General features: G+C 41.3%; 2 protein-coding genes, 1 long non-coding RNA gene and 1 pseudogene across 4 annotated transcripts; 3 read left to right on the top strand and 1 right to left on the bottom strand.

Annotated features, from left to right (window-relative positions):
- The first annotated feature begins 17,069 nt into the window (after window positions 1-17,069).
- Window positions 17,070-23,918, top strand: LOC125260746 (polymeric immunoglobulin receptor-like). Its single transcript, XM_048179244.1, has 5 exons — window positions 17,070-17,173; window positions 17,261-17,975; window positions 21,494-21,799; window positions 21,876-22,151; window positions 22,404-23,918. The coding sequence occupies exons 2-5, from the start codon at window positions 17,687-17,689 to the stop codon at window positions 22,487-22,489; spliced, it is 957 nt and encodes a 318-aa protein (XP_048035201.1). The 5' UTR covers window positions 17,070-17,173; window positions 17,261-17,686; the 3' UTR covers window positions 22,490-23,918.
- A 6,995-nt stretch (window positions 23,919-30,913) lies between these two features.
- On the top strand, window positions 30,914-32,798 carry LOC125260628 (B-cell receptor CD22-like). Of its 2 annotated transcripts, none has more exons than XM_048179099.1 (6): window positions 30,914-30,959; window positions 31,042-31,284; window positions 31,368-31,464; window positions 31,651-31,696; window positions 32,453-32,530; window positions 32,603-32,798. In XM_048179099.1, exons 1-6 carry the CDS (start codon window positions 30,956-30,958, stop codon window positions 32,690-32,692), a joined length of 558 nt encoding a protein of 185 aa, XP_048035056.1. In that variant the 5' UTR covers window positions 30,914-30,955; the 3' UTR covers window positions 32,693-32,798. The 2 variants fall into 2 exon arrangements, with proteins under 2 accessions (XP_048035056.1, XP_048035057.1); XM_048179100.1 differs by having other exon boundaries at window positions 30,917-30,959; window positions 32,617-32,798.
- Window positions 32,799-45,429: 12,631 nt separating this feature from the next.
- LOC125260844 lies at window positions 45,430-45,546 on the bottom strand (annotated as a pseudogene).
- A 4,151-nt stretch (window positions 45,547-49,697) lies between these two features.
- On the top strand, window positions 49,698-51,305 carry LOC125260394. Its single transcript, XR_007183035.1, has 3 exons — window positions 49,698-49,923; window positions 50,746-50,806; window positions 51,125-51,305. It is a non-coding gene; the product is annotated as an uncharacterized LOC125260394 (long non-coding RNA).
- Window positions 51,306-69,645: the final 18,340 nt, after the last annotated feature.

Below are 69,645 nucleotides of genomic sequence, written 5' to 3'. Positions count from 1 at the left end.
TGTAGCGATGTACAGTTATTAATCAATTTATGGATGAAATATGAATATCATAATTCAGAAAGCTTTATGACGTTCATATATCGACCCAACGGGGAATTAAACATATATGGTGAATTAACTACAACGAATTATAATCAATCACATATATGATTAGTTCTGGTTTAATAATTATGTGGAAAACTATCAGTTCGTCCACCGAAACGGAAAATTATCCACAGATTATCACGACAGAAATGTTATTCTCGGGCCGGGAGACTAACTTTCTATCATAGACTCCAAATATAGAGCAAGGACATTAGAATCAGAACGTTAAAGTGACTCGGTTGTTGCTAAAATGAGCAAGTGAACAAAAAGCATGGATATAATGAGTTTAATATACGAAACGGGTAATACACAGGTTATACGGCTAAATGGACACAAGTAAATACAAATACATACAAAGTAGAAGGAGAGGCAGAAACGAAAGAGATGATCAAAGCAGGTCAAATTGCAACCGTTCACCTGTAAGAGCCAGCAAGGAAACTCAGTATTTAAAATCGTGAAAACGTTATACTTGCATAGGTTAGTCAGGGTGCTTGGAGTTTCGGAGCGCTCGGTTTGATAGTTGCTCCTTCGTCCGGAGGTTGTTTCGGCGAAGTTTCAAACGAAGGTTTAACTGTTGTAATATGACCGGAAAATAAAGAAGAGAGTCCGTCTTGACGGCAGGAACTCGTGCAGAAAACTTGTGCCACCAAAAGACGCGTGTCATGGTGTTTTAAAGACAACAGACCAGAACGCCTTCTTGATAACGTCCTCCAATGCTAGCGTTGCGATTTGGCGGGTTTCCACATTCCTTTGTCCTGTCTCCCGAATAAATTTATGGTATGTTGAATCAGTGCATTTTCTTCATAGTATTATTAAACATTGAACGATGCATTTGGCAGAAATGTAACGTACATGAGTGAATAGCTCGGATTCACAGCTTTACGGAGAGATCAAACTCGACAGGTGTCTCTCGTCATATAAAGAAGATACACTTTACACTCTATTACTATCGTTTAACATGAAAACTAACCTACTACAGTCAATTCTACGATTCTACACTAGTAACACATACATGCAGCGAGCACTACAATGGCAGATACATTCATATTTGCAGGTATAATATTTGTGTATACAGTCTTTGTATGTGTGTGTGTGTCTGTGGGTGCGTGCGTGTATTTTCCTTTTTATGACCGTTTGGAATTCGGGCCTGTCTTTCGAAACCCGATCCGTGGCGTTCGCATCTCCTTTGAAGTCACAGAGGAGAGGTTTGGGACTTATCGAAATAGTCATAAAAAAAAAGGTCTCGTGATCCATTAGTGTCTGCCGGGCCGGAATCGATGTAAGATTTACAAACCAAAGTTCCGTGAATTGAGGCTTAAACACAGTTTATGGTGGGACCTGCTCATCCTTGAGACTGTGCAGACCCTACAGTTTCCCCCTTTCGGCCAGTGAGGTCCCCGTGCGGATCTCGTTGGACGGTAGCGAGGTCGGATGGCACAGATGTCGGACAGCAGGTGGTCCCTACTGGTCCTCGGCCTTCGGGTCGTCGAAGGGAGAGTCCATTTCGATGAGATTTGGTACGTTCTCCGTGTTGGTGCCTCCTCTCCTTGGTTTCCTCTTGAAACCCCGGGGAAGGGCAGGCAGGCACTTGTCCATGGACTCTTGCATCCCCTTCATCCTCTTGAAAAGGATGAAGGCTAGGCCCAGGGTCAGTAGGTACCCGATTGCCATGGAGAGGCAAAGGGCTGTGTCGGCGGCAGTCCAAGCCTGGACTATAGGGGAGCTGGTCAGGATGGGCAGTCGGGAGAGTGCTTGGAGGGCAGTGTCGACAGGAGTAATGTCAATTAACTGGGACCCCCCTTTCTCAATCCTCAGTTCCAGCTCTGGGGCCAAAGTGAGGTTGTGGTTCATGAAAAAGGATGGGATCTCCAGTTCTGACTGGTACTCTTCACTTGAGATGTGGTACAAGGCCAGGTCATCGAGGTGGAGGATGGCACCCAGGGGTACCTGGATCCACATACTTTGACTGGGCAGGCTGACACGAGTGGCAGTGTCGTGCTGATCGTAAGTCAGGGTGGCGGTGCGAGTGGGAGTGTTAACAAGCCATCGATTGCCCACAATCTCAGCTTGTGTTCCGACGATTTGGGTGCGAGGCTTGGCCTCGGCAGGGCAGCGTGTGTCGCTGATCATGGGCTGTAACCCGCAGATTCCTTCAGTATTGTCTCTGAGGAAAGGTTTGCTAGGGCAGAGGTAATGAATGTCTTTGGTCAAAACACACATGCGTAAATTGGGAGCCAGGTACAGTTGGGGGTTGCTGTCGTGGTATGCTACCACAGCTGGAGTGTGTATCTTGATGTGGGTGTTACCCTTCCAAAACCCGACATTGACAATGTCTTTGAGTCGGTAGATGTTATCTGGTTCGATGATAGGTAGGTTTAGGAGGAAGGCCAACTCCCTTTGTTCGGGGTCGACATGCAGTAGGATGGCACTACCCAGGGAGTAGGCAAGGTGGGTTTGGATAGGGTCCGTGGGTCTGACGGCAGCAGAGGCCAGCACAGTTTGTACGAGGCTCAGGGGTACGAGGTATGGGGGAATCCTTCCCATGGCCAGGTTGTCCATGGAGGAGCTCACTTCCCGCAGCATGTCTGTCATTAGAGCAGTGACGAGCTGAGTTTGGGCGAAGTCATTTTGGAAGACAGTAAACAGTTGCTTCATTGAGTTCACTGTCTGGTTCAGCAGGACACTGTGGGTGTTGAGAACCACTACAGTGCCTTTCAGAGTTTTCCCGATGCTTTGAAGGGTTTGGCTCTGTGTGGTGAGTTGTTCTCTCAGCTGGGGGATCTCCGTTTGGATTTCGGCCACATGCCGCCTTACGGTGGTTAGGCTCACCGCGTTGACACTGGACATGCCGAGGTTAAATAGGGTCCCGACTGCAGCGGCGGCTCCGAGCAGAGCTCCCAAGAACCGTTTGGTGCGTCGGTTGTGTCCACTTAACTCGGCTTGTGTGACAGTCATTTTCTCCAGTTGGGCGAGCATGTGCTGGACGTCGGCTTCCGCGTGAGTGAGGGCGTTCTCCGTCCATCGGGCCCCTGCCCAGCTGTATTGGGCGACATGGCTGGGATAGTGTGCTTTGTAGACGGTGCGGGGGTCCAACCGCACATACACTTTCTGAGTGTAAGTCCGGCAGTTGGTGATGAGAAGTCCCGGTTGTTCCCTCAGTACGATACCAGATGCGGGACCTGGTGATGTGATGTCGGATTGCGGCTGTCCTCTGGTTGGCAGGAGGCACACGAGGGTGAACCACAGCAGCATCCTGTTACAGAGAAGAGGGGAAGAGAGAGAGAGAGAGGGAGAGAGAGGCATGGTTGGTCAGCGGGGAATGTCCGTGGTTGGTGAGGACAGTTTTCCGAGGATTGCAACTGGGATTAGCTTGCATTGTTCCCTCCCTGCCTTTCTCTGTCAACAGCCACATGTCTCTTAATCTGGTTACGGTGGACCCATTTGAAAATTGGTTCTTTCTGCCCTCGGCTCAACTTGATTCGGTACGCCACCGGGGATAGTTTGTCCACAATCTCATGAGGTCCTGTCCACCGGGGAAGAAATTTCTTTGACAGCCGTTGGGAGGCTGTCTTGGGTGGCTGAGCGAAAAGGTAGTACCAGACCCGGTCACCCACATCCAGTTCCTGGTGTGACGCCTTGCGGTCATAGTATGCTTTCTGGCCTTCTGCGCTTCGTTGAAGCTGCTGTTGAGCAAAAGCAAACGTGGTTCTCAGGTGTCGGTGTAGCTCGTCGAGATACTGGTGGGTAGTGTAGGCGGTGACGAGGCTGGAATCTCCCGGTTGGTACAGCAGGTGCAACGGCAGGGTCATCTGTCGCCCTGTCATCAGTTCAAAGGGAGACACCCGAGTTGATTCCTGCGGAGTGGCTCTAATAGCCATGAGTACCAGTGGAAGTTTCACATCCCAGTCTTTCTGGTTGGCGGACACATATTTTTTTAGCATGCTAACCACAGTTTTATTGGTCCGTTCCACTTGCCCTGAAGAGATTGGATGGTGGCTGATGTGCAGTTGGCTCTGTACGCCCAGGAGTCTCCAAATTTGCTGCATGATCTCAGCGGTAAAATGAGTACCTCTGTCGGAGTTGACTCTCAATGGCAGCCCAAATCTGCTGAAAATGTGGTTCATCAGGAGGTATGCTGTAGTCTGGGCCGTGTCGTTCGGTGCTGGAAGACACTCTACCCACTTGGTGAATTGGCACACGACCGTGAGGAAATACCTGTTTCCTCTCGTCGATCTGGTCAGGGGCCCCACCCAGTCTATCTGGAGGTCTGACCATGGGAATGTGACTCCTCTGCGTTGCAGTGGAGCTCTGTGAGTTGGGTTTGCCGGTTGGAATTGGCAGCACACCAGGCATCCTCTAACATACTCTGCCACATCCTGCTGCATGCCAGGCCAGTATGCCACTTGTTTCAGTGTCTCGTAAGTGGCTCTGGTACCATGGTGTCCAGCACATGGTGCGTCGTGGGCATACATGAGCATAACCCCCCTTTGGCCGTGTGGTATCACAAGCCTTGGCGCAGTGAGATCATCAGGGGCATACCACAGAATGTCTTCTTTCACATGCAGCATGTGCTTGACGTAGTGTAGTCGTTTGAGGCTGGGGTTGTTGTCGAAGTCGGACTTCGTGATCGGGGGCAGGAGGGGTTTGAGAGGAGGTTTTTTATCGTGTGTATGGCAGAGTCCGAGGCTTGAAGGTCGGCAATGTCATTGTTGGAAATTTGTGGAGCTAGTGACAGCGGCTGTGGTGTGGGAGCAAGGACGGGAGCAGTACGTTGGCTGCGGGTGACTGCTGCTACAGCAGGGGTGGGTGTTTGGGTGGGGGGTGACCACAGATTACCCCGTAGTGCGCCCGTCTTGGCAAGGGCATCAGTTTGGTCATTCAAGTCTTTGTCCCTGCCAGGTAGCTTCGAATGTCCTTTCACCTTCTTCCAGTAAACGATCATGTTGTGTGTCGTCGTGATATCGTCGCATGCTTGGAACAGGTGTTGGTGTTTGACCGGCTTGTTGTTTGCGGTCTTGAAGCCATTTAGTTTCCAGCCTGGGAGGTGGCATGTGAAACTGAGTCGGGCATAGTTTGAGTCTGTGCAAATGAGGAGTTCTTTGATGTTGTGGGCCAGTGCGATTTGGAGGGTGATGAGGATCGCAGCTACCTCCGCATACTGCGATGACTGGGGGCCCAAATTGAAGTGTTGTGGTGGGCAGGGTTGGTCGTTTAACCATAACACCCCTGCACCTGCCTTTAGGATGCCCTCATGGTTGTACGAACATCCATCTACGTAGGCAGTGGGCATACCTTGGCACGCATTTTCTTCGAAGTACCGGTGGCAGGTCGGTTGCTGGTTTTGGGGTATTTCCATCTCCGGTGTCGAAGCTGGAGTGTCATCGGAGCAGTTTTGGCAGGCCGCCAAGCCGTTGCCAAGAGCCGACTTGTGATTTTGGGCGTATCGGGCCTCGACGTTGCGCCCCTGGAGGGCCATCAGCCATGTGGCTATGCGTGAGTTGGTGACTACGCCATCTCGGATGCGTTGGCTGTTGAGGAAGGTGACAGGTTGGTGACAGGTCTCTATGATAACCTTTTGTGCCCCAATGTAGTTGGAAAATCTTTGGATGGCCCATACAGTGCAGAGCAAAGCCTTTTCACAGTCTGAGTATTTGCACTCCGGTGGCAGGAGTGTTTTGCTGGCATACGCTACGACTCTTTTGTCTTGATCGTATCGTTGGTAGAGACCAGCGCTCAGGCAGTTCTTGGAGAATCCGGCTTCCAAGTAGAACTCCTTCTTTGGATCGGGGTAAGCCAGACATGGGGCTGTGCACAAATGTCGTTTCAGTTCATTCATTGCACTTGTTTGGGCGTCCGTCCAGACAAACGGGCAGTCCTTTTTCAACAGAGTAGTTAGAGGTCTTGCAATGTCCGAGTAGTTCTCAATGAACTGTCGCGAGTAGTTGCACACACCTAGAAAGCTACGCAGCTCTGAGATGTTAGTGGGAGGTTTGATGGTTTGAATAGCTTGAATGCGGCTGGACTGCGGTTCAATGCCCTGTGAACCGACAAGTAGACCCACGTAGTTGACCTTGGTTCGGCACCATTGTCCTTTGTGGAGGGCAATTTTGGCGCCGGCAGTGGTCAGTTGGGTCAAAACATGGTCTATTTCTATCAGGTGGTCCGCCACAGTCATACTTTTCATGAGCACATCGTCTACATAGATGAGGTTCCCTCGCATCCTTGCATCTGGACATGCTTTGTTCAGGAAGATGTTGAATTCAGCTGGTGAGTTGGCATAGCCGAATGGGCACCTTGTAAAAGTGTACTGTCGGTTGCCAAAAGTGAAAGCTAGCTTGTGTTGATCTGCTGGATGTACAGGTATTGTCCAGAATCCTGATGCCACATCTAACGTAGAGAAGATAGTGGCTCCTTTGATTTGGGGTAGTTCCTGTTCCAGCTGTGTCATGGGCCACCGTGACAGCGGCACTTGCTGGTTCAACTTCCTGTAGTCAATGGTTGGTCGCCACTTGCCATTTGGTTTGAGAACAGGCCAGATGGGGGCTGAGTAGGTGCTGTTGCAAGGACGGATGACACCTTTCTCTTCCATGGAGCGGATAATCTCCTGCACTGGTTCGTGTGAGGCGATGGGAATTTTGTACTGCCTGACAAAGGTGGGAGGAGCGTTTGGGCGCGTTGGAATGCGCACCGTGTGGAGGTTAGTGAGTCCACAGTCTAAAGAGTCTTTGGCAAATGATGCTTTAAATTTGTACAGGACCTGCCTGAGTTTCTGGCGGTCTGCCTCGTACTTTAGGGCATCTGCATCCTTCAGGATTTGTTGGACTTGAGATTCGAACCCTGGGAACGGCTCTTCTGTGGTGGTGTCAGCTGTCAGGCTGGCTGTCAGTGGTGCCGTGTTTTCCTGGGTTTCACAGGCAGGCTGGCTAGAGACTGTGTATACTGCAAGGTGTTGGTCCTTTATCAGTTCCGTTCTGCACACCTGTTCTGTGGGTACCGGCATGATGGCAGTGATGGAGATGGTCTTGAAGGGTGCGGTTAAAACCGTGTTGTCTGGGCTCCCTTCTGGTATCATAGCAGCTGGTATTGACCCGATGACTGGTAACGTGAGTTCAAAGTCATGGAAGTCGTGGCTTACTAGCCATCCCAGCCGGTAGGCCTTGGGAATTCTGATGGGGGTAGCCATGCAGTTGTTAAGCAAAATGTAGATAACACGGGATGACACTTCAGTGAGGGGTGTGGCTTCCAAGGTGAGTCCAAGTTCCACGCTTTCAGGTGAAATTTGGAAGAAACCCAGTGTGTTATTCAGGTTTTGGCCCTGTCTCATGTTGAGGCGAATAGCGACCCCTTTGGTATAAGCGGGTACTACAGTTTCCTGTTCGTTGACCAGGAAGCAGACTTCTGGAATGGTCTGGCCAGACACGAGGTTCTCAAGGTCAACCGGAACAACAGGGGGCTGTACAGTCATTGGTGCCCACACTACCTCATTAACCATGTCCACGTGAGCTTTGAGGCGAATCAGGAGGTCTGCTCCAATGTAAACATCATGCGTTAGGTCTGGGAGGACCAGAAAGTAATGGGTTAGAACCGGCCGTTCCATTTCAAGTTCAGAGCGCAGACGCCTTTGGCCGTTGTCATGGCTGACAGGCGAGAGTCTAAAGAGAAACGTGTGCGCTTGTTGACGAATGGGAGGTCCGGTGCGTTTTCCTTGAGAGCATTGAACACGTTATGGTTGATGGCTGAGTTGTCAGCCCACAGTGCGAGGACAGTGTCTGTTATTGTTAAGCCATTCAGCTGCGGGTCTGGTGTGACTTTGGGGCAGAAGGAGTCAGAGTCTGTGGTGAGCTGAAGGGTGCAGAGGAGCGAACTTGAACTTTGCCCTGGTGCTGAGACGGGGTTCCCGCGGCTAGCTGTGGGGTTTCCCGTGACCTCTGTGACCTGACAGTCTGGCTCAGATGACCTGGGTGACTGGAAAGGCCGCGGTTCTCGTACTTGAGCCCAAATTTTCAGCTGTCTGAAGTCCAATAGGGGCTCAAAGCGATCTAGCAAGTCTTTGCCAATGAGCAGGGGAAACGTGTCCATCGGTGAGATGTATACGGGGTGCACCAAACTCATTGGACCGATGGTTAGATGAATGGGAGCTATTTGTTCAAGTTGGATCTCAGTTTGGCTGTATGACTGCACATTTAGCTCACATTTTTGTGATTTGAGAGTTCGATTTTGTTTCTTTGCTTCATGTCTGAGTCTTTCAAAAAGGTTAGTTGACATCAAAGTTAGGTCTGCTCCCGTGTCTACAAGGGCCTCAATCCTCACATCATTTTCCACAGTGATGGCTATGTACAGCTTTCGGGCCACCCCCTTTTCGATAAGGTTTCCCAGGAGTCTTGGTACCGGGGCTTGGGTGCTGACCGATAAGCAAGTGGGGCTGGTGTCATGTGATTCGTTTGGGAGGCAGACAACCAAAACGGCACTTTCTGGTACCGTGGCGTCCTGGTCGTCGGTGGGTTGATGTGAGCTGGTTTGCTCGGAGTGTGCGGTTGTTGGCTGAGGTGACTGTGTGATGAGGTCACTCTGTGATGTACTAACTGACTGTGTGGTAAGTCTCTGGTCAACTGTGAGTTGGGTGTGAGGTTGTGTTAAAGGGCTGTCAGGGCAGACGCTAGGGGCAGACCTTGCTTCTAGTCATAAGGAGTCTGACTTGTCCTTCTTGTCTTCCTTTTTGGGCTTTTTCTGGATCAGTTCTTTCAGAACTTTCAGAATCTCTGCAGACTCGGACATAACTGCGTGGCTCGGCTCCTGTGAGGGCTCGGACTTGGACTTGTTTGATGCATGTCGAGAGGCCTTCTGTCTTTGGCGATTGGGGCTTGAGGCTCTATCCGATGAAGGCCTGCCATTTCTGGGTCGCCGGCTGGTCTCCCATGTGGAACCGCCCCTTTGGTTGCTGGCTGGATGTGGCTTGTCCCAGAATCTTTCAGAGTGTCTGCTCTGGTGCTTGGGATGGGCGCCCTCGTGGTGAGGCTGCCCTCTGCTGGCTGGGAACTGCCGTGCCTCTCGGTTGAACGGTCTGTCACTGTGTTGTGTGTGTGCGCCCTCTAGGGCCAGTTCTGGGCAGTGATTCAGAGACCGGGTAGATGGTTGGATTTTTAACAGTCTTTTCAGATATGGCCCTTTGCTTGGAATAAGCTTTGTGGGCTAAATCTCGCAGCTGTTGAATAGACATACTTCGTGGGCAGGCCAGGACTCCCAGATGATGACTTACTGCAGTGTGCAGGTTTCTAAGAAACAAAGTCTTAAAGTTGAAATCTTCCTCCATTCCTGGCTCGTTGCGTGCTCCGAAGTAGGCCTTTCGTATACGGTTGTAATATGCTTGTGGAGTTTCCAGTCGGCCCTGTTTAAGATCCATGGCCGCGAGGAGCCCTTGGTCCGATTCAGGGTCAGAAAACTCTTTGATCAGAGCCTGTCGCAGCAGCTGGTAGTCTGATTTGACAGCTTCTGGCTGCCGATCCAGGAAGCTGCGCACGTCACGGCTGGACGTGATGCGGAGTAGATACAACTTGTCCCATGCACTCACGTTGGCCACATTTTGCAACAGGAAGTCAATGTCTTGCAAATACGCGTGCACGTCGACACCCCCTGCTGGGTTTGGAGTGAAAGTGGGGATATTCTTTGCTAGCTTGTCCAGCTCTTTGGGAATCACGCCATAGCTCGCAGCGCGGCTTTTCTGGGGTGGCTCCCATCCCTTTGCTCCTGACCATGGTTCTTGGAGGCTGGACGTTTTTGGCAGTGGGCTTTCACCCCCCTCGCGAACTAGGGACTCTTGACTGGGGCACTTAGGTCCAGTGGCTAGAGGGAGCTGCATGGCATGCGAGTCTCCTCCCAATTCGCTTTGCAGTTTATAGGAATGCTTTAGTTCTCGGTGCACAGTGTCCAATTCATCTCTAAGATAGTCTCTTTGCTGTTTCAGAGCAGTGATCTCACTTCGGGCCTGTTTAAGGTGATTTTCACAGGCCCGGGCTTTAGCATCTCTTTCTTTCAGTTCAATCTCTGCTCTTGCTAGGAGAGCTTCACCTTGCTGGAGTTTTCCAGTTAGTTCCTCTATGGATTGCTTCTCCATCTGCTCTCTGCGCCCCGTCTCCAAGTGGAGCTCTTCGAGGGCCTTTTGGAGTCTCTCGACTTCCTCCTGTAGCTCAGGATCAGATTCCTCCGCTGTCCTACGCTGATCTGGGGTCTCGAGGAGTAGCTGATCAAGACGATGTTGGGTCTGAGCCTGGTTCCTCCGGGCTTCCTCAGCCTGGAGCTTGAGCGCCGCGACTTCCTGCTCCAGAAGTGCGTTGCTCCTTTCATTGAGCCTTGCCTGGGCGATGAGGTTGTGGGCGAGGCCTCCGATGAGTCTTGCCCATTCTTTGTGACTGTAGCTCTGCATCGGATCGTGGGCCATCAGTCGATTCAAGTCCCCGTCCAGCTGCTCGCGGCTCAGGTGCTGGAGGTCGCCGGCGGCATTGGGCAGGAACGGGTTGGTCATGACGCCCAGCCAGGTCTCGAGATGGTCCCAGTGGGTGTCAGGGCTGGATGCTCGTGACATAGTGGCTTCTACTGTTGACGAGAGAAAGACAGCACAACAAAGACAAGAACCAATGCAAGCTTGCGCAGGGACTAACGGTTACGTAATACGTAATTAGATAATTCTTTCGTGTGGTTCCAGTTAACTGGTGCAGACAGTTAATGGAAGGTAGGTTAGACACTTAATTGTCGAACCAAGGATGACCCCGTAGGTCAATTCGTGTGAGTGAGTGCCGGATTGAAATATAAATTTTGACAGGCGGGGCTTTGCAAGTCCTCTAATGACTCTGGCTGCTCGGCCGTCTTATCTATTATTCAGCTTCCGTGGTGGCTCTCACAGGTTCTGCTTCTACGTGAACTGAAAAAAACAAACACAGCAGAAAGGCAAACAGAACAGAATGGGATGGATGCAATTAAATGAGAAAATAAAGCAGACAACAAATAGAAAGGAATAGACGTAGAATAGCAATAAAATAAAAACGTGAAGGGCTAAAGGGGAGAAATTAAGCTTAAACTTCCTATCGCCTCTGGGATTATGACGGGGCCAGGCGAGGGCGCTGTTGCGTCATAAAACTGAGAGGGAGGGTATGGCTTAAGAGTAAAAGCGTTGGCCAGAACCTAAAGGAATGAAAGATATGTAATATTTTGTAGTTTTCACTAAGGGAAGGGACTGTACGTTGTTACTCTAGGCCTGGGGTGAATTGCGAGTGCCCAGATGAGAACTCAGTGACGGGGCAGCCTCTCCTAGACGTTCCCACACCCGACTGCGGTGTCCGCGGACGTCCTGCCCTCCTTGCACCACGACGCAGCCTCTCAAACAGTGACCTTCAGCACAATTGCGTTTTCAGGCGAGGTATTAACGCCGACGGCCAGGTTGGCAGGTCAAAATTGAATTTTTCCCAACCCCTGAGTCTGACCCCGCAGGCAGTTACTCAAAGGGCGGTTCTGTCGAGCAGAAACAGGGAAATTAAACAAAATTGCCTTGGGTTCCAACTGGACTCGTCGCCTCCCTGCACCTGACACACCCAACCTGCTAATGTCTCTGCGTGCTGCCCGTGGTGTGAGGCCAGAAACGTCCTGCGATTCACGCACAGGCACGTGTCAGATTCGCCAGGCCAGGCAACTCCACTTCACTGGAACCCACTGGAACAACCGTCAACTCACCACCGGGTGCTAGAGGGCCTTGTCTGCAAGTACACAAACAGTCAAGTAAACACAACTTAATTGTACATTCAAATCTCAATTTAAATCTTGTTTAAACTAAATTTAAATAATCAAGTGTGTAGGATAACAGAATAGGGGTCTTAAATGAGCTGGAAGCCGGACAAAAGGCGAAATAAAACAAAACAATTCAGATGCACTTGATTCAAATTTGAATTAAAGCCTGTTCAATTAAATTTAAACCAGTGCATAGAAATAGAATGGGAAAGGAGAGAGAAAAGAAAAACACAATTCAGAGGCACTTGATTCAAACTTGAATTGAACTCTTGTTCAATTAAATTGAAATAAATGCACAGAAGAACAGCATGGGGCAAAGAGAGGAGAAAGCCTTCCCTATTTGTGAATTCCCTAAAGGGGAGTGCTTCTTGGTAAGCAGAATGCCAACTGATTGACACTACTTAATCTTAAATTACAATTGAATGTTGTTCAATTAAATTTAAAAATAAGTGTATGAAATAAGGGAGGCTTGGGTGTGTGTGTGTATGTTATTGCCAGCCAATAACATACAGGACACACGACTAAGAGTGAATAGAATACAGCATTAAGTAATACAAGGGAAAGAATTTCCGAAGTAAATAAAGCAAAATAAATAACAAAACAACAAAACAAAAAAAAACAATTACTAATAAAATAAAATAAAATAAAATAATAACTCAAGAGAAAGAGAGGGAGAAGAACAAACAAAACTGAGTTAAACCAAAGGAGTAGAATGGAGTAACATAAAATAAAAATAGCAATAGAATAGAATAGAATAAATCTGTGACCAAAGGAACCAAGGAGAGGAAAGGACACACAGATGGCAGGGAATTGACTTCCGGATCCGTCCACAAGGGGGAGCACTTCCAGGAAGTGAATTCTCTGGTTGGAAGGGCAACTTAATCTAAATTAAAAATTTAAAACGTGTTTAAACCAAATTTAAATAAGTAAACCACCTTCCAAAAACGATTGAAAAGCATAACCATCAACAAACAGTTGTAACAGCAACGTTGAAGTAGTCACGGGGGAATTTGGAGACAATTCAGTTCAAAGTACGGAGAGCAGCTTTAACTCAGAACGTCCACACGGTGGCGTTACTGAGTCCACACAACAATGAAGTAGGGAGGGGTGCCCCACCTGGACAGACTGCCCTCTGGCGTCTGGTCAGCGTTACTGCATCCACCTCCGTGATATTTTTAAATTAGCGTTTCAGCTGATCTAACTGCACATATCACATATACAAACTCTTTTTAGAATCTCGGCGGATTCTTCTGTGCCAGTTCACTGGACTGATGCAACTTTTTATCACAAGTATACAACTTTGGAAACTCTGGGTTTAGTGGCCCCCTGTTTGCGCAAATTTTAATGCACAACAATGTAACTGCAGGATAATTCGCTGCTGTTATTAGTCACGCTGGATCAGGGCGTTTTTCGACTAGCTCTAACTTTACAAGTCAAATCGGATAAAGCAGGTAAACTGTTTTCAGATTAGACTTGTATTTGGTAACGTATTTTGGGTAGCTAGTCCAATTAGTTACCAAGGGAGCGAGACGCTATTTTTGAATCATTGGGCGACACAAATAATTCAATGAAAATAGCGGCAGATAAGGCCTTTTGCAGAGATTAAATAGGAAACTCGCTACAAAATCTCGTTTCAGAACACGCTTAATGACGATCAATTCGTTTCATTCAAGCGGAAATTAATATTAAAACTGTATTGCAAAAGACTGTCGCCCTTTTGCATACAAGTCTGAATATTAATGAACTGCAGTTTCACGGTCACCCAAAGCTAGGCCTGTCGTGTTTTTAGACACAACAGCAGCTTGTTAACGGTGTAGAGTGAGGACTCGTGCGTCTCCTCACTGAATAAAGCGCGCATGTACATTAAATCACACACAAATTCTTCTACCTTGCTTTTTACCAAAAACCAAGTTTAAAACGATGCTCGCGAATCCTCCACCAAATAAATGTAGCGATGTACAGTTATTAATCAATTTATGGATGAAATATGAATATCATAATTCAGAAAGCTTTATGACGTTCATATATCGACCCAACGGGGAATTAAACATATATGGTGAATTAACTACAACGAATTATAATCAATCACATATATGATTAGTTCTGGTTTAATAATTATGTGGAAAACTATCAGTTCGTCCACCGAAACGGAAAATTATCCACAGATTATCACGACAGAAATGTTATTCTCGGGCCGGGAGACTAACTTTCTATCATAGCCTCCAAATATAGAGCAAGGATATTAGAATCAGAACGTTAAAGTGACTCGGTTGTTGCTAAAATGAGCAAGTGAGCAAAAAGCATGGATATAATGAGTTTAATATACGAAACGGGTAATACACAGGTTATACGGCTAAATGGACACAAGTAAATACAAATACATACAAAGTAGAAGAAAAGGCAGAAACGAAAGAGATTATCAAAGCAGGTCAAATTGCAACAGTTCACCTGTAAGAGCCAGCAAGGAAACTCAGTATTTAAAATCGTAACAACGTTATACTTGCATAGGTTAGTCAGGGTGCTTGGAGTTTCGGAGCGCTCGGTTTGATAGTTGCTTCTTCTTCCGGAGGTTGTTTCGGCGAAGTTTCAAACGAAGGTTTAACTGTTGTAATATGACCGGAAAATAAAGAAGAGAGTCCGTCTTGACGGCAGGAACTCGTGCAGAAAAAACTTGTGCCACCAAAAGGACGCGTGTCATGGTGTTTTAAAGACAACAGACCAGAACGCCTTCTTGATAACGTCCTCCAATGCTAGCGTTGCGATTTGGCGGGTTTCCACATTCCTTTGTCCTGTCTCCCGAATAAATTTATGGTATGTTGATTCAGTGCAATTTCTTCATAGTATTATTAAACATTGAACGATGCATTTGGCAGAAATGTAACGTACATGAGTGAATAGCTCGGATTCACAGCTTTACGGAGAGATCAAACTCGACAGGTGTCTCTCGTCATATAAAGAAGATACACTTTACACTCTATTACTATCGTTTAACATGAAAACTAACCTACTACAGTCAATTCTACGATTCTACACTAGTAACACATACATGCAGCGAGCACTACAATGGCAGATACATTCATATTTGCAGGTATAATATTTGTGTATACAGTCTTTGTATGTGTGTGTGTGTCTGTGGGTGCGTGCGTGTATTTTCCTTTTTATGACCGTTTGGAATTCGGGCCTGTCTTTCGAAACCCGATCCGTGGCGTTCGCATCTCCTTTGAAGTCACAGAGGAGAGGTTTGGGACTTATCGAAATAGTCATAAAAAAAAAAGTCTCGTGATCCATTAGTGTCTGCCGGGCCGGAATCGATGTAAGATTTACAAACCAAAGTTCCGTGAATTGAGGCTTAAACACAGTTTATGGTGGGACCTGCTCATCCTTGAGACTGTGCAGACCCTACACTATCAATAACGGGGGCTGCCCCTTGAAATTAATAAGTCCAAGCTGTACCCGTTGGCTTGTGATGGCTGACTGCATTAACCGCATTGTGGATCAAAAAGATGCCCTCACACTGCACTTTAACATGGCTTCAAGTACAGAACACTGCTATACTGCTCGGCTTTTAAAGGAAATGTACAATGACAAAACTAATCTCCTTTACATGTACTTTCTTCAGCCTGTTCTGATGGAAATCAAAGCTGTAAATAAATGCTTTCAATTAGAAACAGGAAACTCTCTCGGTGTGTTTAGAGACTTGGAAAGGCTGTACATGACAACTGTGAGACGCATTCTCAAACCGAGCGTCTTGCGTAATCACAAGCAGCTCCGTGAACTTGACCACACACAGTCTGGCATATCCCTATCCCCTCTGGATGCGGACCTGGGTACCACATTTATGGACAAACTGGAGGAAAGTAGGCTAGCCCCAGACATGAAGGAGAGAATTTCTTCGCGTTGTATGGATTTTCTAAAAGAACTTGTAAAGCAGTACCAATTGCGTTTACCTGCTTCAATGGAAATCCTGAGCAAACTGGAGCTCTTCTGCCCGAAATCTGTTATGTCCACTATAAATAGGCCTGGAGTAAAGGACTTGCCAGCTGATCTTTTCTCGTGCCCCATTGGTACATTAGAAACGCAGTGGAGGAATGTGGCAACCGCAAACTTCTCTGATGATCAGGACATTGACAAGTTTTGGCTCGAAGTCGAAGCGTTTAAAGATGCAGGGGGGCACAAGTGTTTCCAGGAATTGGCACAAGGTGCCATAAGACTTCTTGTTCTGCCTGTTTCCAATGCCCATGTTGAGCGGGCATTTTCCCTCGTCTCGCTTTTAAAAGATGACACTAGGAATCGCATGGGACTACCTTTACTCTACGCAACATTCAAACCTCCCAGGCAGTTGCTGGAGAGATTTGACTCAACGATCTATTAATCAAACTGGTTGTGACTGTACAAAGTTGGTCCTATTATTAAATAGTTCTAGAATTGTTCTATAATAACGTTTTCATCAGTTCTGCGGGGATTATCTACGTTAACTTAATATTAAAAGGTAAGCGTGTTTATGCTATTAGCCTACAGATTTATTTTGATGTACAATTCTGATGTTTGATCATTTCTGAAACGTAATAGCTGATATAGTGTCTAGTGACGATTCAGTGTATCATTCAGTCATTATTTTATTTAAAATTAAAAGAAGGAAAAAACGAGAATTAATGTTGATTCGCCCAGTGGTCTATAAGTTAAATAATAATAATAATTTTAATAATGATAATATATAAAAAAATTAATTAGTTGGTAATTAAGCACAAATTTGTAAGTAGCCTACTAATACAAAAAGAAACGTATAATGAAATGATTTGAGAATTGGCCTATTAGAAAAGAACTGTAGCCTAGTTCTGACAATAGTTGCACAAGAACAATAAAAAATGTTATCCCCTTCTGAGGTTTCCGATGTAGACCTTGTGTTTTATTAAAATTATCATTTATATTAAAAAAAAAAAAAAAAAAAAAAGATGCACTGGATATACTTGGGGCGAGCCTGGTGCTCTCCAATGTGCGATTTGTTAGTCTGGTTGTTTAATAAGAAAAAAAAAAATTGTGTGTTTTATTCTTCTATAACAGTTTTAATAACAGTATGTATTTTGGGCGGGTATTTTTTGAAATGGGCGGGTTTTAAGCTGTAGTTGGGCTGGAAATCTTTAGTCCAATCTGGCAACACTGATTACTGATAAAGAGCTGAAGAAAGAGGAAGTAACTAAAGCAGACAGATGTAGAGACAGAGAGTTTCACACAGAGAACATTCAGCATAAAGAAGACTGAACTCAACTCACAATGAAGATCCTCCTCATCTTCTTCACTTTCTACCTGATCTCAGGTCAGAGCTTTTCTCTTTCATCACTGCAGTAATGATGCTGTTTTCTGTTCATGAGGTTTCTGATCACAGTATCAATCTGATTGACAGGTGCAGTGAGATGCTTTAGTGTCACTGGATATTCTGGAGGAAGTCTTCTTGTTGATACACAGAAGTCTTGGTTCAGTGCAAATGTTCAATGCTTTAATAAATTACCTGAGTGGAGAAGTATAATGAATGATACGAAACATGATAAATGGATCAATGAAGGAAAATTCACACTGTTTCGAAATAATGAAGGAAACCTCATGATCTATATCAGAAATTTGAATGACCATGATGCTGGAGAATTCTGGATTGGTGTTCTTTACAAGTGGGGTGTAGATATGACTTTAAATGTGGAAGAAGGTCAGTCACTTTAAGATCAAAATCTCGGTGTAGTAAAATACTTGATCAATTTAAAGTCTGTATAAAAGTAAAATATATTTCTTTATTATATAAGTTACAGATTCATGTTGTAAAGTGTCAAAGAGAGTGATGGTGCATATTGGAGAAACTGCCACCTTCAGCTGTGAATATTCACAGAATCATATTAATGATCCCAAGATCATATTCAAAGAAGGAGAAGACTCTATTGAGATGATTTACAGCACATGGAAGAAGGAAGAAAGATTCAGTGTTTCTGATGACAAACAGAAAAATCTCTTCAGTGTGAGAATTACTGCAGTGAGACCAGATGATGGAGGAGTTTATTTATGTGGAGTTTGGATCAGAGGACAATCGTACAGTTACTACATTATTAATACTGTTCATTTACATGTTAGTAGTAAGTAGAAAAAATCTTATTTGAAAGTTTATCAAATCTGTATTTGTAATGAAGCGGGACTGAGGCAGAGATCCAAATGCAGCATTTTATTAAAGTAAGCGTGGTCGTACAGGCAGGGTAAATCAGGAGCAAACAGGTACAGCAGAGGGTAGGCAGAATCGTAGTCAGGGCACAGGCAGTAGATCGAGGCAGGCGGATATCACTCACAGAACAGTATAACAAGCAAGGGTCAGGACAGGCAGCAACGGGTCAATACTCAGGAACAGGCAAGATCAAACACAGGCAGACAGGATACAAGGTACGCTCAGAATTGTCACTAGGAATCAAGACTTCGCGGTGAAGTGGTGTGTGTGTGAGTCCTTTATAGTCCTGGTAATGAGTATCAGCTGGGTGTGGTGATTAGTGTGGAGAGTGCATGGCTGTATGTGGCAACAGGTGATTGGTGGAGTGAGTGCATGTGACTGACAGGGAGGATTATGGGAAATGGAGTCCGGAGTGAACAGGAACAGACTGTGATCGTGACATAACGCCCCCCTCCCGGAAGGCGCGTCCTCGCGACGTAAAGGAACAGCTAGGGAGGGGGGGGTGGGTGCATTGGAGATCTAACAGCAGCCGGGAACGGGATCTCCAATGCAGCCCCAGGAACACAGGCAGCCACGGTGGGTCAGGTGGCTCGGGCGGCCACGGCAGGTCAGGTGGCCTGGGCAGCCACGGCAGGTCGGGTGGTTCGGGCAGCCACGGCAGGTCGGGTGGTTCGGGCAACCACGGCAGGTCAGGCGGCTCGGACGGCCACGGCAGGTCAGGCGGCTCGGACGACCACGGCAGGTCAGGCGGCTCGGACGGCCACGGCAGGTCAGGCGGCTCGGACGGCCACGGCAGGTCAGGCGGCTCGGACGGCCACGGCAGGTCAGGCGGCTCGGACGGCCACGGCAGGTTAGAGTCCATGGGTGACCCCAGCGGGTCAGAGTCTATACATGGCCCTAGTGGCCTACAGTCCATGAATGGCCATAGTAGTTCAGGGGCCCTTAATGGCCATGGTTGAGCAGGGTCCCCACCCACAAGCTCCCCACCCCTAGGTATACCGCCCCCCCCAAAAAAGTTCTTGGGGAACTCAGCGGGACCCGTCGCAGGTTCGTGGGTAAGGAGTTCGGGTGGCGCCGGCAGGGCCAGGCGTATGGGTGAAGCCGGCAGGGCTGGAAGCTGGGTGGCGCCGGCAGAGCTGGAAGCCTGGGTGGCGCCTGGCAGGGCTGGAAGCTTGGGTGGCGCCGGCAGAGCTGGAAGCTTGGGTGGCGCCGGCCGAGCTGGAAGCTCGGGTGGCGCCGGCAGGGCGAGGAGCTCAGGTGGCGCCGGCAGGGCGAGGAGCTCAGGTGGCGCTGGTAGGGCGAGGAGCCTGGGCGGCGCAGGCAGAGTCAGTAGTTTGGGCGGAGTAAGAGAGGCCTTTGGAGTGGTCTCCAGGTCCACAGCGCCCTCCTGAAGGACGTCTGCGTCTTGAGGAGAGGAGGACGTCTTCTTCTTCCTCCTCCTTCTCCTCCTCTGAGAGTGAGGCGATGGTTCACCAGCTGGAGCGGTCTCTGGAGCGGACTCAGTGGCTGGAACGCCCCCTACAACCTTCAGCACCGCAGGGGCGGCCATCTTGCCCGCGGGCACTGGCAAAGCAGCCATTTTGTCCATCGCGTCCAGAGTGCTTGAGTCCATAGCAACCGGTGAACTTGAGAGCGTTGAAACTGACGGACTTGAGAGCGTTGAAACTGACGGACTTGAGAGCGTTGAAACTGACGGACTTGAGAGCGTTGAAACTGACGGACTTGAGAGCGTTGAAACTGACGGACTTGAGAGCGTTGAAACAGATGAACTTGAAAGCGAAGCAGCCGCCGGGCTTGAGAGCGTAGCGGCCGGCGGGCTTGAGAGCGTAGCGGCCGGCGGGCTTGAGAGCGTAGCAGCCGGCGGGCTTGATAGCGTAGCGGCCGGCGGGCTTGAGAGCGTAGCGGCCGACTGGTTTGAGAGCGAAGCGGCCGGCGAGGACTTGGGGATGCCAGCTGCTCGGACCGTAGTCAGTGGAGGATCAGCCATACTGGAACGCAACCCTCTCTGCTCCCGGACTGATCTAGAGACGTGACGTGACTCTGGGTGATCAGCGGCGATGTGACTTTGCTCTGGGCGATCAGCGGCGACGTGACGTTGCTCTGGGCGATCAGCGAAGGCGTGACGTTGCTCTGGGCGATCAGCGAAGGCGTGACATTGCTCTGGGCGATCAGCGAAGGCGTGACGGTGCTCTGGGCGATCAGCGAAGGCGTGACGTTGCTCTGGGCGACCAGCGAAGGCGTGACGTTGCTCTGGGCGATCAGCGAAGGCGTGACGTTGCTCTGGGCGATCAGCGAAGGCGTGACGTTGCTCTGGGCGATCAGCGAAGGCGTGACGTTGCTCTGGGCGATCGGCGAAGGCGTGACGTTGCTCTGGGCGATCGACGAAGGCGTGACGTTGCTCTGGGCGATCAGCAGCGACGTGACTTTGCTCTGGCCGATCAGTGGGGACATGAACTGTTGCTGTTGTGATGGTAGCCGCCATTTTGTGCGTGTTACCTGGCGCGGCGGCCATTACGGGCTTCACCATGGTGTCGCATTCCTCCGCGACACCCACAGTAAACGGAGAGCTAACAGTCAACAATGCATAGTCCATAAAGCCGCAGAGTGATGAACGCGGTCCCTCTCGTCTTAGTCTACTCTGGAGAGGTTGGTTGACGCCATCACAAAAGAAGTCAATCAGAGCACAGTCCGGTAGATCAGAGAGGTAAGCAATGTTCAAATATTCCTGCACATATTCCTCTAGCGATCGTGTACCCTGCGTACTCCACAACAATAATTGAGCAATGTCCATACCGTTTATATGCTCTCCGGGAAAGCTGCTGGATCGTGGTGGTGGCGAAGTCTTCTGTAATGAAGCGGGACTGAGGCAGAGATCCAAATGCAGCATTTTATTAAAGTAAGCGTGGTCGTACAGGCAGGGTAAATCAGGAGCAAACAGGTACAGCAGAGGGTAGGCAGAATCGTAGTCAGGGCACAGGCAGTAGATCGAGGCAGGCGGATATCACTCACAGAACAGTATAACAAGCAAGGGTCAGGACAGGCAGCAACGGGTCAATACTCAGGAACAGGCAAGATCAAACACAGGCAGACAGGATACAAGGTACGCTCAGAATTGTCACTAGGAATCAAGACTTCGCGGTGAAGTGGTGTGTGTGTGAGTCCTTTATAGTCCTGGTAATGAGTATCAGCTGGGTGTGGTGATTAGTGTGGAGAGTGCATGGCTGTATGTGGCAACAGGTGATTGGTGGAGTGAGTGCATGTGACTGACAGGGAGGATTATGGGAAATGGAGTCCGGAGTGAACAGGAACAGACTGTGATCGTGACAGTATTGGTGAGGATGAGGAACCTGAGCAGTTAAAGTATTTTTGTTAATATTATACACTAAATCAGAACTATTATATAAACATTATTCATGTACAGTTTCTTTTTTGCAGTGGCTCCAGTAGTGAGACATGAAGGAGAATCTGCTGAGATCATCTGCCCTTATGATTCAATCTATAAATCAAAGTCAAAGTCTCTCTGTAAGGGGAAGTGCTCCACTAGAGATAGAAATACTCTCAATGAAGAGAAAGAGACCAAGACTGACAGATTGACTCTGAATGATGACGGCACTGCAAGTGTCTTCACTGGGACCATCACTGGACTGACAGCAGAGGATGCTGGGAAATACTGGTGTGCAGTGACATTAGAGAGAGACGTGAATTATCTTTACACTCATCTGATCGTCATAATGAACGAGGGTGAGGAAGGTTTATCATCTCAATATGTCAAACTATGGCTGTGAATTGATGTTCTTCTATTTCTCATCATTTCCAGAGCTGAACTTGACTAAGTATGAAGGAGACGACATGTCAATCCAGTGCAAACATCATGATGAACATCAGAAACTCTTCTGCAAAGCACATGAACCCTCCGTGTGTGTGAAGGATGGAGTTTCATTGGAGACGATCAGAGATGATCGATTCTCTTTCAGTGATGAAGCTTCTACTGGAGTCTTTACTGTGAACATCACTGATCTGAGAGAAGAGGATTCTGGGATATACTGGTGTGGAGCTCACATCATCACTAAAGTCAGTCTCAATGTAAAACAGGGTAGGAAACAGCACTCACACATCTCTCAGAGCACATGACGGCAGTTTTTCATTATTGATTCATATTTATGTTTTCATCAACTAGTTGATTTGGCTGTAATCAGAGCAGCTTCATAAAAATACTACACTTTTCATTTATTCATAACTGTTGATTTGCCATGAATTTTGTATGTTCGTTCATTGTATATATGTAAATAATCCTTGTTTGTACCTCCCGATGTTCTCTGTACTGTATGTGTTTATATAATTTCAGATTTCTCTTTATTCATCATTATTTCTATATGTTCGACTCTGCTGCTGATTGGAGGATTCACTGTGATTGAGTGTTTAATAAGATGAGGTGATGCTGTCCTTCATAAACACACAAATGAGAACTTATCAGACATTTTATGTTTATTATCAAGCTACAGACTAACCCTAAAAACTGTTTTTGAATAGTCTTTTTTTAATGAGGACATTTTAAAAGTGACTTTTCGTCATCTCACTGTTGTTCATTTCAGATGTGTTGAGATCTTAGGCATGAGCTCATCATCAGACAAGACAATGAAGTAGTGTCTCTGTATCTTCATGCACTGATGTGATTCTTGTGTGTTTTTGTCTGTAAGTTTAACTCTGCTCGTTATGTTTTTCTCTTGCTTAATCTCAGATTGCACATTCACACTCAGGGTGCTTTCACTCTGGTTGTTTAGTTAGAAATGAGGCGCGGTTTGAAAGAATAATTTGGTTATGTAAGACTTGTGGTCTGAGTTTGATTGCACTGCAACTGTTGCATGATTCATGTGAATGTAAACTTGCACGCATGCATTTTAGCTGGTTTAGCTCCGGACCTACTCACACCGCTCAGGCAGGCCTCAAACCCGGGTCGCCAGCATGGAGGATGGGCACGCTAACAAGGATGCTAACGAGTCTCTAGTAGCCCAGTCCACAGACTAACTCTACAAACATCGGAAATAGTGAGAGATGGACCTTATACCAAAGAGAAAATCCAGTGAGAGTTTAAGTGGACCAAGCAAAACATGATTATGTATTTCTGCTCAGCTAGTGATATTGGGCATCAACCACATTGCAAAAGCTAATAATTTTTATATACTGTCTACTTTCTTTTATAACAGTTCTATATAATAACCTGTGATAATATCAATGCCTGCATTGACACAATTTTCTTTAAGAGCTGCTGTGCAGCCAGAATTATATACCAGTTATCAGTGTAAAGCTGCTTAGACACAATATGCATTGTAAAAAGCGCTATATAAATAAAGGTGACTTGACTTGACAAGCACAGTTTACGTCACTTCAGAGTTCCTGGGGAATCCTCCTGGTGGTTAGTGCCTATAACTAAGTTCCTAGAACAATATGGTGCAAAAGCGCCTATTATTATTACATGCATATGTTTATTTATTTATTTTTTGTAAAGAAACCAAACCAATGTTTGAGATTTTTAAACTCATTGTTTCTGCCTAAAACTAATTAATGTTAGATAACTACATGATTTATATTATTTTAAAATGGACATTACTTGGACACAGTCACGCTGATAACAGATCTGAAAAGTGACCCCCAAAGTCTGGTTTGTTTGCCTAGTGTGATCGCTCTGTAACGAGCCTAGAATTGAATCTTAGTCTCTCTCATCTGCAGATATCTGAACACTCATTCCACTTCATCAATTGGTTTCTGTTTCTTTTCAGTCTCATGTGTTTCCTGAACAGCTCTTTTTTTTTTTTTCTTCACAACCAAACTAAACTGTGTTCTTTTACTAGGTTAAAGAGACTTGTCTTTGTGTTTGCAGGGTTGTTTGATACTGTAGTCAATGTGATAAATATCAACAGCATAAAATGCTCTTCAGCTTGTGGTTTTCTTTTGCTCTTTTTTCCAAGAAGCCCCTCAGCCACCTGCAGGTGTGATAAAAACAGGAAATGTTCATCTTAGCAACGATGGACACTTTCCACTTCATAAAAAGATGCTTTGTTGATATTCAACATATCGATAAGTTGGAAAATGTTTAATTATGAAAAACAAAAATATTATTTATAATACATCCCAGCAATTCCTCCAAAAGGTTTTAGTTAGACCATATGAAATATTTGCTAGATGGAAGTGCAGTCTCAAAACCCCAATCAACCCAACATAAAATGGAAATGTGTGAAATTCCTTTAGGGATAGTATTGTTTAATTACAGATAACAAAGTCTTTGAACTAATGCAGTCTGTTATAAGATCCCTTGAGAGCAACAACTGGACTGAGACTGTAAACAAACACAAATGTCTTATTGAATCCTCTGGCTCCATCTAGTGGTAAACATGTGTTAATGACTTGAGTATCTTGATTTTGTGTGTGTTATGCTGTGGTAGTTGATAGAGTAGATGCTTGTTTCTTATTCTTCTGTTCTGCTTTGATGAACAACGAATGGCACTGATTTCACGCCTCCTGTGAGTTTGTAATGAAAGAGTCCATCTGGAAAAATTAAACACTGACATAATGTTATACTTTATGCAGATGTTTGTAAAAACTAAAATTAAAAATGAAGGGAAGCAGATGAACTCATGTGCAGACTTGAATTTAAACTTTGTCCCTGTTATGGTTGAATCACGGGACCGGACACCAGATATCTTGCCAAGAAAAGGATTTTAATTTTATATGATGTCAGCCATAGAGAGAAACTGGAAAATGTTGTCTTTATGCCAGCCGACACAGAATCCTTACACACACGTTCATGAAGTACACAGCTCACACAACTCCCTCATGCACTTAAACTCCACAAATACATAACACATTTGATTATGAATTTTAGTCTTCACAAGTCTCAGCATTTCACTCTTTGTTCAGTTTGTGATGTTAAACTGTCATCAGTGATGCTGAAGTTTGATTGACAGCTGCTGTCTGTGGTGCTGAATCCACAACTTCCTGTTAAAGTGACAGAAGCAGCAATCAGACTCAGACTTCAGCTGTGGATGCCCTCTAGTGGTAGATTTAAGTAATGCTGATCAATGTACTTAAAGATGAAAGCTGTATGAGCTCTCAGTATCAGACATGGGGCCAGAAAAGCTGCTCATTACTGATAAAAAGCTGAAAGAAAATCCACTGCTATTTAATGCTGACAAAATGACACCACATGGAAAATAATTTCTTTGTACAAAAAAGGTCAAGGTTATAAGACAATTAGTAAAGCATTGCTAATAAGTTTCACTACTGTCACAAACGTGATCCAACAATTCCAAAAGGATGGACTTGTGGGAAGCTCTCTGAGATGTCCAGGCTGTCCACAGAAGATAATACCTGGCAAAGGGAGTTTTTTCTAAGATTTTACATTTTTATTGAGATAAGACTGTTAAGAATAGAGAGGAAGTGAAGTGGGACAGAGAGAGGAGGACAGGATTTGGAAAGGCAGCTCAAACTCGGGACGCCCAAAGCACAACAGCGCTATATGTCTGCGTGCTGCCCATGAGGCTATTGGTGCCGACATAAGCATTTTGTGTTGAGAGAAGTTGAAGAAAATCACCATGCAAGTGCAATGCAGTTGCCTGGTATGCCTGGTAAACACTGTTTGATTTTGGGCTGTCGCAGACAAAAGATGGCCAATCATGGCAATTTCTGTGATAATTGTAAATTCTGTGATCATCTTGTAAAATAACGTTTGATGGCACCTTTAAATGTTATAACAAGTACAGAAGTAATTACTCTATGAATGTAACTCAAATTGAAAAGACATTTAAAAATTCAAAACAATGTGTGAAAAGAAGCAATGCTAAATGTGAGGTTCTGAGGTAAATATTAAAACAGGTCCTTGGCACTCGGGAACAGCCTTCATTATGTCCGGATCACACACTGCCAGAGCTATCAAAGACTTCAGCTCTCACATCCAATCTGAAACAGACAGTGACTTTACAAGATGATGAGTATAATGTGGAAACATCACAAGAGCAAAACAGAACCATATTATGACATTGGTGATGATAATAAAAAATAACGTCATCTTGTAAAGTAGCTGTCTATTTTTTTGTGTGTGTGTATTTGTGCTGTATTACCTGACAGAAATAAATTCAGGGTTTTGTGCTGCAATATCCTGCCTTGTCAAACTTTGAATATAACGAAGCTGAATTATAATTTCATAATTATAATATTTTAAACAGAAATATCGTTCTTTAAGTAGCTGCTGGCATGTCCAAGAAGACTGTCATCAAAACAAAGCTCCAAAGATTTATATTCCAAAGGAATATTGTATTACCTTTTCGAAATAATCTATTAAACAGTTGTGATTTGAGGAGCGTCTACTAATATTTTCAGTTCCATTCGCTTGCGCGTTGTCTCAGGGACACGCCCACAATCGCAGGATATCATGAATATTCGTGTAAGCGCCACCCAGTGGAACAGAATATTTCAGGAACCGAATATATTGTAACACCGGTGTTGTCATGGCACTGGGTTGAAATATGGATGCTCTAAACTGTGGACGCGGCCAAATGTACTAAGCTGAGTAGCCTAACTTTTTCCTAAAAACCATTCAGTGATGGATTTAGGCCTGGACGGCACGGGGCAGCCGCGCAAGAAAAAAACAAACAAACGAATGCGCGATCGGGTTTTTACGCTCATTTGCAGGTAACGTCAATGATATCATGTCACTCGGTGGGTAAATTAACCTGGTCGGGAGGGACTCGGAGTGCGCGCTCGGAGAAGACAACTCACTCAAAAGTGTACGAGAAGAAGGGATGAGGTGACGTCTGTAGGGACAGCGGGACAAGTTCTAAATCAACGCTAAATTATGGTAAGGCAAAAGGTCTAAGCCACCGGAGGCCGATTTAAGTAACGTAAATAAATAAAAAGGAAGAGGGGAAAACATGCAAAAGATAACGGCATGTATGCAGCTTACTCATATCGTAATAATAGTAGGCAAATAATAGGCTAATATTCATTTTCAAACAATATTCATTTTTCTGTCCAACTAGCTTACATAACCAGACAGTAAAATGTGATTTTGTAACATAATATTTTACTGTAAAGTTGTGCAATTTTGTAGGATTTATGGTATTTTGTGTTATTTATTTGCTTCAATTTGTAATAATTTAAGTATATACATTTATATAAAATATTATTATGTTAGATCCACTTTAATAAAGATCTGCATTTCTAAATTCCATTCATAGTGATAGACATGAAAAATGTGCCTGGGTTTAGTGGACGATTACTGCCATCTACTGGAAAGCAAAAACTTAATTAAATTAAAATTAAAATAGCATGAATTTTTAACTACAGCCACTAGATGGCTAGAGAATTAATCAATGGTTCACATTATAAAATCATTATTCTAACTAGCTCATGCATTTACTGATCGAGCACTGATATGTCCGAACTGTTTGTACTTTATTTTATACTTATTATCTTTTTATTCTTTTAATTCCTTTTCCTGTTTTTATTTAATTTTTAATGTATTTTATATCTTTTATGTATCATCTTGTTATTCTGACTTTAATGTATTTTAAATATTGCTGTCTGGTTGAAAGAGCTGGGAGAATTAGAAAGAAAGCATTTGTGATTAGGTTAAAATTTGGTAAATTTGGATAAGGGGACAAACCATGGGGAAATTTGAGCTGTGGTGCATGGTTAAGATATCTCTGGATTACAGTCAGGACACTTTCCAAAGGGGAAATTTGAACTGCGTTGCATAGATAAGATATCTCCGGAAGGGGGATTAGGGCTGTGTGGTGCAGTTTGAGGTGTCTTGGCAAAAGGGGAGATTGAAACTTTATCAGTTTGAAGTGCCTTAACAGGTAGCAGTCCTGTCGTGTGAGGAAGATCTGTTTAGATCCGCTCTGATGGACAACAACAACAACAAAAACTCCCTAAGACTTCCTAGCTCTTCCATCCAGATAGCAAAATTCTCTGTTTTTACTGTTATTTCTATTCCTTATGTTCTATTTTTATTATTCTTCTTTATGTAAAGCACTTTGAATTACCATTGTGTATGAAATGTGCTATACAAATAAACTGGCCTTGCCTAACTATAAAAATAACTATAAAAATCAAATGTTAGCATTTTTTGTACTATCATTTGTACTATCATGGGTATTTGAAGATATTTTTTAAAAAATACAATTATTTACAAGGTTGTAGAGAACAGTGCACTATTGCAGACTTATATACTGAGGTTTTAATTACATTATTTTAATATAGTCAGTCGTGAATTAAAGTGGGCCGGTCTAAGGCATCAAACTCCAGGGCTGAAAATGAGTCCCAATCCGGCCCTGACAGCAGACACGCCTCTTCAAACACTAACTATTCAGAAACCTCATGAATACTGATCATGGTGACAGGAAGATACTCTTCACACTGAGTTTCATCTGAATATTATTATGAAAGATCTGCAGTCATGCATTTATAAAATAAATAAATAAATAATCATCCTTCTTGAAAGATGTTTTATTCATTCTTTGCAAGTAGTTTCATTTGGGTTGTTCCTGTCTCGGCATGGGGAAGGTCACTACAACAGAATTTAAAATGAGGAAGGAAAAAAATTCAGCAGAAGAAAGTTTTCAGCTCACATTTGCAGTTCACCCTCCTGGAGTCTTTTTGCTGTGTCTGAAACTACAACACGGTAAGAGTTACACTTGTTCAGTGATGAATATTGAATAAATAATGAATCTCCATTCACAGAAGAAACATTTTCTTTCATAATAACCTCTGAACATCCAGAACTCATGTGTGCCTAATGTTGCCTTTACATGAGTTTCAACTGTGGAAAACTGCTAACAGTCGTGATTTTAAAGTTGATTTATCATTTTTTTTAAGTGTTTACAGTACAATAGACTGAAGTAGTTATTGTGTTTTTGAAGCTAAAGCTGACATGTTGTACTGTTGTGTAAATGATTTAGTTTCCTGCAGTGATGTCACAGAGACCGGCTCCTTCTCTTCTTCTGCTGTTTCTGCTCATGATTTCAGGTGAGTCTCTCCTGAAAATGTGTGACTGATAATAACTCAATATTAGAAACAGAGATTGTGACTAATTAACTTGGTCCAGTTAGTCCTGCTGTTAGCCCTGGGGAAAAAAAGATCAGCAGTAAAATATCTACTAAAAATGTATTGAAATTTATTTTTTAGCATCCAAACATAATTATATTATTGTTTTCTTACTGACATAATGCCAACTGCTGAAACTTCTGACATTTAGTTCAGACTGTTTTTCACGTTTCCTCTTCTGCTTCCTGTATTTCATCACCTTCTGTGTAGATTTTACACATGATAAGTGTAGTTCTTCATTTACATTTTGTAAAAGAAAGTTTTCATAGATGGACATTTTCATTATTTTCTTGTAAATATGTATTTCAGGGGTTTCTAGTGCTGATTGGGGTGTAACTTACAGTCCTTCACACATCTGTGCACTAAAGGACTCATCAGTGATAATGAACTGCTCTTATATATACCCTACTGGACATCAGATCATGAACGTGTTCTGGACCAAAGATGATGTAAAAGAGGATGGAGAGTTTCCAGATCTGTCTGAGGACCCTGAATACAGTCAGAGGCTTCAGTATCTGGTAGATGAACAGCAGAACTGCACCATCAGACTGAGTCATGTGACACTGAAGGATTCACACGAGTACTATTTCAGATTCATCACTAATAAAGACAAATGGATCGGTGTTCCAGGAGTGAATCTTACTGTCACAGGTGACTTTCATGAGGTTTCTCTCTTCTTCTGTGCATTATGTTGAATAATAATCAGTGTATGACAGCAGCACTAGATATAATGTGTGTGTTGTGTTCAGATCTTCAGGTGGAGTCTCCTGAGAGAGTGACAGAGGGAGATTCAGTCCGTCTGACATGTAAAAGCAGCTGCACTCTGACTGACAGAGCAACATTCATCTGGTACAGAAACTCACAGCTAGTAACTACAGGAATTATTGGAAACCAGCTCGACCTTGGGAGAGTCAGCAGAGAAGATACAGGCAGATATAGCTGTGGTGTAGATGGACACAGTTACAGATCTCCTGCTGTTCAACTCAATATCAGATGTATGTATAATCTTTGAAGTTTTTTTTCCAAAGCCAGTAGAGTTCAGTTTGTCCCTCCTTTTGTTTAAAAATGGAAGTAAACTGGGCTGATCATTAAAAACAATGTTAAAATAATGTTTCAACAGTACAGCACAAGATGTGAACATTCAATCTAAATGGTTAATGGTTCAACAAACTTGGCTTGCTGTCCTTGAAGGAGCTCCGAGTTAAACCCCCCTATAACAGTACAGCATAGAGGGAGAATAAGATAAATAGAGGAGGGAGATGGGGAGGAGGAGGGATGCAAGGTAATCTATAGCAGACAGCAAGCCAAATCTGTTTACCACTCACGCTAAGATTATATGGCCACACAAACTCGTGAAACACATTTAAAGCTCAAATAACATTTGCATTTTAATCAAAGAATCAATAATAAAACACATTAATTAAATACCAAATACAAAAGTTTGAGTATTACTAAGAATGAAAAAAAAAATGCCATATACCATGTACATATTATTCACACTCTTATTATTCATGTGGAGTCTTGATATTACATATTTCTCCTGTAGATCCTCCAGAGAATCCAGTGATCTCCATCAGTCCATCTGGTGAAATAGTGTCAGGAGATTCAGTGACTCTGATCTGCAGCAGTGATTCAAACCCTCCTGCAGAAATCAGCTGGTTTAAAGGAGGAACGTTTGTAGGATCTGGAAGAATCTACAGCATCTCAAAGATCAGCTCTGATGACAGTGGAGAATACAAGTGCAGATCCATCAATGAACATGGAGAGAAATACTCTGATGCTGTGACTTTAAACGTCATGTGTGAGTTAATGATGGTTCAGTAACTGTGACATTGAATCCTATATCAAAGTATATGATGTGAATGTATTTTGTTTTGTTTTAGATCCTCCCAGGAACGTCTCAGTGTTGATAAATGGATCTAGTGAAATAGTGTCAGGAGATTCAGTGACTCTGATCTGCAGCAGTGATTCAAACCCTCCTGCTCTGAACTTCAGCTGGTTTAAGGAGAATGAAAGCTCAGCTGTTGGATCTGGACAGAGTTTCAGTGCACTACAGAGTGGACGCTTCTACTGTCAGGCTCACAATCAACATGGATCTCAGAGATCAGACGCTGTAACTGTCACAGGTGAAGCTTTTATTAACACACTCCTGTATCTTCACATCATTCATCAGTTTGGAGAGTTAATCATGATGATCTTCCTCTTTCAGTTCATCATGGTGCTGGTATGAATGTGATTGTGATCGCAGCGACATCTGGAGGATTATTCTTCATCATCATCATCTTCATCATCATCCTGTTTATAATGTGAGCTCAATAAAAAACTGCAGTGGTTGTATAAGTTCAGTTTTTTACTGAATAAGTTTACTTTTAATTTAATGTAAGAAATTGCTCAGTTGTGTTTTTAATTATTAGTAATTTTTAAAAACAACATCCATAATTTCTCTTAATTTAATAGAGTCCATATTCTGTTAATGTCTGTCATTATAACAGGAGGAAACGAAGGGATGATCAAACTGAAGATCTCACAGTGAAACAGGTAAATCATCTCAACATGATTCACATCAGCTGTTGTCTGTGTTTCAGACTGTAACTGTACAGACCGACGGGATTCAAACCTTCTCAAAGTCACAATCCAGTCAGTAACCAGTTTGTATGATAATATAAAAATCAAGAAACAAGCCTTATTTTATTGGACTGTTATTGTGAATGGCCTCAGCAAGTTTTTAATCAATTTAGCCAATCTGTTTATGTTTTTAATGATAATTTATTGTCAAATTTATGATGATTCAAGCCATTAAGGGTTTTGTACAAGATACATGACCAATCAGAGATGACTTCATTCACGTACAATCATTTATCATTCATTTATCTTTTATGTGGTCAAAAAACATGTTCTAATATCAGCTATGCTCAAATTAAGAGAAAGAAAAAAAAACTGTAGAAATTATAAAATCCACATCAAGACCAAAACTTCTTGTTATTTTGTTTTATTTTAATATATATATATATATATATATATAGCTTTTGCTTTCATGCAACATGGAATAAAATGTTTATTCAGTAATCGTCTCAGATGAGCAAACGCTCCCGCTTCTGTACATCTGTACACATGAGAGGCAGTACGAAGACAAGAAAAGTGTAAAAAGCCCTTTAATTTTTTTAACACTGTCAGGGATCTTTTTCCAGTATTTTTTAGTGTTTCCATAAATGTGTATATTTTGTAAATGTATCACTGATCATGTTTTTATTATTGTGATATTTTGTGATGTGAGTCCTTCTGTCTCTCCTGTAGATCTCTGATCCCAATGAAGACACATATACAGCTCTTGATCTCAAGTCCACGACCTCTGACCTGTACGACACACTCACAGTAAGTGAGACGTCACAGTCAGATGATCCATCACAGGTGATCACATGACCGATCTCTCTCTCTTTCACACAGACGGTTCATCCCAGAGCTCCTGAAGACTCCTGCAGGACTCTTGATCCTCAGAGCTTTTCTAAACATGAGAATCCATCAGTGAGTGTCTGAACTGGAGCCACATGTGATTGACAGGATCATCAGTGATGAGTCACACACGAGTTTCCTTTCTGTATAGTTGAAGAAACATGATGTAACAGAGGAATTAAATGAAAGTTTAAAGCTCGTTATTGTTTATGTTAAAATTAATTCACAGAGCAAAACACAAGTGATGTTCAGCAAACAAGCCATGCTTTTCATTTTACAACATTTTCCTGCTTTTAAATCATAGTTGATTATTTTACCCTGATATACTGAACAAAATCATAATTGTGTGCATTCATAAAGGAATATGTTGTTTTTTGCTCTCAAAGTGCTCAATATTATCAGCTTCTGTTATTCTGGCTCTTGTCTTCCCTTTAAATGTTCAGTTTTATTTGTAATATGTGCTTGTACAAACCTTATGGGCTGCAGCATTGATGTATCGATACTCACAAGATACTTATTTAGTATTGATTCCATTAAAAATATCTATATTAAAATTGGTGACTGTGAATCATTTTTCATTGCTTTTACACAAAATGCGTTCATGAACACTTCTGTCATTCATACTTCACCATCTGCAATATTTGCAGCAGATTGTTTGAATGCTAACACACTGCTTTCAACACTGATAAAAGCACATTTAATTTCTGCGATCAGAGATGATCGATTCTCTTTCAGTGATGAAGCTTCTACTGGAGTCTTTACTGTGAACATCACTGATCTGAGAGAAGAGGATTCTGGGATATACTGGTGTGGAGCTCACATCACCACTAAAGTCAACCTCACTGTAAAACAGGGTAGGAAACAGCACTCACACATCTCTCAGAGCACATGACGACAGTTTTTCATTATTGATTCATATTTATGGTTTCATCAACTAGTTGATTTGGCTGTAATCAGAGCAGCTTCATAAAAATACTACACTTTTCATTCATTCATAACTGTTGATTTGCCATGAATTTTGTATGTTCGTTCATTATATATATGTAAATAATCCGTTTGTACCTCCCGATGTTCTCTGTACTGTATGTGTTTATGTATTTTCAGATTTCTCTTTATTCAACATTATTTCTATATGTTCGACTCTGCTGCTGATTGGAGGATTCGCTGTGATTGAGTGTTTATTAAGATGAGGTGATGCTGTCCTTCATAAACACACAAATGAGAACATATCAGACATTTTATGTGTAATATCAAGCTACAGACTAACCCTAAAAACTGTTTTTGAATAGTTTTTTTTTTAATGAGGACATTTTAAAATGTCTTCAAAGTGACTTTTTGTCATCTCACTGTTGTTCATTTCAGATGTGTTGAGCTCATCATCAGGCAAGACAATGAAGTAGTGTCTCTGAATCTTCATGCACTGATGTGATTCTTGTGTGTTTTTGTCTGTAAGTTTAACTGCACATTATGTTTTTCTCTTGCTTAATCTCAGATTGCACATTCACACTCAGGGTGCTTTCACACTGGTTGTTTAGTTAGAAATGAGGCGCGGTTTGAAAGAATAATTTGGTTATGTAAGACTTGTGGTCTGAGTTTGATTGCACCACAACTTGCATGATTCACGTGAAAGTAAACTTGAATGCATGCATTTTAGCTGGAGATGAAATAATTTGTAAATAATTTTGATGTAAATAATTTATTTATTTAACACACATACTTATTTACATTTCTAATTTACACCTGACATATCTGTACATAGTAAGTTGCTTATTCTAATTTATATTTATTTGATTTTTAAAGCTATTTTGCGCATTGCCTGTATATCTGTATATTGTTCTTTTTATTATCAGTCTTGTCACTGTCACTCTGTTGCACTGTGGAGCTTCTGTCACTACAACAAATTCCTAGTATGTGTGAACATACCTGGCAATAAAGCTCTTTCTGATTCTGATGACATCATTAGTAAGGGATGACTCTGGTGATGATTTTGCTCAGATATGAGCGGCAGTGAGCCTGTGGTGTAATCTCTGATAGTGAGTGCAATAAGAGCGGCAAATGAAAAGTTCCCAATCCGCTGTTTCCTCAGAAGAGTCCGTCTTCATGCAACGCACATTCAGTAAATCCAAGAGTTGTTCACTCTGCTACAAAAGGCTGCTCTTTATTTTATTATTCAAAGTGTAACCCGTCTGGTCCTAACTGCCCCACTTTTAGCAGGACTCGAACCCAGGTCGCCGGCATTGGAGGCGGGTACGCTAACAATCTATATCTTTTGAGATCAGGAGAGTGAGGTTTACCTACACACCTCTCACTAGCTGGCCTCTGTTACTCTCAACCCTCTAAATGTCACTCCCATCTGGGTCACAGCAAAAATTTAACCCCTTCGGTCAGGATTCAGTCTCGAACTTGTGTCACTGGGATGGGAGGCAGGTGCGCTAACAAGCACGTTAAAGGATTAGTTCACTTTCAAATAAAATTTTCCTGATAATTTCCTCACCCCCATGTCATCCAAGATGTTTATGTCTTTCTTTCTTCAGTCGAAAATAAATTAAGTTTTTTGATGAAAACATTCCAGGATTTTTCTCCTTATAGTGGACTTAAATGGCCTCCAGATGGTTGAAGGTCAAAATTACAGTTTCAGTGCAGCTTTAAGCAATACCATACGAGGAATAAGGGTCTTACCTAGCGAAACCATCGGCCATTTTAGAAAAAAATGTAAATGTATATGCTTTATAAACACAAATGATCGCCTTGCACATGCTTCTGCTTTCTGCATTCTTCAAAACGCTTACGCTGTATGTCCTACGCCTTCCCTATTCTACTTACAGAAAAAATGGAACTGACGCTGTGTTCGTTCCTTAAGTAGAATAGGGAAGGCGTAGGACATACCTCTCCGGACCTACTCACACCGCTCAAGCAGGCCTCAAACCCGGGTCGACAGCATGGAGGATGGGCATGCTAACAAGGATGCTAATGAGTCCCTAGTAGTGCTGCACAATTAATCTAATTTCTAATTGTAATTACGATTACGGATGCCACAAAAACACCAGCACCCACCATTTTTAAAAAGCTATGTACACCATAGTACACAGCCCAGTCCACGGACTAACTCTACAAACATCGGAAACAGTGATAGATGGACCTCTCAACCTTATGCCAAAGAGAAAATCCAGCACGACTTTGAGCGGACAAGCAAAACATGATTATGTATTTCTGCTCAGCTAGTGATATTGAGCATCAACCACATGGCAAAAGCTAATAATTTTCATGTACTGTCTACTTTCTTTGTATAACAGCTCTATATAATAATGTATTAGACAGGACTGTTAAACAGATCGTAAACTAATGAAGACGGAGAATGCGAGCACTGTGTGCTCAGGCTCTGGCTGAGCTGTTCTCAGCACCGTCAAAATAAAAGTCACAACAACAAGCGCAGTTTGCGTCACTTCAGAGTTCGTACTGGCAACCAGTAAAAATGGGCCTTGGGGGAATCATCCTGGAGGCTAATGCCTATAACTAATTTCCTAGAACAATATGGTGTGAAAGCGCCTATTATTATTACATGCATATGTTTATTTTTATTTTTTTTTGTAAAAAAAACAAACCAATGTTTGAGTTTTTTCAGCTAGTTTTTTTTTAATTTTTTCATAAAAATATGGCATGCAGTTGCTTCATACAATGGTAAAAAGCTATTTAAAACATCATTCAAGGTAATTATGATAATCGTAATTAATAACTGCAATTAAAATTTCAAGGGAATCATCGAGAATTAGATTTTTGTCATAATCATGCAGCCCTAGTATCTAGTGTGCCTCTTGAGCTCAGGGGAGTGAGGCTTATCTGCACTGCTCTCACTAACTGGCCTCTTTTACAATTACCCACTAAACCTCACTCCCATCCGGGTCACGGCACCAATGTATCCCCTCCAGTCCAATCTGTCTCGCTCCGAGCGGAACTCTAACCCGGGTCACCGGGATGGGAGGCGGGCACGCTAACAAGAATGTTAAAGACTGCAGTCTCTAATGTTAGTCACTAGTGATCCCCTCTTAGGATCAGAGGAGAGAGGAATAAAAGCAACAGTCTCTGAATACCTTTGCCACAAAGTGTTTATAAAAATGCAAGATTAATGGGTTTTTTTGTGTGTGTTTATGAAATAAACAGGCCATTTTCCTTCCAACTCAAAGCCACCAGAAAAAAGGTTAAGAGACCTACTCCGGAAACCCACAGTGAGACACATGAGACTGAACAGAAAGTGACAGAAGATCAACATCATTTGTGGGCAGAAGACAATAAAGACTGAAGCTGCATTCACACTTTGTCACTGCATGTCAGCAGTGGCTGGCGGTGAGGTCGCTAGTGGGCGTTCCCAGTACTGGCTGCGTAGTAACGTTTGTGAATGATATTCACAGATGTTATTCCATGTTGTAGATAATGAATCCATTTTCTTTCCACTAAAAACAGCATGTGATCTTTGCAATTACAGCTGTTTATCTGCAGTGAAAGCACAAGCACCAGTCTATCTGGGCTCACAAACCCTGGGAAGTTGCTGACCGCAGTTTCTGATGTTGTGATGTTATGGGTGAGATCATGATCAGATAGCACACAGATGACAATCTTTTTATGAATATCTCATTAAGTTTCTCATGAATTCCAGAGGTGTTACAGTGTTGAACATTGATTTTTTTCTGTCCAGAACCACAGAGATCTACTGGATTTAAGAGTGATTTTCTGATACACTTTTGATTTTACAGAAAAATAGTAACCAAATCCACCTTAAGTATACTGTCTGATATTTAAAATATTCTTGTAAACGTTCGAACATCCTGATTCCAGAATCTGAAAGAAAACAATGACTTCGGTGCATGAAGAATGAATGAATTAGAGTGACTTGTGTGTTAAAAATAAATATAACTTTAATATAAAGACTGTTCCTTTTGTGTATCTAGTGTCATGATAAGTGAGTATTTCATGATATGTGCATATACCTGGTTTAATCACTAGATGTCAGTAGTGAAGTACTTACCTGTAGGTGTTGGTCCTACCTGAAGGAGACGCCTAGTGATGTTGTGAAGTTGCACCATGTGCGGACCGTTCTGTAAAATAAAAGATGTTTTGTTAGACACAGTTTCATTAATTGAACAACAAACATTACATGGTACCAGGAGTGGTCAGAAGTTCAGATAGTCGTTATGGAAAGTGTAAAACCGCCTGACGCTGTCAACTGGACTGGAAATATTGACTGTGAGTGGCGAACGTTTAAGCAACGATTTACACTGTATTTGCAAGCAGTGGGGCTGGATGAACAGTCGGATGCAAGAAAGATTGCTTTATTGCTCACCGTCGCGGGACCGCAATCGATCGAGGTATTTAACACGCTGGTGTTTGATCGAGCAGAAGATAAAGGAAGCTTCGAGAAAGTGATCGAGAAATTACACTGCTCACCAAAAAAGAACGAGACATTTGAGAGGTATGTTTTTCGTTCACGTCTGCAACTTCAAGGAGAGACATTTGATAGTTTCTTAATCGACCTCAAATTGAAAGCAAGGACATGTAACTTTGGATTGCTACATGATTCAATGGTCAGGGACCAAATAGTGTTTGGAATAAATGACAAGAAAATGAGGGAGAGATTGTTGAGAGAAACTGAGCTGACATTAACTGATGCAGTACGGATATGTCATGCCAGTGAAGTGGCGCAGCAACATGCTAAAACATTTAGTGAACATACAAAGACTGCTGCACATGAAAGTTCGTCAGTAGCTGCAGTGACAGAGAGAGCTCAGAAACAAAGCTCATCAAAATGGAAACAGCAATATGAAAAAGAAATGTTCAATTGTAAGAGATGTGGCAAAAGACACAGACCAAAGCAGTGCCCAGCCTATGGCAAAACCTGTGCTAAATGTGGAGGGCAGAATCACTTTGCAAAGCAGTGCTTGACAAAAAAACATAGTCGAAGCGAACGAGTCCATACAGTGGAAGAAACTGCTCTTAGTGACACATTCTTTGTAGGCCTGGTAGAACAGGCTGAAGAAAACAGTCTTGTGAAGGATAAGTGGACTGCAGCTGTAGAAATAAATGGAGCAACAATAATGCTGAAATTAGACACAGGAGCCAAAGCCAATCTGATCTCTGAAAGAGATATAAGAAAAATGAAAAGCAAGCCACATATTAAACCAAACACTGTGCAACTCAAAGCTTACAACGGACAGAGCATAGAAACAAGAGGAACATGCAAAATCAAAGTAAAAGTGAAAAGTAAAGAACAACACCTTGTGTTCGTAGTCGTTCCAGATGGACATGATTCAGTGTTGGGAGACAAGGCATGTGAAGACTTAGGCCTAGTTAAAAGAGTAGACAACATAAAATATGGCAATACACAGAACAGCGTTGATAATATAGTAAAACAGTTTCCGAACATTTTTGAAGGGTTTGGAGCGCTTCCATTCACCTATAAGATACAGCTCAAAGAGGATGCAAAGCCAGTGGTCCATGCTCCGAGACGGGTACCAGCCCCGCTAAGAGATAAGTTAAAACAGGAACTGGAAAGGATGATAGCCATGGGAGTTATAAAGAAAGTGGAACAGCCGACAGAATGGGTGAACTCCATGGTTTGTGTAAGAAAAGCAAACGGAGAATTACGTGTGTGTATGGATCCAAAAGACCTAAACGCAAACATTCAGAGAGAACATTATCAGATTCCGACTCGGGAAGAAATCATCAGTGAGATGGGAGGTGCAAAGTTCTTCACAAAGCTAGATGCATCTCAGGGCTTTTGGCAGGTAAAACTACATGAAGATAGCACACACTACTGCACATTCAACACACCCTTTGGCAGATACTCCTTCTTGAGGATGCCCTTTGGGATTTCTTCAGCACCTGAAGTGTTTCACAAAGCCATGGAGCACATAATTGAAGGAATACAAGGAGTTCGTGTCTATGTGGATGATGTCATATTGTGGGGATCCACAATTGAACAGCACAATGAAAGGCTCATGGAAGTTTTGCAGCGAGTGCAGAAATATGGACTGAGGCTGAATAAACAAAAATGTCAGTTTGGAGTAAAGGAAGTCACGTTTCTAGGAGACAAGCTGACAGAAGGTGGCGTACAACCAGACAAAAGTAAAATTCAAGCAATACTCAATATGCCAAGACCTACAGACAAAAAGGCAGTGTTAAGAGTGATGGGAATGATTAACTTTATCGGCAAGTTCATACCAAACCTGTCGTCAAAGACAGTGTACATGAGAGAACTGTTACATGACAAGTGTGAGTTCAAGTGGACAAACAACCATGAACAAGAGTGGGGACGTCTGAAGACACTCTTGACAACAGAGCCTGTGCTGACTTTCTTTGAACCATCTAGGAGGACAAAGATATCAACTGATGCATCTAAGGATGGCCTGGGAGCTGTGCTGCTCCAGGAAGAAGGAAAACACTGGAGGCCAGTTGCGTATGCATCAAGAACAATGACGCAAGCTGAGTGTCGTTATGCCCAGATCGAGAAGGAGTGCCTTGGACTGGTGTATGGAGTGGAGAAGTTTCACAGTTATGTGTATGGACTTCCAAAGTTTGTGGCGGAGACAGATCACAAGCCACTAATAGCCATCATCAAGAAAAATTTGAGTGAAATGTCACCGAGAATCCAACGGCTAATGATGAAGCTTCAGAGATATGACTTTGAACTGATATATACACCTGGAAAGTACATTGTGCTAGCAGACGCCCTGTCCAGAGCAACCTCAGACAGTGAGACACATCACAAGAGCTCTACAGAAGCTGACGTGACTCTTCATGTGAACATGATAGCTGGTGCTCTTCCAGTGACTGATGCAAAGTCTAAACAGATTGTAGCTGAAACCGCGAAAGACAGAGAGCTACAGATTGTCATCAAACTTCTGAATGAAGGCTGGAAAAAGGAAGCATGTTCACGGTACTACAATATAAGGACAGAGTTGAGTGTGGTAGAAGGACTTCTGCTGAGACAGAATAGAATAGTAATACCACAAGCACTGAGAAAGGAAATGCTGAGAAGATTGCATGAGGGACATCTGGGAGCAGAAAAATGCAAAAGGAGAGCCAGGACAGCCATCTATTGGCCAGGAATTAATGCTGACATTGACAGAATGGTGTCAACCTGTGATACCTGCTTAAGTCATCGAGCAAAGCAGCAAAAAGAGCCAATGATCATCACTGACACGCCTAGTGAGCCTTGGCAGAAAATTGGAACAGATTTGTTTGTCTTAAATGGGAAGAACTATCTGCTTGTTGTGGACTACCTGTCTAACTATCCAGAGATGGCTCTGCTTCCAAATACATCTACTGCCAGTGTAATCACACACATGAAGTCAATCTTTGCAAGGCATGGTATCCCTCAGGTTGTCTGTAGTGACAATGGACCGTGTTATAATAGCAAAGAATTCCAGGAATTTGCAGTGGAGTATGACTTCAAACATGTGACATCGAGCCCGCTATATCCACAATCTAACGGGAAAGCGGAAAAGGGAGTACATATAGTTAAAATGCTACTGAAGAAAGCAGTGAGCAGCAAGTCTGACCCGTATCTAGCATTGTTAAATTACCGTGCTTCACCACTGGAACATGGTTTATCTCCAGCTGAGATGCTAATGGGAAGAAAATTGCGTACTACCCTGCCTTACCTGAGTCAACCAAAGAAAATCAAAGGGTTGCAAAAGAAACAAATGCAACTAAAAAAGAGACAGAAAATGAACTATGATAAGACCTCCAGGAGTCTTCGACCTCTTGCTAACAATGACACAGTAAGACTTGAGGATTGCAATACCTGGCATAGAAAAGCCACAGTCCTTGAGGAGGTTTATCCAAGATCTTACACTGTGAAAACAGAAGATGGTCAGATCCTGAGAAGAAATAGGAGAAGTTTGCTGAAAACACAAGAAACAGTGCCACAGGATACATCACCTGTAGAATCGGAAACAGAACCAGTTATAGACAATAAAGAGGATGAAAAGGAGACACACTTACCTGAATTGCGAAGATCCAAACGCACAGTAAAACCACCTGAGAGACTTGACCTGTAAAGGAGGCATTAGCAAAGTGAACAGACATTTAAGTAGTTACTATGCAAAAAGAGAGTAATGACAGTTGAATGTTAATTAAGAGATGGTTTGTATAAAGAGCATAATGTTTAAGTTGTTATATAATATGTTGTTGTTAAGTGAGTGTGCAAGAATTTAAATGCAGTAATGGTGAAACCTTAAATCTAAAAAAAAAAAAGAGGAGATGTCATGATAAGTGAGTATTTCATGATATGTGCATATACCTAGTTTAATCACTAGATGTCAGTAGTGAAGTACTTACCTGTAGGTGTTGGTCCTACCTGAAGGAGACGCCTAGTGATGTTGTGAAGTTGCACCATGTGCGGACCGTTCTGTAAAATAAAAGATGTTTTGTTAGACACAGTTTCATTAATTGAACAACAAACATTACATCTAGGTTTTGGTTTTATTGTCTTTGCAAAACATGCATGATCACACTTGTAATAATTGCTTTAATGAGCTCATTGTTTCTGCCTAAAACTAATTAATGTTAGATAACTACATGATTTCTATCATCTTGAACTGTTCATCTCTGAAATGGACATTAATTGGACACAGTCACGCTGATAACAGATCTGAACCGTGACCCCCAAAGTCTGGTTTGTTTGACTAGTGTGATCGCTCTGTACCGAGCCTAGAATTTAATTGAATGTTAGTCTTTCTCATCTGCAGATATCTGCACACTCATTCCACTTCATCAATCGGTTTCTGTTTCTTTTCAGTCTCATGTGTCTCACTTTGAGTTTCCTGAACAGCGCTGTTCTTTTTTTTTCTTCACAACCAAACTAAACTGTGTTCTTTTACTAGGTTAAAGAGACTTGTCTTTGTGTTTGCAGGGTTGTTTGATACTGTGGTCAATGTGATAAAGATCAACAGCATAAAATGCTCTTCAGCTTGTGGTTTTCTTTTGCTCTTTTTTCCAAGAAGCCCCTCAGCCACCTACAGGTGTGATAAAAACAGGAAATGTTCATCTTAGCAACGATGGACACTTTCCACTTCATAAAAAGATGCTTTGTTGATATTCAACATATATTGATAAGTTGGAAAATGTTTAATTATGAAAAACAAAAATATTATTTATAATACATCCCAGCAATTCCCCCAAAAGGTTTTAGGTAGACCATATGAAATATTTGCTAGATGGAAGTGCAGTCTCAAAACCCCAATCAACCCAACATAAAATGGAAATGTGTGAAATTCCTTTAGGGATAGTATTGTTTAATTACAGATAACAAAGTCTTTGAACTAATGCAGTCTGTTATAAGATCCCTTGAGAGCAACAACTGGACTGAGACTGTAAACAAACACAAATGTCTTATTGAATCCTCTGGCTCCATCTAGTGGTAAACATGTGTTAATGATGGCACTGATTTCACGCCTCCTGTGAGTTTGTAATGAAAGAGTCCATTCGGTTAAAATTAAACATTGACATAATGTTATACTTTATGCAGATGTTTGTAAAAACTAAAGTTAAAAATGAAGGGAACCACATGAACTCATGTGTAGACTTGAATTTGAACTTTGTCCCCGTTATGGTTGAATCGCAGGACCGGACACCAGATATCTTGCCAAGAAAATTCTTTTATTTTCATATGTCAGCCATAGAGAGAAACTGGAAAATGTTGTATTTATGCCAGCTGTCAGTGTTTCTCTGGAGCCGTACAGTAGATTCGGACATTATATGACCAAAGAAACTTTGGTAGAAGTTAGAAAGACATGATGCTTATGTTTAAAATAGAGTTACTTCATCCTTACATGTGGCACAATCAATCTTTCCTTATAAATAATAATGTTCTTCAGTCAACGTTTACCATGTTTCCAATGTGGAAAACCCTCCGACACAGAATCCTTACACACATGTTCATGCAGACAGCTCACACAACTCCCTCATGCACTTAAACTCCACAAATACATAATAGATTTGATTATCAATCATATCAATTTTAGTCTTCACAAGTCTCAGCATTTCACTCTTTGTTCAGTTTGTGATGTTAAACTGTCATCAGTGATGCTGAAGTTTGATTGACAGCTGCTGTCTGTGGTGCTGAATCCACAACTGCCTGTTAAAGTGACAGAAGCAGCAATCAGACTCAGACTTCAGCTGTGGAAGCCCTCTAGTGGTAGATTTAAATAATGCTGATCAATTTACTTAAAATATGAAAGCTGTATGAGCTCTCAGTATCAGACATGAGGCCAGTAAAGCTGCTCATTCCTGATAAAGAGCTGAAAGAAAATCCACTGCCATTTAATGCTGACAAAATGACACCACATGGAAAATCATTTCTTTGTACAAAAAAGGTCAAGGTTATAAGAAAATTAGTAAAACTTTGCTAATAAGTTTCACTACTGTCACAAAAGTGATCCAACAATTCCAAAAGGATGGACTTGTGGGAAGCTTGCTTAGATGTCCAGGCTTTCCACAGAAGTTAATATCTCAGAAAGGGAGTTTTTTCTAAGATTTTTTTTTTTTTTTTGAGATAAGACTGTTAAGAACAGAGAGGAAGTGAAGTGGGACAGAGAGAGGAGGACAAGATTGGGAACGGCAGCTCAAACTCGGGACGCCCAAAGCACAACAGCGCTGTATGTCTGTGTGCTGCCCATGAGGCTATTGGTGCTGACATAAGCATTTTGTGTTGAGAGAAGTTGAAGAAAATCACCATGCAAGTGCAATGCAGTTGGCGCTGTCTTCAGTGCTAATGCCTGGTAAACATTGTTTGATTTTGGACTGTCGCAGACAAAAAAAAGATGGCCAATCATGGCAATTTCTGTGGTCATGGTTTCTAAACAGTGGTCCTATACGTCATACAGTGAGAAAGGTTCAAAGACAACTGTTGTCACGATCTTGCGAATAACGTCAGAAATTTAGCATGATCATCTCATGTTTGCTGCTATGACTTACGTCTACTGACTATATCCACATATATTTATAATATAAAGGCTATATATTTTTCATTTGTAGCCTTTTAAATATGAATCTGAAATAATAAACTGTGTGCAATGTAGTGGTCAAAAAATATAGATTTTTCAATACTTATCGATACTGAAATATCTGAAATGCTTCCAATACTCATTTTCGGCAGAATAGATATACCAGAAAACCAGCTGCTCTTTCTCTCTCTGACACACAAACCCGCCTCCCCTCACTCACTCGCTTCATTTGCTCCGGATGAGTGTTGTTGGTGTTACAGGGCTTGAATTTCGCCGTGGGATTGCTCATATTGCTCATAATTTTACTCATTTCCACATATTTTGTTCTCACACCCAAAGTGAATGAATGAATGAATGAATGAATGAGGCATTTATATAGCGCTTTCATATGTACTACTGTACACCCAAAGCGCTTTACAATCATATCAGGGGTCTCTCCTCATCCACCACCAGTGTGCAGCATCCACTTGGATGATGCGACGGCAGCCACAGTACAACGGCGCCAGTGCGCTCACCACACACCAGCTGAAGGTGGAGAGGAGAGAGAGTGAAAGAGCCAATTCAATGGATGGGGATTATTAGGAGGCCGTGATTGGTAAGGGCCTATGGAGGGAATTTGGCCAGGACACCGGGGTTACACCCCTACTCTTTACGAGAAGTGCCATGGGATTTTTAATGACCACAGAGAGTCAGGACCTCGGTTTAACGTCTCATCCGAAGGACGGTGCTTGTTACAGTACAGTGTCCCCGTCACTATACTGGGGCATTAGGACCCACACAGACCACAGGGTGAGCACCCCCTGCTGGCCTTACCAACACCTCTTCCAGCAGCTACCTGGTTTTCCCAGGAGGTCTCCCATCCAGGTACTAACCAGGCTCAGCCCTGCTTAGCTTCAGTGGGCAACCGGTCTTGGGCTACAGGGTGATATGGCTGCTGGCACAAACATAATGTTCTGCTTATTGCACTTAAACAGTCAAATACACACAAAATAATGTCAAAATGCCGGTCTTGGTGAGTATTCATGTAAACACAGTCACTTATGTTTTAAGTGAACATAAACACGCATGTATAACAGTATAATGGATCCGTGCATGAGGTCTTAAAGTGACAGCAGCCTAATAAACCTGCTCCCAAATTATGAGATAATATTTAAAATATGTCTAGGTTATGGTAGTTTTTCCTCATGTATCGATGTCAAAATTGTTTATTATAATTCTGAACATATTAATTCCTGAGTCTCTTCTGGATTCTTCAGTCCCTGTTCGCTTTGATAGCAGCTCTTTACCTCATTATTTGAATGTTTTCTCATGTTTTTCCAGCTTCTGGATGTATTTCTAATGGAAGCGAAGGAAGTTGCATAAATAAAACCCATCTGGACTTCAGCGAATGACAGAACAGTTAAATAAGTCGCACTGCAGGAGTGTGCGCCAAATCTTCTGACACACTGCCAGAATTTTGTCGGAGGCTAAATTTGATCATTAATTATAATCATTTAAGATTTTCAAAATTTGTCTTAGATGACCAAATCATGGCCAAAAGTGTGCTCAAGTTTAAGTTCTGCACTTTTAAATCTTAAATGTCTCACATTACCAGATAATCTGGACCGAACATGAGAACCGACCAATGTTATGGATGAGATTTTTTCTCATATTCTCAGGAGGGGTAAATCAGGCATAAATCGGCCTGTAACTCCTGTAGTGTGAGCCCGGCTTGATGGACGTCACTGCTGTAGAGAAGCATGACACAATAATCAAAGATGTCCAGTAGGGGGCGACAGACAAAAGAGGAAAAGAGTTTTCTCATTCTGAATGCAAAAACATCAGCTAACATAATAAGCAATGTCCCATCTAATTTTTTTTTCTCGCTGAGCAAAACTTTTCTCTGTTGAGCGCACATTTTGTCCACCTGAGCAAAAACATTCTTTATATCAGACCTGTACAATGAACGTAAACACACACACACAAAAAATGGTTTTATCATGCAACTGTAACTTTTAACTTTAATGTGCCATTTCTATTTTATTTGACCCTTGATGTAACTTAGTGATATATTAAATCATATGTTTGAAAACAAGCAGTTCAGTCACTAAATTAAGCCTATTTTAGGTTACTTGAGAATTTTTCACATTGCTGTATTAACTGTACCAGTCTTTACCAATAAATTCTATTAGAATTCTATTCTAAAAATCTCCTGCAGGAAAGTTCAATTCTTTATAATAATATAATATGAGCAGTTACACTGATGATTTGGAACAACCCTAATGTGTTTTTCAGGGACGTGCACAGGAATTTTGAGGGGCAGTTGCTCTGACCTAAAAAAAAGGGCACTTATTTTTCTAATAATTCAACGGCCCGTCGTCAATTATTCCTTACTTGAATCACAGCTTAAATAGTGTTTTGACATCGCCAACCCAAGTGCATTTTACCTCAAACTTGCGTCTAGTTAACTTTCTAAAGTAGCAATCGCTTCTCGGGTCGACATTAACACACTGACAAAATTATATTCAGAATTAAAAATATTTTTATACCACTTTTTAATGTGTGATTGTGTAAAGGTTTTCACAAGATACCAACCTTTCGCGAACTTGCTTCCAACACTCGTTCTCATGGAGGCGCGGTGTGCGTGCGCGAGTATGTGAGAGAGACGCAGGAATGAGAGACGCAGGGAAATGAAATGCAGCTGAACGTTTGCTCTATGAAAGACATTGACAAAGATGAAAACTAAGGACATTTAATCTATAATTTTATTTTATTTTAGTTAGTTTTGCCAAACACACATTACAGTTTTGGTTAGTTAGCCTATCGTTTTTTATTTCAGTTAACGACGATGTTTTTTCCCACCTAGTTTTCGTTTTTTTCGTTCGTTTTCGATAACGATTATAACCTTACTCAACTTTCCGACAACCGCGACAATCTCCTTCTAGTGCCGCTCATGCAGGCTTAGCTCAGGTGCCGGTCGCGTGCAGCGCTGCAGCCACGTAAACAGAGTTTGCCCTTCCCCTACTGACTTTCACTTTCGGACAGGTGCCCGAATATGGAAGTGAATGAGGCTTTGCGATTTTTTTTTTTTTTTTATCTAGGCCTACGTGAAATTCTGCATCCATTGTACGATTTTTTTTTATTTATTTTTTTCCACCTCGGAAGGGCAACGTGAGTCGAGAAGGGCATATGGGCAGTTGCCCGGGCAACCTGAGCAACCCCCCTGTGCACGTCCCTGGTATTCTCAATCGTTCTCTTTCTATGAAACTTGTAAACCGCATTCACCGGTTCAAACTGACCAGAACACTGCAATTATTTCCTCATTTAAACTACAATCAAATTGACTTCCCCACACATGATTTCATGTCTGAGTCTGTCCTCTGTGCGGCAATTGTCCTTTCTGCGCGGCCGCGCACGCGCGCAGCTTAGAGGGAACATTGATAATAAGTGTGAAATATCCAGCAGAACGTCTGGTTATACAATCCTGTTCGCGAAATATAATGAGTAACTATATTTATATTAACTTAAAGAAAAGATCATTATATTTCTTTGGTTATAGTTCAGTGATGTTGTTCTCATGGTGAGGGAGGGACACTGATATTTCCAGCACTGGTCATTAATAAACAGTGTTAACCACAATCTGTCCATTTAAAGCTAAAGTTCTTGTGTTGAAACAGTCAGTCATTTGGTTGCTGTTGATCTGATGAGCTTCAACACGGTAAGACAAACACATTCATACTTCAATAAAAACTGATGATTATTTCTATAGATGAAGCTCATATAACACATGATTCCTGACATGAGAAATATCTTCTGAACATCTAATGATCAGTTCATTTACACACACTGATGTTGAGCATTAATAATCTTCAGATGAGCAAAGATCTTACTAACACTAAGAGCTGTTTAGAGTGATGAACAGACACTGTTTATGAGTATATGAGTGATGATTTATGCTGTATTATAGATATATTTGATGCTGATGTTGGTCAGAATGGCTCCTGCTCTTCCTCTGATCTTTCTGCTCATGATTCACAGTGAATCTCTGTTTCATTTCAACTTCTGAGGCGCTAAAGCAGTTGCTGCTTAATTTAGATATAAAGTATCTTCTGAAGTTTGTGGCCTGTTTGGATCATATAATTAGATTAGGCAAGGCAAGGCAAGGCAATTTTATTTGTATAGCACATTTCATACACAATGGTAATTCAAAGTGCTTTACATAAAAAATAATAATAAAAATAGAACATAAGGAATAGAAATAACAGTAAAAACAGAGAATTTTGCTATCTGGATGGAAGAGCTAGGAAGTCTCAGGGAGTTTGTTGTTCTTGTTGTTGTCCATCAGAGTGGATCTAAACGGATGTATCCATCAGAGCAGACCAGAATGGATCTTCCTCACATGACAGGACTGCTACCTGTTAAGGCACTTCAAACTGATAAACACAGTTTCAATCCGGAGATATCTTATCTATGCAACGCAGTTCAAATTTCCCCTTTGGAAATTTCCCCCTTTGGAAAGTGTCCTGACTGTAATCCAGAGATATCTTAACCATGCACTACAGTTTAAATTTCCCCATGGTTTGTCCCCTTATCCAAATTGACCAAATTTTAACCTAATCACTTTCTTCCTAATTCTCCCAGCTCTTTCAACCAGACAGCAATATTTAAAATGCATTAAAAGTCAGAATAACAAGATGATACATAAAAGATATAAAATACATATAATAAATACATACATACAATAAAACCAGGAAAAGGAATTAAAAGAATAAAAAGATAATACGTATAAAATAAAGTGCAAACTGTTCGGACATAGCACAGTGCTCAATCAGCAAATGCATAGATAAAAAGATGTGTTTTGAGTCTGGATTTGAATGTGGCTACTGTTGGAGCACACCTGATCTCTTCTGGAAGCTGGTTCCAGCTGCGGCTGGCGTAACAGCTAAAAGCAGAATCTCCTTGCTTTGAGTGAACCCTTGGTATTTCTAAATGACTTGATCCTGATGATCTGAGTAATCTGTTAGGTTTATATTCTATGAGCATATCTGCAATGTATTGAGGTCCTAGACCATTGAGTGATTTATAAACAAGTAACCAGGGGCGTTACTAGGCCCTTTTTAGGGGGGCTTCAGCCCCCCTAAACTTCTGCCCAGCCCCCCTAAAAAAATATTTGATTAATAAATTTTTGATCGCTTCAGTCCCCTTTAAAAAAACTAATTTGAAACGGCGGCAAGCTGCGTCAAGTTTCGGCTCCTCCCCTTATCTGAGTCTGCTTGGATTTAGCGCATTTTTCAATCTGCAGGGGAGCCGAGCAGAGCGAACATCAGAGAGCACAAGGTGTGTGTCGTGTGTGCGTGCATTTATTGATAGATTGCTAATGCTATGATATTACATCTGCATCGGTGCAGTTCTTTGTCATAAATGCATTGCAGTTTACATAATGTAATGTTACTGGAGCATTGGGAGCACACGGGACGGCTCGGTTTCTCATCCAATACCAATACGTTTCGCTGCGTTCACCTTCAGCCCTTGTGTGATAGTTGTTTTTTATTCCTACAAAAATTAAGTGATTAACACCCATGAAAACATACTTTAGATTCAGAAAACGATCATGATTTATTTTAATTTACTTTTTACAATTACAGACATATTATAATGTATTTTGACATTACATTATGCAGCCATGGCATGCACAGAAATGACACACATCATTGTCTGAAAGCACTAGATGGCCCAGAGAGAGAATGTGGAGTTATTTTGTTTTGTATTATTAAATATAGTTTTGTATTAAGTAATAATGAATCAGGAGGAGTGTCATGATACATAAATTAGAGTAAGCGTAGAGTAAAGGGATTTTTGATTTTCTTGATTTATACTATTTATACTAGATTTGTACTTGATTTATAGAAGTGGCAAATTGATAATTCATGTTGTTATTTTTAATAAATAGAAATAAATATAGAACAGATTAATCATATTGCCAATAGACAATTACATGAATACATGGTTTGTCTATATTCTTAATGAATATTAGCTGGTTAGTTAAAATACTTAAAATGACATCAATTTTCATGGGGTGACTTTATGAATATCCAACCGTATTGTTGATTATAAAGGCTAAAAAGCTAAAAAACTAAAATTATTTATATTTCATTGTAGATGGATATACGACATTTTTTCTTGTCGTGCGGGAGTAGGTCTGCAAATGAGCAACAGTCAGGTGAGAATAGAACGTAGACAGCCTCTCACACACACAATACCACTGTGTTCCCAAGATTCATTTCAGTCATTGAACCCTGACATTGTTTTAATTGTCTGCCAATTTCCCTGTACATTTTATAAGAAAAAGCAGTGGTATCGTCAAAGGATAAACACAAATGTCCTGACTCCTGACATTATTGACACTCAACAAGAAATTATTAGTGTGTTTGTACAGTGAATGAATCAGGAGGTCTTCATTGTAAAAAAAAAAAAAAAAAAAAAAATCAACATTCCCTATTTTCTAGTGGTCACATCCAATAATTATTTTTTATTACAGTGTTGTATATGGCTCAGTCAGTACTCCTACTCCCATATATGAAATACAGGGAATACAATGGAATAGTGGATTGCAGTAAGGTTAGTAGCATACCACCCTACCCTAATAGTCAAATAATATTTTTTTAATCATACCCTTATTGGGGGCTGAGCCCCCCTAAAATCAAAATCCTAGAATCGCTCCTGCAAGTAACAGTACTTTAAAATCAATTCTAAATGCAACTGGAAGCCAGTGCAAGGACCTGAGGACAGGTGTGATGTGTTCATGTTTTCTGGTTCTGCTCAGAATCCTGGCAGCAGCATTCTGTACGAGCTGCAGCTGTCTTATGGTCTTTTTGGGAAGACCAGTGAGGAGCCCATTACAATAATCCACCCTGCTGGTGATGAAAGCATGAACAAGTTTCTCTAAGTCTTGACTGGAGACAAAGCATCTAATTCTTGCAATATTTTTGAGATGATAATATGCTGATTTAGTTATTGTCTTTACATGGCTACTGAAACTCAGGTCTGACTCCAAAATCACACCAAGATTCCTGACTTGATTTTTAGTTGTTTGACCCCTAGAGTGAAGGTACATGTTCACTTTGAGAACTTCATCTTTGTTTCCAAACGCAATGATTTCAGTTTTGTCTTTGTTTAACTGAAGGAAGTTTAGACACATCCACACATCCAATTTTTAATTTCATCAATGCATTGGCACAGGGAGTCAATGGGGCTGTAGTCGTTAGGTGATAGGGCTAGGTAAATCTGGGTGTCATCTGCATAGCTGTGATATGCAATTTGGTTCTTTCTCATTATTTGGCTCAGTGGCAGCATATATAGGTTGAACAGGAGGGGTGCAAGAATTGAACCTTGAGGGACTCCGCATGTCATGGATGTCCACTCAGACTTATGGTCACTGATACTCACATAATAACCTCTCCCTTCTAAGTATGACCTGAACCATTTAAGGACCATCCCAGAAAGCCTGACCCAGTTTTCCAGCCTGTCAAGAAGAATGTTGTGATTGACAGTGTCAAACGCAGCACTGAGATCGAGTAGAACCAGCACTGATAATTTACCTGAATCTGTGTTAAGGCGAATATCATTTATTATCTTTATGAGTGCTGTCTCTGTGCTGTGATGCGGTCGGAAACCAGACTGAAAGTTGTTGAAGTATAAATTCAAGCTTAAGAACTTGTTCAGTTCTGATTGAAAACAACTTTTTCAATGATCTTGCCTATGAAAGGAAGATTTGAGATTGGCCTGTAGTTGCTCAATAAGGTGTTATCCAGATTTCTCTTTTTCAGAAGGGGCTTGACAACTGCAGTTTTCAGGGATTTTGGAAAAGTCCCAGAGAGAAGTGAGGCATTTACCACTTCTAGGAGATCTGCTTCTAAACAGTTAAACACACTTTTGAAAAAAGATGTGGGAAGTGTGTCAAGGGCGCAGGTTGATGTTTTAAGGTGCTGTACTGTTTCTTCCAAAATGTTACCATCAATTGCTTCGAAAACAGACATAATAGCTGCTTTCTGATGTTGTGATCTGATCTGTTTTACCCCAGTGCAGCTCAAGGATGTGCTGATCGCCTTTCTGATATTATTAATTTTCTCAGAGAAGAAGGAAGCAAACTCACAGCATTTGCTGTCTGAGAGCATTTCACTGGGAATCTGACTTGGGGGGTTTGTTAGTCTCTCTACAGTAGCAAAAAGAGTGCGGGTGTTGTTTAAGTTTTTGTTTATAATATTTGAGAAGAAGGTCTGTCTAGCTTTGCCTAATTCCCCATTGAAAGCATGAAGAATATCTTTATAGATGTTATAATGGATTTCAAGTTTTGTCTTTCGCCACATGCGCTCAGCTTTTCTGCATTGTCTTTTCATATTTTGCACTGCTGTTGAGTTTCTCCATGGTGCTTTTTGTCTGCCACTTTTCTTCCTGACTTTCACAGGAGCAATGTTATCAATAACATTCTGTACTTTTGAGTTAAAAAAGATTGCGTGTGTTGTTTAAGTTTCTGTTTATAATATTTGAGAAGAAGGTCTGTCTAGCTTTGCCTAGTTCCACATTGAAAGCATGAAGAATATCTTTATAGATGTGATAATGGATTTCGAGTTTTGTCTTTCGCCACATGCGCTCAGCTTTTCTGCATTGTCTTTTCATATTTTGCACTGCTGTTGAGTTTCTCCACAGTGCTTTTTGTCTGCCACTTTTCTTCCTGACTTTCACAGGAGCAATGTTATCAATAACGTTCTGTACTTTTGAGTTAAAAGAATCAAGGAGAAAATCAACAGAGTCTGCAGATATGCTTGGTGTTAAAGATATAGCCTTCATAAACAGTGCACTAGTATTCTCATTTAAGCATCGCTTTTTGACCGAGACAGATCTAGCTTCAACAGTTGGAGAGATCAATATATCAAAGAAAATACAGAAATGATCAGATAGCGCTACATCCTTAATGACAATGGATGAAATGTTTAGACCCTTACTGATAATTAAATCGAGAGTGTGTCCACGATTGTGTGTGGGTCCATGTACATGCTGAGTCAGATCAAAAGTATTCAAAACTGTTAGGATTTCTTTTGACATATTGGATTCTGCATTTTCTATGTGGATGTTAAAGTCCCCAGTAATAGCAAAACAGTCAAACTCAGAGGAAATTGCTGACAACAGTTCTGTAAAGTCCTCCACAAAGGCTGGAGAGTATTTTGGAGGCCTGTAGATAACTATAAGTAGAATGCGAGGAGCACCTTTTAACACAATACCCAAGTATTCGAAAGACAAGTAATCACCAAATGACACTTGCTTGCATTGATAGACATCTTTAAATAGAGCAGCAACACCTCCACCTCTCCTAACAGCTCTGCAGACACTCATAAAAGTAAAGTTAGGAGGGGCTGTTTCATTCAGGATTGTTGAACTGCAACTGTCTTCAAGCCATTCATTTAGAAGCATAAAATCTAGGTTGTTTGTGGTTATTAAGTCATTGACTAGAAGTGATTTATTTTTAAGTGAGTGGATGTTTAAAAGTGCTAACTTAACAGTCTTACTTTCTGTCTCTACAGTAATCTTAGTTTGACGTGTAATAGGCAGCAGATTAAATGGGTTTGCCAAACGATTTGAGAAGGCTTTAGGCTTTCTATCACATAATAAAACAGAAATAGAGAAAGCAACAGGCACACTGGGTTCCCGCTTGTTCTGTAACTTTTGATAAAGTCACTGTTATCATAGCGGGGACCCGACACACATCACTGAGAGCTGTTATCGGTTGTTTTTGATTCACCTAGAACAGATGGAGGAGGATGTGGGCCCTGGCGTTGTGGCAGGGGCCGAAAAGCTCTCGCAGGAGGAGGAGGAGGGCGAGCTGGGCCCACAGGCTTTGGTGGTTTCGGGGCTTGACGCTTTTTTGTTGATATCTGGGGGCTCGCAGCAAAAAAGTGGGAGAGTTTGGTTCCAGCATACACCAGTTCCTCCATTTTCTCTGAGAAGCACAGAAGAGGGGATGCTGGAGAGAGGGATAACGTGTCCGGTGAGAGGGGCTGTTGCTCTGGTGTTACCGGAGGCTGTAATATGTTGTCCTGGTTTCCCTGGCTGTTTTCCCGAAAGTCGTCCTTGGGTGCTAAATCTTGGAGCAGTTCTAACACGTCACTGGCTCTCTGTGAGCTCTGTGGGCAGGGCTCAGTCAGGATTGTGTCCGTGAGCAGTGGTTGTTGTGGCTGCATGGTGTTATCATTGACCTTGTGGGATGTGTCAACCGCATGTCCATTCAGGTGTTGAAATGAAGTCCTGTGGTCAGTTGTACTCTGTCCAGATGTGTTTGCGCCATTCAGATTGGCACACACTGCTGAAGGATGAAGGAGGGAGAAATAGATATTGTCCTTTAGCACTCTTGAGCCCAGTTTGTTTGGGTGCAGGCCATCATGAGTGAACAGTTGTCTCTGACTCCAGAACAGATTGAAGTTGTCGATGAAATTCAGTCCCTTTAAGTTGCAGGTTTTTTGCAGCCATGTGTTAAGCCCAAGCAACCGTGTAAATCTATATTATTATTGTATATTATTATTATTTGTTATTTATGTTTTTAAAAATATATCACGTCATATCTTGACGGTTACTGTGTCTGAATGGCTGACAGGGTTGTGAGTGTAACTTGAGCAAAATCTCTTCTTACAGTAACTTTGGTAACAGGGTTGATGAATGCAGTCATTAATTTGTGTAAAAACTGAGACAATGGATTGAGATTATTTTCATGTCCTCCCATCATGCTGTAGAAAAGAGCCCAGATGGTCACTTCCTGGGCGTCACAGTTTTAAGAAATCATCTGTCTTTAAAAGGAGGGAAATCATGTCAGAAGTAACAGGGTTGAGTGAGTCTAGACTTTGAGCATGTGAACTTTCTACAGACACGACAACGGTCCAGATATGATGTGATATATTTTTAAAAACATAAATAACAAATAATAATCACTACAAAATTTTAAAATATACAATCTACTCCACTTTACTGCAAAATTCACTTGATCTTGTGTTTCTGGTGTCCCACATTCACATGCGTATGAAAGGAAGTTAGTGGAAGGAAAAGTCTACTGTGAACGGCCCTTAATAATTACACAGTTTTAAGAAAATAAATTAAATACTACAGAAATATGCTCATGTTTTTAATTAAAAAAATGTGTAAGACTTGATTTTCTGCAAGCATATTTTGGCATCTTTGTATAGTTTGTATAGTCTCACTCAACATAAATAGTTTTTTTTTTTTTTTTTTTTTTTTTTTTTAAATCTACAATTTTAACTTGATAACATGATAACGTGATAAAATCTAATCATATGTTACCAAAATAAAAAAAATTACCCCAAAAATCAATTCTGGCCTGGGTAATTAAATGAAGATGGCAGATCAGCCATTGCAGTGTGTCCCACAGTCAGGTATACATTTATTATGCTTAAATTTATGCTTTGAGCAATTTATGTATTTCTTATTTTTAAATTGTACTTGTTGGAAATAACAGCCACGCTTTGCAGAGTTTATTGGTGTTATTGCTTAGTCTGACTATCACCAGACCAAGCTCAATTTAAAATTGAACATTGGTCTGGGGAGTTTGCTATGTATTTCCTACTGCACAAGAGGCATGATCAACGAGCATTAGTCACGCAATTGGATAGTCCTACAACCAATCAGATCAACGATCCGGGTGACGTACTTTGCAGAGCAATGAGAAAACTCCAGACAGGCTTACCGTGTGTCTCAATCAGCTCCCTACTTCAGTAGTTAGGGCACTGATCAGGGAATCAGCCACATTCACTTTCATGATATACTGATTCACGACCTAGGGAACTAGGGAGCTGATTGAGACGCAGGTTTAGTTTGTATTGGTTTGTAGCATCGATCCGCGGTTTGCAGAAGCAGCAATGGCATCAAGCGATTTTTGCAGGTTGTGCAAAAAAACATGAAAGTGATCGGTATTTACACCCACTCGAGCAATTTGTTTGCTAACTAAAGAAGTCATTCAGCATCGTCGAGAGTTTAAAAGGCGACTCTGATACTGTTCTGGTTCAGTGTAAATGAACGCGGAATATAACCGCCCTAAACTACGTCATTGTCATGACAACCAAAAAGAATTCCAGTCAGCTCAGGCGGCACGAGATTCAAGAAGCAGGGAGACGAAACATATAGAGCAAATAATAAAAATATTGTCTACCATCAAGGGGCATTGAAGTAAAAGAGTCCTGTACTCACATCGTGAAGCAAACCACCAAAATAACAGCAGAGAACCATTGTGTGTCATTAATCGCTGTTTGTAATCTTCCTATGAAGAGACTGTTGGATCAACGCTCTGCTACATTTCTCTCAGATAAGGTAAATGTTTAACACAATCGGTGTCAATGTGATTGTGCATTGTTATATTGAAGTGACGGGTAGATCAGATGTTGAAAGCTGCTTGCCGCCGCTTCTCTATCGCCATCGTGTTATACCCGCCAATAGCGAGCAAGGTGGATAAGCCAGTCTGTGATTGGTTCCCGCAAAAGTGTAACAGCGCAGCAGAAATGAATGCATGGGTTTCCAGACTGAGTTGCCGAGCGAAATCAAATCGCCGGCAGATCAGGCTGGGTTTACCCAGACTAGTTATTGCTTGTTTTTCTCACAAACTGTGTTGTTGCTGTGTTGTTGTAGCATTAGTTTCGATTTGACCTATTCACGGACTTTAGGCTTTGCAGTGCTAATTTTCAAGCTGGGCTTGGCGGGAGAAAACATTCTTAAACTCAGGTAATTTAGAAGTGAGCAGGAGTTGCAAGCTGACAGTGGTGACGGCAGAAGCGCCTAAGTGTTTTGCTTAATATCTGTTGTGGTCAGTTGCTTCGTTTATTATTTGCTGCTAGGAAGGATTAATTCGTATCTGTGCCTGCATTTTCTACCTTGAATATAATTGTATTTAATTGTACTTGTTGGAAATAACAGCCACGCTTTGCAGAGTTTATTGGTGTTATTGCTGGTTTTTCGCACTTAAACACTGTGTTGTTTTAGCATTAGTTTCAATTTGACCCATTCACAGGTTTTAGGCTTTGCAGTGCTAATTTTCAAGGCAGGCTTAGCTGTCTTCTAGCACGTGTTAATAAGCAGTATATTATTGCGTGTGCACGCTGTCGCGGAAGAGTCAGCCTCCTCGTGTGAAGACCGACTCGGGTAAAGACCTGCGACTCTACCTGCGCTACTCCACCGAGCAACGACACTGATAGGCACTTAAGTTTCTTCATTTCCTTCACACTTTTCCTTATCCTCAGCATGTGCTTTCAACACATTCCTGCTGTCTCACGGCAACGCTCCACTAACCCACGTAAAAGGCAGCGCAATGTGTCTAACCTGCGCCCTATTTACTCCTCTTCTAACACTAACACTCCTCTCTCTGTCTCTGTGGGTCTATGGAATTGTCAGTCAGCAGTTAACAAAGCTGACTTCATTCCAGCCTTTGCTACTAATTCTTCTCTCAATATCTTGGGCTTGACTGAGACCTGGATTCGTCCAGAGGACTCAGCAACCCCTGCTGCTCTCTCTAACAACTTCACTTTCTCTCATACCCCTCGCCAGTCTGGAGGGGTGGGGGCACAGGTCTTCTCATTTCTGACATTTGGAAATATTCTGCACATTCCTCTCTTCGCAATAACTTATTTGAGTTTCATGCAATTACAATCTCAATTCCTGTCCAAATTCATATTGTAGAAATGTATGACCCCCCAGGCCAACTGGGTACCTTTGTAGAAGGAACTGGACATGCTGCTGTCCTCATTCACAGAGGATGGTAGCCCACTTGTAGTTTTATAAATTTGGGCACCCCAACAGAAAAATCACATCAATATTTAGTAGAGCGTCCTTTAGCAGGAGTAACAGCCTCTAGATGCTTCCTATAGCCTGTAATGAGTGTCTGGATTCTGGATGAATGTATTTTGGACCATTCCTCCTTACAAAACATCTCCAGTTCTGGGTCGTCGTCTTGTTGAAATATCCAGCCCCGGCTTAACTTCAACTTTGTGACTGATTCCTTAACATTATTCCCAAGAATCTGCTGATATTGAGTGGAATCCATGTGACCCTCAACTTCAACCAGACTCCCAGTACCAGCACTGGCCACACAGCCCCACAGCATGATGGAAACTCCCTCAAATTTTACTGTGGATAGCAAGTGTTTTTCTTGGAATGCTGTGTTCTTTTGCTGCCATGCATAACGCCCCTTGTTATGACCAAATAACTCAATCTTTGTTTCATCAGTCCACAGCACCTTATTCCAAAATGAAGCTGGCTTGTCCAAATGTGCGTCTGCATGCCTCAAGCGACTCCGTTTGTGGCGTGTGTGCAGAAAAAGCTTCTTTCGCATCACTCTCCCATATAGCTTCTCCTTGCGCAAAGTGCGCTGAATTGTTGAACGACGCACAGTGACACCACCTGCAGCAAGCTGATGTTGTAGGTCTTTGGAGGTGGTCTGTGGACTGTTTTTGACCGTTCTCACCATCCTTCGGCTTTCCAATATTTTATGTGGCCTGCCACTTCTGGCCTCAACAAGAACTGTGCCTGTGGTCTTTCATTTCCTCACTATGTTCCTCACAGTGGACACTGACAGCTTATATCTCTGCGATAACTTTTTGTAGCCTTCCCCTAAACCATAATGTAGAACAATTTTTGTTTTAAGGTCATTTGAGAGTTTTGAAGGCCCCCACTCTTCTGAGGAGAGTCAAAGAGAACAACAACTTGCAATTGGCCACCTTAAATACCTTTTCTCATGATTGGATGCACCTGTCTATGAAGTTCAAGGCTTAATGAGATCACCAAACCAATTGTGTGTTCCAATTAATCAGTGTTAAGTAGTTACAGGTATTCAAATCAACAAAATGACAAGGGTGTCCAAATTTATGCACCTGTCTAATTTTGTTTTTATGCATATTGCATATTTTCTGTTAATCCAATAAACCTCATTTCACTACTGAAATATTACTGTGTCTGAAATTGCTGATCCAAACACCCAAATATTTATAAATGAAAATCATGGAAATCGTCAGTGGTTCCTAGACGTTTGCATACAACTTAAAATGGGGTGTTTTGACTTTCGCAGGGATTCTAGAAGCAAGTTTATTGGGTTAGAATTATGCCAGCTCATCTCTGTATCAGAAATGTTTGTTTTTTCTTTTATTTTGCACATTTAACAATACCTATGTGAGTACTAATTCATTTCTCATTTTACCCTATGGATTATTTCATGCTGATGAGTTCCCTTAAAGGTGCCCTAGAATTGAAAATTGAATTTACCTCAGCATTATTAAATAATTACGAGTTCTGTACATGGAAATGACATACAGCGAGTCTCAAACACCATTGTTTCCTCCTTCTTATGTAAATCTCGTTTAAAAGACCTCTGAAGAACAGGCGAATCTCAACATAACACCGATTGTGACGCAATAGTCGGGATCATTAATATGTACGCCCCCAATATTTGCATATGCCAGCTCATATTCAAGGCATTAGACAGGCCAGAATTAATGTCTGGATCTGTGCACAGCTGAATCATCAGACTAGGTAAGCAAGCAAGGACAACAGCGAAGAATGGCAGATGGAGCAATAATAACTGACATGATCCATGATATGATATTTTTAGTGATATTTGTAAATTGTCTTTCTAAATGTTTCGTTAGCATGTTGCTAATGTACTGTTAAATGTGGTTAAAGTTACCATTGTTTCTTACTGTATTCATGGAGACAAGACTGTCGTTATTTTCATTTTTTAAACACTTGCAGTCTGTATAATTCATAAACAACTTCATTCTTTATAAATCTCTCCAACAGTGTGTAATGTTAGCTTTAGCCACGGAGCACAATCAAACTCATTCATAACCAAATGTCAGAATCAAACTTACATGATCTGATAGGCTGCATGACAAACACTTTGTAAAGATCCATTTTGAGGGTTATATTAGCTGTGTGAACTTTGTTTATTCAATGTATTATAGAGTTGCGAGCTCGGGGCGGGGAGCACAAGGATTTAAAGGGGACACACACAGATTCGGCACATTTTTAATGATGCCCAAAAATAGGCAGTTATAAAATTGAATTTAAAAAATCTATGGGGTATTTTGAGTAGGGCTGGGCGATATATCGCATGCGATTGTACACCTTAGACTTACACTCACCTAAAGGATTATTAGGAACACCATACTAATACTGTGTTTCACCCCCTTTCGTCTTCAGAACTGCCTTAATTCTACGTGGCATTGATTCAACAAGGTGCTGAAAGCATTCTTTAGAAATGTTGGCCCATATTGATAGGATAGCATCTTGCAGTTGATGGAGATTTGTGGGATGCACATCCAGGGCACAAAGCTCCTGTTCCACCACATCCCAAAGATGCTCTATTGGGTTGAGATCTGGTGACTGTGGGGGCCATTTTAGTACAGTGAACTCATTGTCATGTTCAAGAAACCAATTTGAAATGATTTGACCTTTGTGACCTTTGTGCATTATCCTGCTGGAAGTAGCCATCAGAGGATGGGTACATGGTAGTCAAAGGGATGGACATGGTCAGAAACAATGCTCAGGTAGGCCGTGGCATTTAAACAATGCCCAACTGGCACTAAGGGGCCTAAAGTGTGCCAAGAAAACAACATCCCCCACACCATTACACCACCACCAGCAGCCTGCACAGTGGTAACAAGGCATGATGGATCCATGTTCTCATTCTGTTTACGCCAAATTCTGACTCTACCATCTGAATGTCTCAACAGAAATCGAGACTCATCAGACCAGGCAACATTTTTCCAGTCTTCAACTGTCCAATTTTGGTGAGCTTGTGCAAATTGTAGCCTCTTTTTCCTATTTGTAGTGGAGATGAGTGGTACCCGGTGGGGTCTTCTGCTGTTGTAGCCCATCCGCCTCAAGGTTGTGCGTGTTGTGGCTTCACAAATGCTTTGCTGCATACCTCGGTTGTAACGAGTGGTTATTTCAGTCAAAGTTGCTCTTCTATCAGCTTGAATCAGTCGGCCCATTCTCCTTTGACCTCTAGCATCAACAAGGCATTTTCGCCCACAGGACTGCCGCATACTGGATGTTTTTCCCTTTTCACACCATTCTTTGTAAACCCTAGAAATGGTTGTGCGTGAAAATCCCAGTAACTGAGCAGATTGTGAAATACTCAGACCGGCCCGTCTGGCACCAACAACCATGCCACGCTCAAAATTGCTTAAATCACCTTTCTTTCCCATTCTGACATTCAGTTTGGAGTTCAGGAGATTGTCTTGACCAGGACCACACCCCTAAATGCATTGAAGCAACTGCCATGTTTTGATTAGATAATTGCATTAATGAGAAATTGAACAGGTGTTCCTAATAATCCTTTAGGTGAGTGTATATTACATCTTGTGAAAAAGGGTTCTAGGGCACCTTTAAGAAGCATTTGAATATTCTGAGCAGGAATGTGCGTGGTTTAAATAATATTGTCTTTGCACATTTGAATTCTTTGCATGCAGACATACTGTTTCTACAAGAGACCAGGGGTGTGATTCTTCCGGAAAAATCCGGAATTCCGGATTTTCCGACCTGAAAATGATGCTCTTGTAAATCATGCAAAAAAAAAAGAAAAGAAAAAAAAAGGTTCAGGGTTGCGGCGGTAGCGATGGGTAGAATATTGGTAAACATAATGACCGCTCACCGCTGTCAAAGTTTTTTGTGCCTCTGATTCATGTCGTCATGTCACTCCGCAAGTAGTCCAATCATTTGTCACGATTGAAGTTCAAAGTGTACGCGCACCGTTATGAATGTGCACACACCCAACCGCGCCCAACCATCTACTCACGTGAATAGCTTCAGTGAACACGGATGATTCAGGTAAACAAATCCAATATATTGTCTTTCATTTTTATATGCAGGTCTAGTAAAATTTAACCAATCTATTGATCATTTTTGTCATGATTCCATAACATTAATGTTAAACGATTGTGGGCTAATTTAGCAAAGTAATGGCAAGGCTGCCAACTCTCACGCATTCAGCGTGAGACTCACGCAATTCGGTTGTTAAGTCTGACGTCACGCGGCAGCGCTTCCGGGTCCTAACGCTCTATCTCATACCACAAGAAAACAACAAATGATGCTAATATACATACACGATGTGGTGTAATACTACAAAAAATATATAATTATTACCTTTATCTCCATACCAAAATTCCAGATGGCCAGACAATGATTCATCTTTTATAAATCGTTAAAATATTAATATCTGTGACGCTGTGAGCATGGAGACTGTTGTGTACACTGTAAGTATTTAAAATGTTTAACTTTTTAAAATGATTGATGTTTAAAATGAATAAATAGCACTCATAAACGGCCGTCGATGGCATTCTCAAGTGAAACGAGTCGAGGCTTGGACCCGGAAATGGCGTTCCTTACGTCACGATTTAACAAGCGGATTGACCCAATTCTCACGCTCTCACGCCACACCCCCATATTCTCACGCAGACTCGTTCAGCAGTGAGGAAAAAATAAAAAAATAAAATAAAATCGCGCCGCATGATCTCGCAAAGCAACGCGCAGAGAGACCAGACAGACAGTGTACAGACTTGTGAGTTTGTGACAATTGTGAGGGAAAAACACAATTTATTCCCATAAACTGTGTAGTCAGCCGTTCTCCCTCCCATCTGCACCGTGTGAATTGTGAACGCAGGCAGGTCAGTGAGTTACAGGGCACTCCGTGTCTCCGTCCAGTTTAGGCTAGTAACTAATAGGCCTAATATGCTGTTATATAGTTTATAGGGGTGTGACGAGCGAGACTAAATTGTGACGAGATTTCTCGTCGGGGCGAAAAGTAGTCTCATGATGTTGCCATGACAGAGTGTTAGGATGATTAGGAAAGAATATGCCACCGCTACGTTTAAATTATGCCTCCACTGTCGTTTTGCTTTGTATTTAAATAAAAAACATTTAATTCAGTTGTATAACGGTCGCCGCCGCTCCATATTCACAGAGTACGCGCAATCACGAAAGTGAAAGTTAACGCGAGCACGCATTCAAACGCGATTTCAATACCCGCATTTGAAAGCGGCTCCCTGATGAATGCAAATATCTCTCAATATGAAAGCTATTTTAGGCTGGGCAGTGTAGTTGTAACTATGTCTTAGCTCTGTATCAAAGAGAAAGTTGATCTTATTTGCACTTTGAATATTGAGAGAGTGCGATTATGGTTGCATTTATTATAAAGTGTTACCATGAAAATGAATAGCAGTTTTCTCTTAATCTTATTAAGCACAAACAGTAAGGTTTCATTTGTTAACATTAGTTAATGCACTGTGAACTATCATGAACTAACAATGAATGACTATTTTTATTAACTAACATTAACATGTTAGATTAATAAATACTGTAGCAAAGATATTGCTCATTGTTAGTTGATGTTGGTTAATACATAAATGAGACCTTATTGTAAAGTGTTACCATTTTTATTTATACTGTTTTTATTTCTATGATCAGTTTGTGGAAAGGAGTTCAGTTAGGAGGTCAAAAGTTGTAGAAGCTCATAAATCATGTACAGTAAGGTCTGAAGAGACTGAAATCATACAGAAGAGAAGTCAGTCAGTTGAGTTTGTGGCAAAACCTTTTACAGTGCTTGAGTATTGTTGTCTTTTACCGCATATGATAATTCATACTCAGAAAGTAGAACTGAAATGACATTCAATACAAGATGATTAGTTAAAACATTTCAAATACACCTGCAGACTATTTTTTCTAGTTGTGTATTTCGCCATCTTGTCTCGTCTCGTGAACTCAATCTCGAGTCTCGTCTCGTGAGATACCTGTCTCGTCACACCCTTATAGTTTATATAGAATTAAGTTAGCATTAGTAGAGTTGTGCGTTTTGCAGCACTGAGCAGTTATTTTACATAACTTTATCATAAAAAAAGTACAAAAGCAAGCCACGCCCCTCCATAAGCCCCTCCCCCATTACAAAGCCCCGCCCCCATGGTAAGTGCACCGTAGTTTCCTGCTTTTTTGTCCTTTGCCAATCACACCTATGAAGAGACTCATATTAAACATTCCTGTGCTCACAGACTTCAATGCAAGTGGATAAGCTAAATGTACCACTCTGCCTTCTCTTCAAAACCTGTGGAGTTTTTAGTAATACATAAGAATATTCCTTTTCAACATTTGTCCACTAAACCAGAATAAAGCCGCTCATCCCAGACGCAGGAACGGCGGCTGCACGATGTCATGTTGTAAATAAGACCACAACTATATTGCAAACCCCTCTATGTTGTGGATGTTGTAGCAATTTGTGGCTTATGCCTACCAATGCAAAGTGGTTGAAAGATCATTAAAGCAAACCATTGTTCTAAGATTTAATGGTAACACTGTATTTTAAAGTGATGTAACTAAACACTATAGTAATAAGTTAATAATGCTTAATTACAAAATTAAACCAAACCTCAACCCTAGCTCTATAGTAAATAAATGTAGTTAAAATTATCAGGAAAATTTAATTCTGAAGTGAACTAATCCTTTAAAATTATTTAGATCTTCTTTGAGTGATTACAATGTATCCATGTGATCTCAAAATAAAGTATCCAATTAAATTGCTGTTTGTGTTTGACCAGTAGGTGGCACTGTCAATTAATTGACTAATTAATTTAATTAACTGTCAATGAGACAGCTGACGGTTCCCATTGACCTCCAGTACTTTTCTTCTACTGAGGAAGTCAATGTTTGGTCAAGATTCTTCAAAATATCTTCTTTTGTGTTCAGCAGAAGTAAGAAACTCATACGGGTTTGGGACGACAGCAGAATTTTCATTTTTGGGTCAACTATCCCTTTAATGTTTATTTACACAAATCCAGTGCTGCTGATTTAATTTGTTAGTTTAATAAAGACCTTTTGAACTTATTTCAGTTTGTATCAGAACTTTTACAGAACATTAACAAAAACATGTAAACGACAACCATGATCATTTTGTCTCAACATGTAATTTTCACACCATTTCATCTGCCAGTGCTTATTGATTTCCAAACTACACCTGTACCACAAATGACAAGGTGAATATTTTCACTGGTTTCATCAGATATTATCAGTTCACTCTGTTCAAAATGTTTTACACACTTGCCCTGCTGACTCACACATTAAATGGTTCTTTATAAAAGATTTTTTTGCCTGATTTAATGTTCAATTACTGCTATTTATGTTCAGGTATGTTTAACTTAAGTAAAGCACTTTTCAGCATTAAGATGCTCAAAGATTGTATTTATTTTTTCATTGTTCTCTATTCAGAAGTAGATATTGGGTTTAATGTTGCACAAAAGAGCTGGACATTTTAGGATCAATAAAACGGTGAGAATAAAACCAACCTGTTTGTTCCTCAATATCTTCAATCTTCATGTCTTCAGTCTCATCTTTAATTATCTTAATATCTTCAGTCTCCTCTTTAATAAACTCCATCTGTAAGAAGAGAATAACAGAGTTAATGGTCTAATGACCTGTTAAAAACACTCAAAACTAACGCTGCATATTAATAAACACTTCATATTTAGGCATTTATGATCTACATTTTAGTATTTAGTGAAATATAGATAATTAAATGATTACACTTTGATGAAAACATGAGCAGTTTGTTAGTGTTTGTTGTTCTCGTTCATGTTCACTGTTTGAGCAGCACGTGTCGTGATTCACTGAATCATTTCTCAAAGTGTTTGATTCAATTGACTCGGAGTTGAAAAGTTCAATTTCTCCATCATTACTCCCAGAGACTGAACTCGTGTTCATGATAAACTGATTTATGATATATATAGAGAGAGAGAAATGAGACGCAGGTTTACTGACACAAATATCCTTCATTACAGTTGTAACACTCCGACTAGAGCGTACACTAAATTGAGGGAACCGCTCGTTCCTCAGGAAAAAATATGGAAAAAAGACAGACAAAAATTTGTTTCAATCACCCAAGTGTATTATACAATTTAGAAAAATTCATGACCCACAATACAACCAGCAAAAAAACGCTCCAGACGCCGGTAAGCCGGCTACCTTTTAAAGTTCCGTGTTATGATCACGTGATGTGTAGGCCGCGCGGGCGCCGCGAAATCTCGCGAGAGCTTGTTCATATGGGATCTCACACACACACACACCGGAGCAACGGAACAGAGCACAGGGTGACAATTAAAATAAATGATCAACCATGCTATCTTGTTAATCATACACGAGTATAAATGTCACCCTTATGACACACAGTTAGATAAATAAATACATTAAATAGTAAATTAACTCATTTCACATCGCTTATTAAAAAACAAATATATAATTCATTGAACTGTTTCTATCAATTTAAACAGATTAAATTCTTAAAACAAACCTTTCTTCAGCAGAATCACAGCAGATGCAGGAGCTCAGCGCAGTCTTATGACGTCATGTCGTCACTCCAAAATAAAAGTCTGCAATCTAACTGTTTTACCAGATAATATTTGTATTAAAATAAAAAGGGACAAATAAGATACAAACAAACATGTTAAAAAGGTTGTACGAGTTCATTCATGTGTCCATCTAAATTGAAACACAATTTTCTTTCTAAATTGTACATTAAATATACATATAGAAAAAATGCAATAAAATAGGGGGCATACGGACATCACAAAAGATTATAATAATTAAATCAACACAGTATTACATTTCGTCCATGTAAATTAAATTATAAATTTAAAGGTTCTTTACAACAGATTCAATGATGTTAAACATGTCTGACACCTTTGATTTGTTAATGTTTTGACATTTTCTTAAATTAAGTAAAAACTAAAATTGGGTTTACAGTGGATAATTCTGGCTTTGTGAAGATGAAATTTACCCACAAGACAAAGTAGTAAAACAGCGTAATCAAGTATAACATCCTTAGAATGAAAATCAGATAAGAAAATGATAGATTCAGTCATTTGTACCAGTTTGTTACAGCAGAAGAAAACTAACATGGTAACTTCTGACCAAAAGGACTTAGAGAATGAGCACTGATAATACAAATGTAGAGTTGATTCTTCTTCAGGATTGCAAAAGGAACATAATGAAGACACATTCTCTGAAAACCTGCTCAAAAATAAACTACAAGGGTAATACCTAAGAGCAATTTTAAAATGGAGTTCTTTAATTTTACTAGGGATTAAAAGTTTGTGAGGAAAGGTCCATAAATTATTTAAATCAGAGTTTAGATAACAGATACTTTAGATTGTGCTTTAGGGAGGGTTCTGGGAGTTGAAGAAAAAAAAACATTTCTAATAAAGAAGTTATTGCATTTTTTCTCTAATACATGAACACCATTGATTGCAAGTGAAGGAATATGATTGTTTAAACAAATCTTTAATCAAAGTTTGCCAGGAATACTTTAATCACCTTATTGAAGTCTCTTAATGAAATTGTAGCACCTTTCAAAGACACAAAAAGAGAAAAAGAGAGAAGATCTCCTTGAGCACTAAACAAATCAGAAACAAATATATTTTGACTCACCCATTCCTTTAAAAAAGGGATTTGTTACATTTTCATTATTCCCCATAATACACGTGTGTGGGGAAAGATTATGTTTGAAAGCATCTTCCAGGAATCTAGAGCTTGTTTGTGGAAATTCAACAGTTTGATAGGTAATTTGCTGAACTTAATATTACAAGGTAGTAAGAATCTAACACCACCACCGTGTTTGAGGATTAGGTTAGGGATCCAAAACCAGGGTAATCCATTATTAGAAACACAACTCTTAATCCAGTTAATTTTGAGTATCTGGATGATAGTTTGTAAATCTAAAGCATTAAGACCAAATCTAAAGTGTTTCCCTCCTAGTAACTTCTTACCAAGGATTTTCTTTGAACACATTCCATTTTATTTGTTCAAATAAAACAGAACAACAGAGAGTCAATAGATTTAATAGTTTTATTATCAATATCAATATATAGGGAAAGAGCAGGTTAAACTAGGCGTGATATTCCCTCAGCCTTAGTCAGCAGGACTCTCCCGTCTCTCTGCAGCCAGCAACATAGTATTTTTTTAGTTTTATCTAACCTTGGCTGAAAATTGTAATGAAGACGTTCTGAACCTGATCTGAAAATATCGACCCCACGATATTTTACACGCCGTTTAACTGTAATGCCATCGACAGAAACTTGATCTGAATCATGTACATACAAAGATTAAAATTACTTATGGCAACATAGACTTGTGATTCATTTTTAAGAAAAAGACTAACTGCTAACTGAATAATTATTAAAGAATTCTCTCCAATATTTATGCCTTCAATATTTGAGTGTTTTATATGCAAGCTTAGTAGCTCGGCAGCCAACAGAAAAAGAAAAGGAGAGATGGGGCATCCCTGGCCAATACCTCGATCCACAGAAAATCTGGGGGAAGTGCCGGAAGGTAAGGAGACACAACTATTAATTCCTCTGTAAAGAGTAAGAATCATTTTAATAAAGGATCTACCAAAACCAAACTTAGAAAGGGCTTCAAAAATAAAGGAATGCTCAACTGTATCAAAAGCTTTATAGAAGTCGATAAACCAAATTAACGCCTCTTTGTTTATAAATTCAGAATAATCTATGATTAATCTAATACTAGAGATATGCCTTCCTTTTAAAAAGCCAGACTGAGTGTTAGAAATTATGTCTGTAAACAAGGTTTGAGCTTTTCAGCATATACAGAAGCCAGTAACCTATAATCAGAATTCAAAAGGGTGATCGGGTGCCAATTATCTAAAAATGTGTTATCCTTATGAGGCTTGGGAATAAGAGAGATGAGGCCTTGTTTCATTGATTCTGCCAATTCACCTTTTATTGCACACTCAATAAGCTTTGTAAAGAATATGCTTAATAAAGTCCCAAAATACTTAAAAAAATTCAAAGGGTAACCCGTCCGGCCCTGGGGATTTGTTATTTGGCATTCTTTTTACTATATTATAAAGATCATCTATATTAAAGGGTTCCTCACAAAGTTCTCTGTTGTGGTCATTCAATTCAGGAATCAGGATCGAATTTTATGAAAAAACTAAGATGAAGCATTAGGGTCAAAAGA

This window comes from Megalobrama amblycephala, linkage group LG24 (assembly GCF_018812025.1).
Source record: "Megalobrama amblycephala isolate DHTTF-2021 linkage group LG24, ASM1881202v1, whole genome shotgun sequence".
Taxonomy (NCBI): Eukaryota; Metazoa; Chordata; class Actinopteri; order Cypriniformes; family Xenocyprididae; genus Megalobrama; species Megalobrama amblycephala.
This window is presented reverse-complemented; position numbering and strand designations above follow the sequence as displayed.

Coding starts and splice junctions, on each gene's coding strand:
- LOC125260746 (XM_048179244.1), top strand. CDS start 17,687: ATGGTGCATATTGGAGAAACTGCCACCTTCAGCTGTGAATATTCACAG. Junction 17,976..21,493: donor TGTTCATTTACATGTTAGTA/GTAAGTAGAAAA, acceptor TCTTTTTTGCAG/TGGCTCCAGTAGTGAGACAT. Junction 22,152..22,403: donor CAGTCTCAATGTAAAACAGG/GTAGGAAACAGC, acceptor ATATAATTTCAG/ATTTCTCTTTATTCATCATT.
- LOC125260628 (XM_048179099.1), top strand. Junction 31,285..31,367: donor AGACGCTGTAACTGTCACAG/GTGAAGCTTTTA, acceptor TTCCTCTTTCAG/TTCATCATGGTGCTGGTATG. Junction 31,697..32,452: donor AAGATCTCACAGTGAAACAG/GTAAATCATCTC, acceptor TCTCTCCTGTAG/ATCTCTGATCCCAATGAAGA.